This window comes from Cottoperca gobio, chromosome 21, assembly GCF_900634415.1.
Source record: "Cottoperca gobio chromosome 21, fCotGob3.1, whole genome shotgun sequence".
Taxonomy (NCBI): Eukaryota; Metazoa; Chordata; class Actinopteri; order Perciformes; family Bovichtidae; genus Cottoperca; species Cottoperca gobio.
This window is the reverse complement of record NC_041375.1, coordinates 18,627,658-18,699,746: the sequence shown is the minus strand read 5'-3', so window position 1 is coordinate 18,699,746 and position 72,089 is coordinate 18,627,658. Positions and strand designations below refer to the sequence as shown.

Here is a 72,089-nt window from a genome sequence, read left to right as displayed (position 1 = left end):
GGAGAAACTGAAGTCTAAATCCACTCATTTGATTTACGACTTGTGCCGACCACCTTATAAGGGCTCTTTTAATCATTTTGCAGAATCCACATGTCAACAATTCTGTCTGTTCTGCAGACCCTGAACTCCCAATCAAAGCACTGAGAAGTCTGCCAGCGGGCTGGCTGCTGGTTGGCCCAGACACTCAGGACAGCCATCAATATTTGGCTTCATTGTTGTCCATGTTGGATGTGGCCAAGTGTACAAATGAAAAGGGTTGAAGTTGGAGGTTTCTGTCTGAATGATTGTCCCAGTGTGGCCCTCTTGGCCAGTGCTACTTTGGTATCAAATAAAATGGTCACTGGATATTTATAGCAAGCAGTAATAGCAGATATATGGGAATTTTAATAGAAATGAGAGGAAAACAACGTCACAATATAAGTGGTAAATCAGTCCTTTCTGAGTAATTCAGTGTGTTTAATGTGAGATTGCAACAAAGCAAGAAGTTGCTTAATTTATATTGCCATATCCCTATTTTCGCCTTTCCATTTACTTCTGTCACTCTCTATCCATCCATCTTTCCGTGCTGCCCTCCTTGTTTCCCACCGTCCCTCCAGAGTACCAGTCAACCACCAGAGCTGTGCTGCCAGTCGTTTGATTCTGCCCAGTCCAATTATAGAGGGCCTTAATTACTGAGCCTGTCAGCCTCCATCAGGAGAGCCATTTGTCATGTGGACCGGGCTGGACCGGACTTAACAGGGCTGCTTCGGTTTAGTGTGGGGACGCATATATCTGTCTGTCACTCTCAGTACCTGTCTGTCTGCCTGGAAACATTTATCATCTGTACTGGACTGAGCTTGTTTTCAAATACGGACGAAAGATTAGATTAGGGACACTTACAGATGCACTGTGGAGTTTTCTTATAACGCAGCACATTCTCTGTATGAAGTCACAAACATGTTGGAAACATTTCCTACTTCAAACAATATCTGTTATCTAGTTCAGATCTCATCGCACGGCAGCGGCTTTGTTTATCAAAGCGCGCATAGAACAACAACAACAAACGTACACCTGTTAGCAAAGCGTTACGATGAATTCTACCAATTCTACATCTGCGTATGAAAAGGATCATTTAAAGGCTACAACTATGTACATAATCAATTCATTTGCCAATTGCTTTTTTAATTAATCAATTCATTGTTGAATGTCCGTAACCATATCTTGAGCTATAGTTGACCATCTATGATTTATGCTGATATGGTTGCTGATAGATATGAACCTCTACAACAATAGTTATGTTTCATTAATGCTTATGTTTTATGCATATTTCTATATTTCTTTGTATCTTAGTATCTTATACGTCATTTCTTTATGTAATGGAAGCTGCCATAGCTTGTGTAATTTTGTGATTTTAGTTCTTTTCACGCTCATACTGTACATGTTCAAGTGTTCTTTTTTCTGATTGGTTTGGTTTTAATTAGTTATTTGATGCTATAAATAGGGGTTCGGAGGTCATTGATTGACAACTGTGATTGAGTGAAGTGAGCCGGAGACTCAGGAATTGTACAGAGAGAGAGACGAGATGTAACTTTGACGTCACGAGTCTGTGTGATTAAAAACGTGTCAATTTGATCATGAATGAATCTATATATAGATATTATGGTTAGTTGGTTAGTACTTAGGTATTTAAGGTTATGGTATGGGTTGATATAGTAAAACTCTGAGTATGATTTACTGTAAACAGGATCAGTATACCTCTATGTTTCCTCTGTGTGTGGTTTCTTCCTCCTCTCCATCTCATATCCTCCTCTTCTCCTCTTGTCGTGTAGCAAACAGCATGAAGGAGGTTATAATTGGAAGGTCCAGAGCTCTGCCAGGTGGGACCACTTGTATCTGAATACAGGCTCTTGCTCTCTCTCAAGATCTCTCTTGTATATTGTATCTCTACCACTCTTTCTCTTACTTTATTACATTCTCGCTCACTGTCTCACATGCACTCTGTCTGCATTATTAACATGATACGACAAAGCTTTGCGACCATATTGAGTTTTCTTTTCCTCTAAGATTCTGCTCAGCTTTTCTTTTCACTGACTGTTTTTTCTCTGAGTCATCCACTGTCTATTCAATACAATACAACTCCAGCCCCCCCGCCGCCAAACCCCCGCCTCAGTTCTTAAAGGATCCTGCCAAGCGTTGCCATTAAAAGGCGTTTACCTCGTTTACTGTCTTCTGCCTTCCTTCCTTTAGTTTCCTCCGGTCTCCAGTCTTTCCTCCAAGCAAAAGGAAAATTCTTCACTCTTGTACCGGTAGTCATTTTGAAATGAGTTTTTTTTTATCTCAAGACTTCTCTGCAAGTATCCTACTGTTTCAGAATAAGTTCAGATGTTTTAAACATGTTCAGGTCTCACAGATTGATGTCTTTTCCTCCATTCACAGGAATCTGATCAGAAACACAAACGGGTTTATTGCCAAGTAGCTTCTCACATACAAGGAAGATGCCTTGGTGTGTTGGTTAAATTACATTTTAGAGTTAAAACATGTAATATATGTATTGTAAAGGGAAGAGATGTATAGTGTTGAAGGTGGGAAATTGGCGAAATGGAAAAAGAGATGTGCACATTTTCACAGATTAAAGAACAGAAAGAATATGTGCAAAAATAAAAACCTAGATTTCATAACAAAGTATCATCATTCCAAATGACATTAGATTAAAAACATATTAGTTGAAAATTGGTCGCATATGTGTGACATTCCTTCATTGCCAGTGTCCCTTTTAAATCATTGATTAATATTAAGTATTAAATATATTAATCTGAGTATCATCGACCACCATGTTGAGCTTTTATCAGACAGGCAGACATGTGATGGTTTACTACCTTTTATTAACGTGATGATCTGTTTCTACTGGTTACCCTAAAGACGGAGGAGAATACTTTTGCTACTATGATAGGAGTAAAAACTGCCGTTAAAGGGTCTTTGCTTTTTAAAACGCCTTCAAACGTTTCTCACATTTCATCCACACTAATGCAAACCCATGTAGAGTTTTAGCAGAGAGCTAATGTTGGTATATTTTTAAGTGTTTGTTGTCGTTGACCATGTTTTTGTCTTCTGTTCTTCCTCGCTTCCTCTTCCTCCCCTCTCCAGGTGATTGATGGAAAACTGGCTCCCTTCCTGTCCAAGGTGATCAAGTTTGCCAGCTCCCACGTGTTCAGCTGCAGTTTGTGTCGAGAGAAAGGCTTCATCTGCGAGCTCTGCCACAACGAGCAGGTCATCTACCCGTTCCAGGAGAACGCCACCCGGAGGTACAGATAACTCTTTCTATACATCAGAGAAATCTGGGTAGATCATTCTTTATATATATTTAAGATGGATTTAGATGTCGTAGTCAGACGAGATGAGACCCCAGTAAATGTTATTCAGTGGAGAAATGTTTCCATCGTTCAGAGATCTTTTTCAGGTATTTAGACACAAACGCATTCACAAACTGTTTGTGCCGCAAGACTCGATCCAATGGCATTGTTTGGGTTTGTTTGTCCCATGCTCGGTCTACCTTGAGAAATCCTGTTCTGCAGAAGCTTCTAGAGAGGTTCTTCAGAAGGACAGGAGTTGAATCAAGAACCTTGCACTTACTTTTCTGAGTGTGCCAAAAAGCAAAGCATCTGGATGAAAAACTACATTTCTCTGGAGACTGAGACAGAGAAGTCCTTTCTAATAACCCAGCAGTACAGAGCCATAGAGAAACTCACAGGGGGGAGAGGACGTACAGTCTGGTAACGTCACTGCCGGAGCTTGTAGCGAGAATTCTTCTATTCCAAGCCCTCAGGTTGAGTATGTGTTTGGACTTGCTTGGTACCTGAATGCTTGATCATGTTCTTCTGTCTTTGTGAGGACCAACGATTCCTATATACGTGTGTGTGTGTGTGTGCGTGTGCGTGTGTGTTAAGACAGTCATTAATCCTCGTCGCTGAAACTCAGAGTGACAGACAGCCGAGCGATAGGAGCCGATCAGGACACGCAGTCTGTACTATCACTCACACACCTACACACACCTTCCTTGTTGAGTTGTGTTTTATGACTTGTGAAGGAAGTGTGAAGTGTTAACTGATAGCAGCTGTATCTATTGTACTTACTGGAACTCAGCTGTTGACTTGCTGCCGGAAATTAGCAATAACTGGATGTAAACAGCGAACAGTATCATACTTATTAATAACGGATCATTTTCAGTTTGTTGGATGCATGCAGGTTATTTAACACTTCACATTTAAATAATAATTAGTCAGTTTTTCCAGGTGTCCATTTTTATAATTTAGTTAACCATTCTAAGAAATGTTTTTGTTTTCAAAGGTTACCTGTTATTTAGTTTTAGTAAGTAAAGTCGTCCGTGAATTTTAGTTTTAGTCTTCATTGATAAAATTAATACTTCTGCAAAATACATTATGTAAAACTATATTTCAACATTATTTCTTGAAGGTGGTTTCATTCAGTTTTTTTCTGTGAAGTAAAAAAAAGGTTGTAAACAAATATTTTTCTTCATAGTTTATGAAATCAACACTGGTGTAATATAGAATTGTGACACACCGACCGAATGAAAATGAACTCTTGTGTAGTTGTGGCACGCCGATAGACTTTTCATACAAACTCAATGACCGTGTTGATTTCTGTGTTTGCAGGTGTGACGGCTGCGGCGCCGTGTTCCACAGCGATTGTCGACAGAAAGCTCAGCCGTGTCCTCGCTGTGTTCGCCGAGAGCTCCACCACAAGAGGCCGTCCTCCTTGTGGTCACACGACGACGACAGCCCCGGGTGCTTTCACCTGCCGTACCAAGACACCTGAGACGCACACGGACAGAAAGCAGTAACAGTCAGGGCGCTGCCAGGCCGTGGCGCTGGACAAAGCGCCTGTTTTTCTGATTGCTGTGTTTCTCCAGGACTAATTCTGTGACAGATCTCAGAGCGTCTGATGCATCGTCAGGTTTGTGTTTCTACCTGATGACACGCGCACCTGAGCTAAGCCCTCTTTGTCCTTCTGTAGAGAGCAGGGAGGAAACCAACTGAAGAACTGCTGCACCATGCCTCACAGACTCACAGACTTGTATTTGTAGTCAAACATCACACGTCAAGGTCATCGTCCGCCGTCCTCATCCTTTACAACATTCACTTATTCTAACCAACGTCTTTCAGCACAAGTTAAGTGATGAAACGATTAGTCATGGGACAGGAAATTAACCAACAATTTCAGTAATTATTTAATCATTTATCGAAAAGGCAAAACATTTTTTGATTGGAGCCTCTCAAATGTGAAGGTTTAATAACAAATAACTTGAAAACTTGATCCTGGTTTTTGTCTTGTTTACAGACTTAATAATAAATGATCTGTTTAATCTATGATGGATATAATACGTTGCACTAATACTGATGTTAAAGAGATAATCCATCCAAAACCTTTCAGTAAGACGCTCTGACACACTGTGGCCTTGAAAGGTGGCTGTAAAAAATGTGTAGTTTCATTCTTTTAAAACGATAATCATGTGCTCATATGAAGATTGAAATGAGTTTTGCTTGTTGTAATGTTTCCTCCAGTTCATACTGACCATTAACTTTTTCCTTTTCTAAATTGATTTCAATGTTTTATGTAAAGATGCATTCAACAACACCACTGTGGACACCACTCGCATTATATATGCAACATATATTTTAATAACCAGTATAAACAGGAGGAATGATTGCAGAAAGCAAAACATGTTCAATGTACATACATGCATGTGAGTAGTGTTTGAAATGTGAACCTGTCCTTTCATCATTTTTCAGAACATCAATAGAAGCTTCTCAAACCAAATCTGCAGCACAATCCACTATGTTTAAAAGATACTATTATATGTTCCATAATAATGTTGAATACATTACATTTGAAAACAAATCCAATCTATAAATAATGCGTTTCCTGTTATGGTTTGAGCTCCAGGAACCTCGAGGGTTGATATACTGTCGGTACTCGTGAGAAGAAGAAAACTCTTTTTAATTGTGAGATTTTCTTTCATCACAATAAACTGAATATCTTTTGGGTTTTGGGCAAAATGCCGTTTTTGTTGTTATTTTCTTTCAGTTTTAGAGACCAAGAGATTTATCGAGGTAATATATTGATAATGAAAATAATCAGTAAAGTTATTATTTACTGGTTATTATTCCACAATATTTAAATGTTATATTTAATCTTATTTGGAGAACATATTAGTAATTGTTACATGTGGATTATGCTTCTGGGACAGCTTCATAAGTTTCTGTGGACGTTTTGATTTATTTCTGTCATAACTTTTATTTATTTTCGGGGGGGGGGGGGGGGGTTGACTGGGGTTAGGGTTCACTTGGGATATAACTGGAGCAATTAGATTGCGATATGTTAACCAATACAAATAATAAGATATAAATGATCGCTGAGAATGAAATATAGAAATCCGTCCCTCCTCTGTCAGATCTCATTTACCGTAAAGTGAGTTGTTTAGATGTGGATGTTTTCTAACTCACTCGTGTGTTATTTTAATGTAAAATGTAAACGGACTTACTTAAAAAAGTCTGTCTGAGCACATTTCCTCCAGTCTAACTGTAAAATAACGGGCAATAATCTGCTGTCATTCTTTCCTTCATTGTTGCCTTTTCCCTTCGCTCTTCCTCTGTGATTCTACTTCCTGTTGTGCTTTATTCATGCAGAATCTATCACATGTGATAGCAGCTTTAGCTTTTAGTATCTCTATGCAACCTAGATGGCCTTTTATAACCCACTGCTTTCATGTGTAAAGGTCTGGAAACACTTTACGTTTATGTGTCAACACTGCAGCACCCGCTGCGTTTCCATCCGGCTTTAAGGGACATTTTACTCAAATGTTGGACAAATAAAGAAAGTCAACCTTGTAGCCGATTAGCTTCCTGGATGCCCCAAAACAATAAAATCAACAAGGAAAACAATTGTCAAGATTTTCTAAAAAAAAATGTAAAATAGTTTTTGGTGGATGTAAAACTATTTATGAGGCTTACAAAGTCTTTTGTATTCTTTCTACAGAATACAGTGTTGCTCCAATCCAATAAATGCTGCCTCCGCTGATCTTTTCAAGCTGCACTCCCTGAGTTGAATTTGACGTTTCTAAATATCCACAACAAGTTTGGGTACCTTTTTTGGGGATATTTTGGGGCTTTATAACAAAGTCATGGATTGCATGTTTAAAGTCTGGAAGGGAACAACTTGTTTACTTTTCAGAGGATCTGAAGGCCGGACTCGTTTGATTTCTGTTTCAGTGTTAATTCTTTGCTCGTCTGTCTTTTTCCATCTTGTTTGAGTCATAACAACTTGTTAACTTTGAAATGAATTCATGTACAAATAAGCTTCTGCAATCAGCAGTCGGTTTATTTGTGAAAATGTATTTTTGTGATCACATTGACAGTTACTCATGTTTATGAACCATGTAGGATACTGTAAACTTAAACTAAATAACCCAGTGTAGTTTAAACATATGGCTGGAAACGTGCACTGATGTGACAGTTGATTATATTTTGTTGAACAGGTGATATCAAAAATGAAATGTTTAAGTTATTGTTGACTGATTGTGCCTGCTGCATAAGTATATTTGATATGCAGTATATGTTGACTGTGAATCTTTAGCACTATTGTTTTTATTTGTTTATTTGTGTTCTACAAAGTCCAGCAGGTTTTTAGGGATTGTCATATATTTTTTTATATTTGCACATAGATTAGAGTCACGGTGCTTTGCAATAGCAACGGTACACATAACAATGGCCGCCGCGCTGCTCATCCTGCTATGTTAAATGGGAATGTCTGATCTACTCTCGTTCTATTTTTATGTTACTGACAGTCAGAGAAAAATAACCAAACGTCAACCTGCCCCAAGCTCAAAGCTTTCACGCCATAAGTATTTCAGTCAGCAGTACTCCTATCGTAGCTCGCTAATGCAAGAGTATGAATTATCAAATATGTCTTTAAACAAAGTGTCAATTTTGCATCTATATATATATTTTCAGTTGTACCTCCAAATTGACATCTTAAGATGATATGGATACACTTTTAGCATGTTTTAAAACCTTGTGTTTCTTGCAAAGGTGAAATTAGCTCTGTAGTATTCATGCTATATAATAAGACGTAAACCCAATTAGAGTTAATTTCCTGTTGCTACAGAATATTGATGCTTATGTGAGAGCTGAACTTCACTCATTTGCGCACAAATGATTCCCAATACCTGCTGGGCTCTGTCGTCCGCCTCTGTGTAGCTTCAGCAGCTGACGTGTAGACGTGTGCATCTGATCCCTTTTTAAAACTTTGATTTATTTGCTTGTTTTATGCTTTGTTTTGATTTTTTTTAACTGCCCTTTCTATGAACATGTTGAAGCACCTGTTATGAATGATGTTTACCTATTACGTTTGTTATCTTTTTCAGTGACACGCAGAAGTACATTGAAATGTATTTGTCACACGATTGGAAGGTTATGTTGCAGGCACATTGCCATCACCGCAGTATGTTTTACCTGACGTGTTTGGAGAAGAACATATTGTACAGTATTTAAGCAGAATAACTGGACTGAAATTATTCTCTTTTGCACTTTTATTTATTTATTGTTTTTTTGTTTATTATCATTTACCTTTTCATTGCAGCCAAACTTCTTATGCAAATACAGGGATTTGATTTTGTTTTTTGGTTTCGTTCAAATGTGTCCGCTAGCCACTGATGCCAATAAAAACAAAGTTCTTAATAGGGAAAGTGTTTGAATCCTGTGTGGAGAAATGTTTATATTGTTTGGTTGAGGACATTTGGGTTTGACTTCCTTAACGGCGCTAGCCACAAATAGAAGCTATTAACGGTACTTTATATCTCGACAAAGATACAAGTGAGCATATGAATGTGCAGCATGTTTCGGCCCTTTAACATTTCTTGATCCTCACAGAGCTGCGAGCATGCCAACACAGAAGTTTAACATTACACTAGGATACACTCTGTCTGCTGAGGAAGATTGTGTGACATGATTAACGGCTCTAAATGGACCTTGTGGCGAGATTGTTTTCTTTACTGTTCCAAGGGGTCAAACATGAACTTCCACACTAGCTCACATTTTTGCTGACATGACAAACGGTAACGTGTCAGTTTGCGGCTGGTTGTCAAGTAATGAGCTCAGCCTCAAACTGAGCTGAGAGAAAAAACAGATTCATGTGAATAAAAGGTGCATGTAAACCTGCCTGAGTGAATATGCATATTGTCTGAGAGCGCAGGGAGCTCAGAGGCTGAATCATTCGCCTGTGATGTATGTCGAGCAGCAGGCAAATTGAAGCTGAGTGTCGACCACGCTTAATTGTCATCGCCAATTAGTGCATTGTGGGACGCCCACAATGGATCAACTGTAGCGAGTAGAACGAAGTCCTTTGTGCTTCTCCAATGGCCCGCGGGCCAGTCAAGACTCATTTAGGACTCGAACAACGACGGAGCAGAAATGCCAACGAAAATGAAAACAAAAGACAGTTTAAGGAGAAAAAGAGGACGGAGGAAAGAAAAAGAGAGGAGGAGGAGGGGGAGGTGGACAACGGTCACAGGGGAGTAAAGGACTGGGCCTCTGCTCTCCCAACACACACACACACACACACACACACACACACACAGTGCCCCCCCCCCCAACACTTAGCGAGCTGCTACACAAAAGCTGGCAGGGCCCCAGTGTTCCCAGTGACCCGGTTGTTCAGGGGCTCGTTTGGCCACGTTGAAGCTTTCAGCAGGTTTGAGTCGAGCAGATTGTCTGTGTGCTTTTGTCAATGTTAAAGGGTAAATACACTGTTTTTTGTTTCTTCTCAAATCCGTTTTAAAATGGGTTTTTTTCCTTACAAAAAAAAAAAAGAATCTATTACAATTAGGCATAAAACAACTTCCTCCGCAGGCTTTAACAAACGGGGAATCATTGGAGCAAAAAGCAGCATACAATGTATTTTAAGTTTGCAGGCGGGTCATACACACGACTTTTAAAAATACATGAGGTCATGAATCCACGTTCCCCCAGTTTGACTGGCTGCCAATCAAACTTAATAAACTTAACCAATAAAATGTTCATGCTTTCTTTGCTCATTGAATTGACAATTACTGATAATCAAGGGAGCCAGATTATTTTCATGGAAGAACTGTCTGAATCTAAACAGCATTGAGTTTTTTATCGTTGGTGTCAATATACTGTAACACCACATACAATTTAATCTAAATAGAGCTGATAACAGTGAATGATTAATGAGAGGTGTGTGTGTGTGTGTGTGTGTGTGTGTGTGTGTGTGTGTGTGTGTGTGTGTGTGTGTGTGTGTGTACCGCAGGACTGAGGCTTTGTGCAGACACCTGTATGAGCTGACAGGGAGGAGAAATGAAGCCACAGATGTTTCAAAAAGGCTTTGACACATAACACATTTAATATACAGTACGACTATCTGAAGCTGACAGCAGTTTAGTTTCTGTGCTGATTAACAATTCAGTGTTTCAAATGTTACTGATAAAACAATGTACATATACATTAGAGTAAAACAAAAAAAAAACGGTTAACATTTGACTAAATCAAGTTAACATTTTCATCATGAGACTAAATCAAAATCAAAAGAGTTTGTGTCCTGCTACCTCAGTTTGGGTTCACAGCATTAACAATGGAGACATAGAGTTACTTTAAAGGCCCTGTCACACATATCCGTATGGCAGAAACGTATGCTGGCGTATGTGAAGATTTGTCCAAATACGTCCAACTTTTCATCGGATCGGAAAAGTGAACATTTACAGATAAGCATGTCTGACCTGTTGATATCGTATCACTTACTTATACAAAATGTATCAGACGAATACCCAACGAATGCATAACGTAAACAAAAATATGGCGTATACAAAATATCGGCAACACGCTGGTTTACGTTGATGTAAGGTAAGGTATAAGTAGTATTCGTTAAGAGCTCACTGTGTTACGCTGGGGTGCGTTGTTGAACACTGATGTTTTGAGCATGCTCAAAATGACCGAACGTAACCGACGTGTGCTTCATAAGATATGCAGACGTTACGTGACGTTAGACATACGTGAATACGGAATACGTAGGTGAATATTTACCTACGTAAATATAGTACGTGAATACTTACCTACGTAAATATAGTACGTAAATATAGTATGTAAATACCTACGTGAATACCTACGTGAATACCTACGTGAATACCTACGTGAATACCTACGTGACTACGTTAGAGGAACGTTAGATATAGGCTACGTCGGCTGACGGTGAATCCTACAGCCAATGTATTGATAACGAGTGGATAACCTATTCCTACCCTATGTTAAGATGATGCCTGACGACGGAGTAACTTATTAAACGTGTTTCTACAGTACAGCTAGCGTTCAGCATGTTAGCCGTTCTCCAGCATCAGCATGACGTGAACCAGATGGCACTTTTCCATCTCCGTTAGCCAGACGCTCTGATACGTTTTAAACAAGTAAGTGATACGATATCAATGTTTGACAACTTAGCCTTAATTTATATCAACGTATTGCCGATATTTCGTATGCACCGGCATACGTTTCTGTCATACGGATATGTGTGACAGGGCCTTGACCAAATCAAGTTAACATTTTCATCACGAGACTAAATCAAAAGAGTTTGTGTCCTGCTACCTCAGTTTGGGTTCACAGCATTAACAATGGTTAATGCTGTGATGGTTGTCTCTTTAAGAAAGCATCAAAACATTCATATAAACTTCTCAAACCACAGCGACAAATAACCGTCTTCTTCATCATTAACCTGTAAATTGAGTTTGTTCCTCATCAGAGTTTAATCCTCTGCTTCACATCCTTACAGGACCGACGCTCTTCTACAGGTTGCACATTCATTGACATTTTTGTGATAGGATGTCATGGCGTTTTGGTAAACATATGAACCAGAACATTAGAGTCAGATACTTTGTCATTCTGCTACTGAAGACGTTTGATTGCCTTGTTTTCCTGTATGCATCAAACTCAACAATGTAATTGCAGTACAAACAAACAAAATGAACAGGAGACACAACACAAACGTACAGTTTGAAATGTTTAAGCAGCAGCATTCACCTTTAATCACAGGTATACCTATAGTCTCATGTAAACATATGTGCTTTAATGTCTTCTTCTTCCCTTCCAGGCAATTGTTGGTTTCAATTCATTTCACAATCAACATTAACAATCCACTTGGAGAGCCAGAGGTAAATACAGACTGATGTAACAAGTCTGACACAACAGTAACGTAACTCTGAACAAACATCACGTCTGCGTTTGTTGCCATTGTGACGGATCACCTCACTCGAACAAGCTCCAGGTCTCTGCATGTTGATTTTCATGCAGCAGTTGACATGAAAGTGTCTGCCACAAAATCCAAAATATACTTTGGGAAACAATGATCTGTAGTAAAGTTTTCATCATTTGTAAGTAAATAGCCCAAAAGTGCACAAAGAGGGGTTTAGAGGCGGAGAGATTACAGTCAATGGTCACATGTGGACACAGATTTGTCTGCCTTTGTGTCATTTCTGTGTATTTAGAGCGTAGGAACACAGATGTGGATTTACTCAAGAAAGTCTAAGTTCAGCCAAAGACAAAACCAGGAGAGTTGAAAATGATTCAAAAATAGCAAAAACTTCACTTAATTTATGTCAAAGAGAAAAACCATGAAAATACCAGCAAGCTAACGACTACAGCTAATGTCTGTACCGTTGGTGAATTAATAAAATATGAATATTTGTTTGAGTTCCTGCTATATTTAGAATTTTTTAACCAATTCACCTTGCCGTCAGACAGCCCTTTCCAATAACTGAAGCAGTTATATATACGTTCTTCAACAGCACCAGACTCCATTGATAAAAGCTGTAATCTTACCTCACAGAACACGGGAGTTGTTCTGCCGCTGCCTCGATCGGTTAGTTTGTTTCTGTTATTGTGCCACTTTGGTGAAACCCCTTTAAAACACCAAAGTCACGCAATAACTCAAACCAACTAACCGAGCGAGGCAGTGTCAAACCAACAACTCCCGTGTTCTGCTTAGGAAGGTTCCTAACTGAGGTGAAATGACCCGGAAGAATCTAAGTGGCAGCCATGATAAGAGCCGGTCGAATTCTCTAAATGCTGAAGAAAGGTGCTTCAATGCTTCCTTTCTTATCTGCTTCAGTTTGGGGTACACTGGACCATTCTTAAACAAAGAAAAGGAAATAATTCCAATCCTTTGCAACAGCAACATTTAATCCATCGTTGCATAATTGCACAGCCTCTTAGACTTTTCCTAAATCCTTATGAATTCTCCTTCACATTTTTCCTTTACCTTAACAGAAAACGTCATAAGGTAAAAACAATTAGGTTAAATTGTTAGAAGACATTGGATGTAAGTATTTGGACTATTCCACCGCAGCCCTGGTTTAGCATTTTTGTATCATTTCAGTAATAAGTTGTTCATTTTGATGAATCAATAAAGTTGGTTGATCTTTATTAAATGTAGTTTTTACTTGTTGTCCAGCACCTTGTACTTGTACTTTACTTCTTAGTAAGTTAAGGTAATAGACAAGGTCATTTATTATGTCAAATATGGTCCTCACAAATATAGAAGTACCAATATGTGTGTGTAAGTGTTCGTGTGTGTGTGTGTGTATCTGATCAGCAACTGCTGCAGGTCTCCTGGTGTCCTCACTTAAAGTTGGGAAAATCACCACAAGTAATCACATATGTATGTACGTGTGTGTGTGTGCGTGTGTGTGCGTGTGTGTGTGTGTACACATGAGAGATTGATGCCATCCAGGCTTTACACATGAACTCCTCGCTGTTTGCTTTTATTTGTCAAAGCAACCTGAGTGAAGATAAATCAGACTGACAAAGACTCGTCTTGGCTGATATGTTGAGCGCACACACAAACACAGCAACACACACAAACACACCCTTTGAGACCTTTGTCCCCCAGAGAGCGTTGTGACCTTTGTCCGACGTGGGATATGCCTGTGTGTGTGTGTGTGTGTGTGTGTGTGTGTGTGTAGAAAGGAGAGAGCAGAGTCATACGATCAGTTATTGAGCACCACAGATTTTTCCAATTATTTTTGATGTAGTTGTATTTAGACATTAATGTATTGAATGCTGGCAGTGTTTACTCACTTAGTCTCCACACACACTCATACATGTGGAGAATTGAACCTCTATACCTTTTTTCAGTACCGTCTGTAGCTCCAATTATTAAAAAACTGTCATGTTTCAGATTGTTTATATATTTGATCAAATAGTTCCTGATTTGGGGAGCCCCGTGTGCTACAGCTGAGTTTTTGCCACTGCGGCCGGGTTTCAAATTATTTTCCTGTCAATCAAGAAAAGCAGAGAAATCTTTACTGATTTAGATGAAAACCTTTCTCTATTTTAGACTGCAAGTTATCCACAGTGGTAATTTAGCAGCTGCTTGTGTTTAGACAAAAACATACACAAGCTGTTATTGTCTTATTGATTGTTAAATCCTTTCACACAAATGTGTAATGACAGACGAAGAACAAGATGATGATGAACTGTGAAGATGATGATTGAAAATACAGTGTGTAGGTTGTAAATAAATGGATAATCATGAGCATTCAGCCTGTATGAGTGTGTATGGTTTTATGTCTGTTGTATGTGTTGCATTAAATGTGTCAGTCCAGCATTTCCTGTTGTCGTCTTCAGTGTAAGCAGAGTTAACAGGAAGTGACTAACAAACCAGAGACGAATGTTAATAACAAACTTAGATTAGACGTCTGACAGAAGTCAGGAACAGCATGTGAACAAACTGCACATTAATATTCCTCTATACATACACCTGGGTGTGTATTGTGAAATTGCTGTTGTTGTGTTGTTAAGTAAAATTGGATGAAAAATTAAGAATTACAACATTTGTTGGAGCGAACAAAGGAAACAGGAAACAGGAAGTTAAAAATAGCCTGCAAGTATGAGAAAAGAAAAGAAATAGAATTAATTGCTGTTGATGTTGTCACTAACAATAATTGGTCTGTGTGTGTGTGTGTGTGTGTGTGTGTGTGTGTGTGTGTGTGTGTGTGTGTGTGTTCGTTTTTGTGAAATCATCAGTCATCCAATACCTCCAAGTTCTCCTGGTGAACTCCTGCATTCTAATGCAGGAAGTCATAAATACAACTCACTGATGCGTTCAGGTGTTGTTGGTGGGAGATGATCACAACATGGACTGTGTCAACAGTAGTTTTCAGACTTCAGGCTTCACTAAGCTGCATAATAAAGAGGAAACAAAAAGGTTAGGAAGTTCACATTTAAATTATTTCAACTTGTGTGGATTCTACGTGAAGTATGTTTGTAACGGACACATTCAGATTAGGAGTCTTTTGGATGATACGCAGAAGTTTGACTTTCAGTGTTTAAAGTAGTCAGATCCAACAACATAAGTAAAAGTAATAAATCACTGCAGTGGAATTACAATACAATTGTATCATGTATTAGTTTTACTATTTATAATCTAATTTATTCTTTAAATTGCTTAGATTTTGTTATTATATTAAACTTAAAAAAAAGAAAATGTCAGTGTCTTTTTTGTAGCTCTAATATATTTTTATTTTCCTTATATGAAGCACTTTGTGTTTATAAATTAAATTATGCAACAACTTTTGAGTTTATGACCCTTAACCCTTAAGACTGTTAACCTTGTTTATATTTTTTATCACTGTGCATGTTTGGATTTTGGATATCTGCTTATTGATCAATTTATACTTGCACCTTTATAGATATTTCAAATGTCTGCACTATTCTTTTGTAGCTAAACCTGTTAAACCTTCTTAGAACAGTAAAAGGGAGTTAGTGGGACTACAATCACCGATTGTTTTCATGAGGTTTATCAATTAATTTATTCATAATTTAGCCAGAATATTTTTTTTATTTCCATCACAGTTTTAAATTGTTTTTAAATTTCTTTTTTTGTGCGACCAAACCATGTGGAGTGGTGGAACAGTAACAGTATTTGCATTAGAATATAATTAAAGTCAAAAATCATTATGCAGAATATTATGTATTACATTATTGTATTATAATTATTGTTGCAGCTGGTAAAGCTGGAGCTTTATTTGGACTTTATATACTGTTAGTATAAATCTTCTTTTCCCGCAATGCTAAGGCTTTACCTAGTGCTTATCTGTAATAGGAACCAACTCCTAATAATCTCATAACAGTCGTAGATGGAAACAAGAATTAATTTGCATTTTGTTTTGCAAATTATCACAAAATTCTATTAAATTTAAAAAAGAAACAAGGGCAAAAAAAAGACTACCAATTTCTGTCTTCTTCAAGCAGACAGTGTCTGACCATGGATCAAAGAAGCAACCGTGGAAGATATCGTGGTGGCTATCAACCACGTGGCGCCGTCAAACAGAGATCTATTACCCTCCAAATCCAGTTGAATTGGTCTACCGTGAAATCCACTGTAGAGATGGAAGGATCTTCGGCCTGGAGAACTTTAATTGAGCATACCAGCACGAAAGGACAGAGTTCTGTCACAGCGTCCGTAAAGGAAAGGACAGAGCAAGAAAACTTGAAGAGCGTCTTCTAAACATGCGGAGAGAGACTACTGATCTAGAGCAACGGTTTGATGGCATTCGCTCAAACATGTGTAGAACCATCTCTGAGCACGATATAGTAATAGACAATCTGAAGGAAAGTCTCCAATCTCTAACTCCAACGAGGCAACCTCCGAGAGTCAGAACACTGTTCTGAAACTGGAGAAGGAACTGGAGGAAGAGTTCATTATGGAGATGGAAGAGTTAAGAACGAGCTGGAAGACAGAAGTCGACCAGATGGAGCTGGAGAAGCACGAACTGGAGGCCAAGTTCTCAAAGACCACCATGCAGCTGCAGGCAACAGACTGAACTCCTTCAGACCAACAAAGGTTGGAAAGTAAATTGCGACCGTGTGGAGGATAGGCTCAATAAAAACCTGGCTGTACAAGTCCAACTGTGGGGAAACAACAAGAACGAACTGGAGACCAAGTTGACAAACTTGGCCATCCAACACCAGAGTTGGAAGACAGCAGAACAGGTGATGCTGAGAAAGATCAAAGAGATGCAGGACGACCTGGCAGACAAACAAGAGGGCTGGGAGACCAAAGAAAGAGAGGCAGAGGACGAGAAAATACTTCTGGAGGACATCTGCCTCAAGCAGAAGAAGAAGAGGAGAGGTCTCTTTTCTCGCAGAACTGAGGAAAGAGACCATGAGCTAGAAAGAATGAAAAACAAAATGGAAAAGAAGGACATGAAAAATAAATCATCTCCTTCCTCCTACTAACTCCTTCTTCACCTCCTTCCTCCCTCTACCACACCTCCCTCCCCCCTCTACTGCAGGTGTCCTCCTTCTACCTCAACCCCTCCGTCGAACTCACCTCATGTTCCTACCTCACCCCCTCCCTCTACCACACCCTCATCATTCACGTGTGAGGTTTTCACCTGATATTAAGGTTTCCCCACATTTAAAAATCAAATAAACAATCAAAACAAAGTTGAATGTGTCTGCGTCTCTGAATAAATACTAAGTATACGTATAAATACAATGATGTACAAGTATAAAGTACTGCTATCTGTTTAAGATGTAAACTACACTGAAGCTGATCAATTCATGTTTCATTGATTTCAAATAGTATTTTTAAAACAAACGACAGAATGTGTTGTTTGCCAACGACCCAAACAACTTATTATTATTATTATTATTATTATAATTATAATTATAATTATAATTATTATTATTATTATTATTATTATTATTATTATAATAATTATTATTATTATTAATACTTAAGTGTGTTGAATATTAACACCTTACTCTGTATGTTACACATTATTGTTTTATTGTCTTACTTCCTGTCAGCTGATGTCATTCACATACACAGGAAATTATTAATAATAATGTTTATGTTTATTTAACGATGTGAAAGAGTTTAAGATTAAAATCACAGATCAGTGCAGGAAACACTGAAATCAGATTTCATCTAATTGAAGCGTCTTCACACGAGGCTCATGAGGACTTTATTTGACCTGTGATTTATATTTATGTAACGTAATACTTGTTAGTACACACATACAGGTTCAGTTTTAAGTGGTCTGACTGGTGTCTTCATTTTACTCTGTTTGCTTTTTCACTACAAAATGTCTGAACAACGTTTTGTGTTGAAAAATACGTTTTTTGGGTCTTTTTGCTGTTTGAATGGGAAAAAAGTGATTTTATTTTGAAACACAGTTTGTGATCGGACTGTCTCAATATTAGATTTTCACTGCACTATAAATGTGGAGAAAGAAATCCATAGAACATTTTAAAATAAATAAATAATGCTATCAGGCAAATTCATCTTTATCTTGTTTATTGTGTTTTGTTTCTAGCTGTGATGTAAAACGTGGACTGCTCCTTTAAAGTATTTAAAACCTGTCAAGTTTCAGATTGATGTTTGAAATTGCTGTTGTTGTGTTGTTATGTAAAATTGGATGAAAAATTAAGAATTACAACATTTGTTGGAGCGAACAAAGGAAACAGGAAACAGGAAATTAAAAATAGCCTGCAAGTTTGAGAAAAGAAAAGAAATACAATTAATTGCTGTTGATGTTGTCACTAACAAAAGTGTGTGTGTGTGTGTGTGTGTGTGTGTGTGTGTGTGTGTGTGTGTGTGTGTGTGTGTGTGTGTGTGTGTGTGTTCGTTTTTGTGAAATCATCAGTCATCCAATACCTCCAAGTTCTCCTGGTGAACTCCTGCATTCTAATGCAGGAAGTCATAAATACAATTTACTGATGCGTTCAGGTGTTGTTGGTGGGAGATGATCACAACATGGACTGTGTCAACAGTAGTTTTCAGACTTCAGGCTTCACTAAGCTGCATAATAAAGAGGAAACAAAAAGGTTAGGAAGTTCACATTTGAATTATTTCAACTTGTGTGGATTCTACGTGAAGTATGTTTGTAACGGACACATTCAGATTAGGAGTCTTTTGGATGATACGCAGAAGTTTAACTTATTTTCAGTGTTTAAAGTAGTCAGATCCAACAACATAAGTAAAAGTAATAAATCACTGCAGTGGAATTACAATACAATTGTATCATGTATTAGTTTTACTATTTATAATCTAATTTATTCTTTAAATTGCTTAGATTTTGTTATTATATTAAACTTAAAAAAAAGGCTCTAATATATTTTTATTTTCCTTATATGAAGCACTTTGTGCAGAAACCTTCTTATTGTTGGTGATTATGGTTTAATAAATCATAATTCAGGATTAAACACAGAGTGAAAAAATATGTGGTCAGACTTCTGTAATGTCTCATCTTTCATCTCAGAACTATTGATTTGCTTTAGAGCGTCTCGTTATAATTTAAATTATGCAACAACTTTTGAGTTTATGACCCTTAACCCTTAAGACTGTTAACCTTGTTTATATTTTTTATCACTGTGCATGTTTGGATTTTGGATATCTGCTTATTGATCAATTTATACTTGCACCTTTATAGATATTTCAAATATCTGCACTACTCTTTTGCACTACTATATAACACTTTTGGATGAATAAAGTTTGATTATATCTTTTCCATAAGATGGGGTTTAAAGAATTACGATTGTTAGTTACATATGTTCCTTTTCTCGCTTCGCTGGAAATCTCTTCTGTGTGCTCATGGTTGCATTATGACATTTCCGACAGACCTTGAATGCAGCAGTCCCCGTGTGTGATGAGGAGGTGCTGCAGCTTCAGACTGACTTTATTCCGTCCTGGGGCTCAGTGAAGGCTGCAGCCGCACGCTGCTGCGCTTGATGACACGGGACAAGTTTTTTACCCTGAAAGACGCGTCGGATTATTCTTGTGTGGTATTTTGTTTTCCAATAGCAGAGATGCCACTTGTGAAACTTTGAAAAGAAAAACAAACTAACATGTGCCTGAACGCTGTTTTCATGTTACTGAGGGAATAAACGTCAGATGGATTTTACACGCCGGGTTCTGGACGAAGAGACTGGAGATTTTTATGCTCACTTTAAACATTAATTTGTTTCCTCACATTTCCCTGGACAGCTTTTACTTTCTTTTTTTTTCACCGACCGCCAGTCTCATAATGCGACTTTTTCTGGCGTCTGCAACCTGTCGAGAGCAAACGAGGCTGGTAAAAATGTTACAAGGTCGTTAAATTTATTGGAACATGACCACCGGAGATGAACTTTCTCCGTAATGATTGCAGGAGCTCTGGTGAATGATTGACAGCAGCTCGGCGTGGCTCTCTGTGGAACTTTATGGACAAACTGGATTTGCCAACTTGTTTGGTTTGAATCATTAAGAGGCTGAAAGGAGCAGAATGAAACTCTGGTCCTGATTCATTCAGCAGGAAAATAAAGTTTTCATCCAGGTTTCTGAGATGAACTGAAGCTGCTTTTTCCTTGTGGTGGAAAGCTTCCAATTATATGTTTCTTGTTTTAGTGACTCTATATTAATATCTCTTCACACATTTCTATATGGCATCTACGGTGAGGCACGCGCCGTGCAACCCGTTGTTCGTGCTGCTGCTGCTGCTGCTCCGGTGTCCTAGTCTCACGTTAGCAGCCTCCAAGGATCTGGTGTGTGAGCCTATAACTGTGCCCATGTGCAGGGGCATCGGCTACAACCTGACTTACATGCCCAATCAGTTCAACCATGACACCCAGGAGGAGGTGGGGTTGGAGGTGCACCAGTTCTGGCCCCTGGTCCGGATCCGCTGCTCTCCAGATCTGCTCTTCTTCCTGTGCAGCATGTACACCCCGATCTGCCTGCCAGACTACCGCAAGCCGCTGCCACCCTGCCGGTCCGTGTGTGAACGGGCCAAACGAGGCTGCTCTCCTCTGATGAGCCAGTACGGCTTCGAGTGGCCCGAGAGGATGAGCTGTGAACAGCTGCCCCAGCTGGGCGACGAGACCCTGTGCATGGACCAGAACAGCAGCGAGACCACTACCCTGGCTCCACCGTTTCCAAAGCCAACCCCTAAAGGCCGGACCAGACCACCCAGCCCCCCGCAGTGTGACAGGGAGTGCCGCTGTCGAGACCCCCTGGTCCCCATCAAAAGGGAGTCCCACACTCTGTACGGCCAGGTCCAGACCGGCCCCCTACCAAACTGTGCCCAGCCCTGCCATCAACCCTACTTCTCAGCCGACGAACGCGCCTTCACCACCTTCTGGGTGGGACTCTGGTCGGTGCTGTGCTTCATCTCCACCTTGACCACTGTCGCCACCTTCCTCATTGACATGGAGCGCTTCAAGTACCCAGAGAGGCCCATCATCTTCCTGGCTGCTTGCTACCTCTTCGTGTCTTTGGGTTACATCATCCGCCTGGTGGCAGGTCATGAGCGGGTGGCTTGTGGCGCCAGCAGCAGTGTTGGTGGCGATCAGCTGCACATCCTCTACGACACCACTGGCCCCGCTCTCTGCACCCTGGTCTTCTTGTTGGTGTATTTCTTTGGCATGGCCAGCTCCATCTGGTGGGTGGTGCTGTCCTTCACCTGGTTTCTGGCTGCAGGGATGAAGTGGGGCAGCGAGGCCATCGCAGGATACTCTCAGTATTTCCACCTCGCCGCCTGGCTCATCCCTAGCGTCAAGACCATCGTCGTCCTGGCTCTCAGCTCTGTGGACGGGGACCCTGTGGCTGGAATCTGCTACGTGGGGAACCAGAGTCTGGAGAATTTGAGGGGATTCGTACTCGCACCTCTCGTGGTTTACCTCTTCACCGGCTCACTTTTCTTACTTGCCGGCTTTGTTTCTCTCTTCCGCATCAGGAGCATCATCAAGCAAGGTGGCACCAAGACCGACAAACTGGAGCGGCTGATGATCCGCATCGGGCTCTTCACAGTGCTGTACACCGTCCCCGCCACCATCGTGGTGGCCTGCCTGGTCTATGAGCAGCACTACCGGCCCGGCTGGGAGCGAGCTTTGGCCTGCTCCTGCCCGTCTGAGCGCCAGCGCTCGGGCGTGGGCCCAGACTACGCCATCTTCATGGTTAAGTACTTGATGTGCTTAGTGGTGGGCATCACCTCAGGAGTCTGGATTTGGTCAGGAAAAACCCTAGAGTCTTGGAGGAGGTTTGGGGCTCGATGCTGCCCCTGCTGGCTGCAGAAAGCCACTGCTCCACCCTCCATATACAGTGAGGCCAGTACTGCTTTAACTGGACATACTGGAACTGGACTGACGTCAGGGATCTACCATAAAGCTGCTCCATTGCATATATGAGCTGACTGGCACAGTTAAGAAGACTGACGTTCATGCAGTCACCTCTAAGGACACTCAGAAATATAAACTAAAGTATCCAAACACCCAGAATTTAAGTGCCGACAAACATCTGCTGGACTTGTGCATCATTGTGCTCTGAATTTCACAGAAACTAGACAATTGTGACAATATTAAAAACAATGGAGCAAACGATTCAAAGCGTTCAATGGGAACAATTTAAAATCTGGGAAAAAGCAATTTTAACAAAAGAGAGTCTGACTTTTGTGAAAAGTGACTCCAACAATGGAAACTGCTTTTCTAAGTGACATTTACTGAGAAAACAATCTTAAAACCCCACAGAGTAACATGGATCCATGACGGAATCACGGATGCTTCTTCCCATCTGCTTATCCTGAGCACTGAGACAGAAAAAACATATTTATTTATGTATATATTGTACAAACGTGCTGTAAAAAATGTTGGTGTAAAGTGTGATATGTTTAGTTTGTAACCAACCATTGCCACTGCCACGAGCTAAGTGTAAGACACCAGAGAAACTAATCTTGTCTGATTTGAATTATGTATAAACCTGTACATAAATGTGCTGTTTCATGTCAATGTTTGAGTGTGATATCTGGTGTGTTTTGTATGATTACAAACTGAAACAGTGCTGAAAAACTGTCCTTGTTTAGGTTTGCTCAGACTTGTAAGTCATTTTTAGGAATTCAGTCTTTCTCTAAAGTCTGTTTCTGAATTAGTTGCATTCATGTTGTGTGAACTATATGGAGGTGATCAAGTTAAAGCTGCAGGATGAAACTGACCTTGGCTTTTACCCCCATCTGCTGGTTGACAGCAGAGTTGCTCACTTTATGATCTCCGCATGAGGGACTCCCCTTAATAGATCAACATTAGACCACAGACCGTCAGTCGAATAAGAATCTGTACCAAAACTGTGTAAAAAAATAAATAAGGTGGTGGTTACAGTGAAATCTACTATTGGAATAGTTATTTAATCTCAACTCTTTATGATGACTGCTTATTCAATTCTGCTGTGGACTCCCAGTTACCGACTAAAAGAGACTTTTCATGCCATGGACTCCTAACAGACAGATGCTGTGTTCATAGACTGAGATTTGTTTAATAATTATTCTATTCATCGATTGGAAGATTGACTGAAAAGTAACAAGCAACAATGTTTATAATCGACTATTATTAAACTGATTAAAAGCAGAAATGCCAAAATAGCTGAAGGTGACAGACATTTCTACAAGCAAGACAAAAACCAGCAGATTAATTGATAATGAAACATAGGAGGGGGAGCCGAATCTGAATGGCTTGTTGAATCCCATACTACTAACTATTACAGACATCTATACAGTTGTATGTAACAATATTCTGCAGAAGTGAAGAAAAAAAATCAAAATCTGGCACACCTACTGATAGAAATAGATGTTGCCAAGAAAGAGGGGCACTTACAAGGGGTATCTTACCTTGACACAGCAAGGGGAGTGCAGCCCATTGTCGAGAAACTGCACGTGGTGTCAAAATGCAACCCGAAACTGAGACAGCAAAACTTCAAAAATAAAAGTTGTCTCAGAGTTCAGTGCAAAATGTCACCAGAAGACGGAATGTGAACTAAATATCCGAGATTGTTTTCTGCTGTGATGGTCTGTACTATTTTCAATTTCAATGCTGTTGGCCAATTGTGTTGTTTAGACTACTGCACGCTAGATGATATCTCTTAATTTATTAGTCTGATTTGTGTAAGTGAATGTGATTGTATGAGTGATGATGAATGGCAGTAAATGTTGGTAAAAACTGACATTTAGTATTTTTTTTTTGTTTAAGCTTAAATCTGCTTTCCTATTGATAGAGTTCCTCAAAGGATATAAAAAAATATTGTAGATTTTGATTAATATTGTGAATTAAAACAGAGTTGATCTCGAGTTTGGTGCACATCTCATGTACGTCTGTGTTTTTGTACATACAGTATGTCGTGTGGATTTTTTACTGAGGTTTCTAGACTCCAATCGGACACAATGTCTACATTTGAATTTATGCTCAAATTAAAACTAGAAGAAAATATTTGTTAAAAAAACTTTGAATATGGAGACAAATTTAGCTTTTGTTATAATCTCCACACAGTGAAAGTTTAACCGTTTAGTGGCCTAAACGAGACTATTTAAATGTGTGGACATCACTTGCATTATCTCATCAGGGCAGGAGGAGGAAGTGAAAAACAGCTTTTTAAAGTCAACAATGTTTTACTCATTTGATACATTTTTCTTCGAATGTGTTGCTGCTTGAGGTCTCATCGTTGTGGTCGCTTACCGACGTATAAACAGTACTGCACAATCTGACAGAGAACAAATAAATATTGTCTCACAGAGTATATATGGCATAATATTGCCCAAACATATTTCATGCTGCATTCATGGTTTGTTGAGTGCGGCACCTCTAGAACTTCAAATAGTTCCTGAATGACATATTTGAGTGAGGGCAACTCTTTATCTTATTATATTCTTTCATTTGTTGTTTAATAGCAGCTACACCAAGACTTACTCGGCAAATTTTGATCACAATCATTTTAACAAAACCTATAAAAAGAAGTTGTATATGCAGTTATTCAATATGGGAAAAATCTCAACTGCAGGAGGAAGCATCCTCTTCTACTGACAAATGTTACAACGGCTTAACTAAAAAAATACAATTAGAAAGAGAGGAATATACAGAAAATATCTAAATCCATATTATTGTAATGACATTAAATTGAAAACTAAGAGAGTACTAAATATATTTAACGGCACCGGCACCATACGGTTTATATGCTGCATATGTGAGCGGGTGTTCAGATCAAAACATTGTTAAAAATGACCAATAGTTTGTGGGACTCTCGAGTTACTTCACATTCTGATTGCTGACAAGTTTGTATCTTAAAAGTGGCATTTTGAAATAATAATATTACAACTCATCCGGGAACTCTTTCAGCTGAGGTGGTAAATCTCGCGGATCCTGACGCATCTCGTCTCATAATCAGTTCAGTTAGAAGATGATGGCTTTTACAACATTAACTTACCTTTGTGAAATGTTACATAAAGCCATTATTAATGTTATATTTCAAAAGACTATTTATGGTGGAGGTGGTGCTTGACTGGTTAAATGTGCTTTGTGCTACAACAGCACCACACACTGATCACAGATCTGACACACAAACACAACAACACAACATTTCTTTGTTACATGATTAGTGTTTATTTAAAATACTCCATCTGCAAATGTTTATTTTTCAATTAAAAACAAGACAAGTTTCACAGCTAAATAGCCTACATAGTAAGCAAAAAGGAGGAGAGTATTCATCAGTCTCTTCCCCCCCTCCTCAATATCTATGTGGTTTGTTTGAAAGCTCTGGTCGGGGGCCTGGGACAAGCACAGGGTTGGTTATCTGTTGAGGGCTCTGTGAGGCGGGGTCAGGATGTCGGGATTTGAGGGGCACAATATTGAGGGTGGACAATGTGAACCAAACCTTGATTTTGTCAATATGTCGACCTAACTGCGCCGTCGAGACACGCCGTAGCGATACTGATTGAGAATCTGTAAAATCGCTCCTTTATGAACGCCTGAAGTGAAACTGACCCCAGATTGGCACTGACAGCTGACTGAAGGCCGGCTTACTTCAGCCAAATCCTGTGGAATATATATAGTTCACTACTTTGACATGCTGTGCGCTCCATCCAAATTCATACGTGTAGATCATTTACAGATATAGAATCACCACTGGATTAACAGCAAACACATCTTTTTGTTACACCCTCAAAAAGGAACAGCTTTGTATTTGATCTGATGCACATTTTAAAAGATATGTCTCATGATATTATACACTTTCATATTGTCAACAAATCCCACGGAAAGACAAAAACCAACAATGAACGGCTCCTACTAACAAGTATGGAGAGCCTGATGTCTTATTCCTCGAGGTCAGAGCTCCGTTGTTGCACCGATGGCAATTTTCTTGGCCGATTCTGATTTCTGATTATTTTAAATTCTGATCTGCTGATCTGCTGATTTCGATTTTCTTTCTTTCTAAGCACTATAATTGACAGCACACAAACAGTTTCGTGGAACATTGAAATTAAATGATCTGTTCATAATAAAACATTGATTTCCCTTCTTGTTGTCAAAACCTTGTTTTTAAGGTTGTTCCTCTCAGTACAGAGAGACAGACGAACAAATAGTTGGGTTGTGTCTTCTCATGGGATTAGGTGACGACGACTAAAATATAGAAGAACACCAGGCTGTATGGAATATTTCAAATATTTTTGGAAACATTTTTTTCATGACTACCCCTCAGAGGTAACTGCGGCAGAGCAGTCCTACTTAACACTTGAAATAAAGAACAAGTAAGAAATAAATAAGGGATTTGTAAACACAACAGTTGTGTGGTGAAGTTTTAGGTTAACACCTCAAGTGTAATTTTGCAATCACGCAGCTTCAAAGCCGTAACGCAATTTACTGTTTTGGGAGGTCGTGCAGTAACATTTCAAGCCTGAATCCTGCATGTGTTGAACGTGTGAGGTGGTAACGTCTGTCCGGGTCTGGCTGTGGGTTAGCTGGGCTTTGGAAATCAGAGGGCAAGCAGTCTGGCCTATGACAGCACAGCGTTGGAGTGTCGTATACCTATCAGGTTGTCTGCACTGATTGATCGTCTCATCGCTGCTCGACTCAGGTCCTTGTACTTGTCCTCACATAGTCTTGAAATGGCCTGGACGGACAAACACACAAACACATTTAATGACAAGTTATCATAGAAAAAAGTAAATAGATTATTGTGTTTTAACCAGGTGTTTGATTTCAAGAACAAAAAAAGATAAATCAGTTGTTTCTCTGTTTCTTTACGGTTTAGTACATAATTCACAGTGTTTGTAGTAATCACTAAAGCCTTAAAGCTACGGGTGCAACGGTACTGAAACCGCGACACTAATGTCCACAGTCCCGTCTTCTGTGTGTCCCCCAACCAGCTGCCCCCGCAAACTGCTGCCTGTTGAGCTTTGAGATGCATCCGTCACAAGGCGGAGCTTTTAGGGTGCGCACCTGACGCAAAGCAAATTTTTCAAGCAGCGTGATTACTTATAAAGTCAATGCAAAGACGCGAATAGACTTCACGCCAGTTGAATTTTCTTTATCTTAGTTCACCTGGTTGGCTGCTAATAAACCCAAGATTGACAATCTTGTTTACTAATGGAGAAAGTGCATTTTCAGCAATGTGTAGACTGAACGTCTTTATTTAGTTAATATATGTGAAGTTAATTAAAAAAAGTTTCTCTACCTAGTTTAATAAAACCCCTCCTGCTCGCGGCAGAGAAGTAAATATGACAGGTACATTCATAGTGAGCCTAACTTGAAGACCAGAAGTTACTGGTCGACGTCTGATGAGGGCCGCTCACCTCTAGTTTCTTGGCGCGTTGGTTGTCGAGAGGCTCCAGAGGGAAGTTGAGGTTGTTGTCATCAGCCAGCTGCCGCAGATCAAAGTAGTACTTGGCATAGACACTGGCCGGCACGTTGATATTAAACTGGAGAAGTTCCAGGAAGTGGCGCTCCATCTCATTCCTGGAAGGGGGGAAAGAAACCTGAGGGTTATTACAGACTTCTGAGCAGTCTCAACTCTACTCTCAAACTGTATCTCTCTTCCACAGGAAACTACACGGAGTGCAACAGTGCGATAGAGGAACCGAGGATTAAAGTCCTGGATGCCCAGTAAAGAAATATAAGAGACACAAAGTCACCTTCTCAGGTGCTGTATTGTAAAAGCAACCTCCAAAATCTAAATCTCAGCAAACAATTTCTAACCTCATCAACATACAGCCAAGTGCTGACGTTTATCATAAAAATAATACAATAAAAACATATACAAATTATGCAAATTCATAAATGTCTCTTTCAGAAAAAGTGACACAATAAATAAATAATAAAACCACAGTCACAAATGATCATCACAAAAGTAGTAACAAGTCAAATCCCCTGAGATTGGATTTAATAAATGATCCTGTTCAGACCTCACAACTTTCATAAAAAAGGGAACTGAGGATCTTTGTATCAATTTTGATTAGCCACTCGGGATACTTAAGGTTAATTGTCGACAGCCATTTCATAGAAGAAAATATATTTCTCAAAATCTGTGGTTTTACTCTCGTTCATCTGATTTTACTAAAGACATTTTTTACCCTGTAAAAGTCAGCGGCAGGAACTTGAATATCAATTCAGTCAACTTTGCACTGACATTAAAAATTCAAGATAGTAAGTGCTTACGGATATGGAATCAAAGCTCTTCCACAGAAATCACACACACACACACACACACACACAGGCAATCAGGCATTTCCAAGCACCCACTTTGGAGTATCACAGCTCATCTTCTTCCAGACTACAACCTCCATCCTCCTCATCATCATCATCATCATCACCATCATCACAGCCATGAGAAAAGCTAAGGGAGGTGGTCGCCAAGGAGACAGCATCTAGGATGCTTTGTTGGTCAGCAAAGGTGGTGAGAGCGAGCATGAGTGTGTGTGTGATGTCTGGTCTCCCAGGGCAACTAATGGAGTGGGCGAGAGCCAGGGCCATTATGTAGAAGCAGTGAGAGCACTTGAGACCCTCCCCTGCATTTCTCTCAGTCTCTCTGTTTCTCTCTCTACCCTTCTTCCCATCCCTCCATCAAGACCCGACCAGGCTCACAAAGACACTTCAATGGCAGCAATGAAAATAGAGCAGACAGAGTGTGGGTCAGACATATACGAGAGGAAAGAGAGTCAGAGAGGGATGGGGGCTCACAAACATGCAGGCAGTGCACGCACCTTTCCAAATCACAAAAAACAAGAAGGCACTTTCAACCTCTTTTATACACACACAAAAAACACACAGAGAGGAAAAGCAATTGTAGGTAATAAAGCCTGGATGCTCCAAGTGCAGCCCCCGGCCTCTTCACCGGCTTCTAGCCTGAGCTACAGCAGAGATGTTACAACCTCCATCCATCCCAGCACATCTCCTCTTCTGTCTGCTTTAAGTGCATCTCTTTATTAGGCAGGCAAGCATGTAGTGCCAGCACCATGTTATATTAGTTAGGAAACTCCTTCTTTTTAAAAATCTGGAGCTCAGAAACCCAAACATCAACCAAATCTATAGATGAAATGTCACAGCCACAGCAATTTAAGATATATTTATATCTCTATGCATTAGTTAAATTACCTTACCACTATTAACAAACGATCTTGACTATTAGAGCTACACCATTAATCAACTGTGCAGGGCCCGGGTCGTGGTGGCACACCCTCCAGCCCTTCCTGTGGCATGCCAAGGCATTCCTATGCCAGGTAGGAACATGCAATCACTCCAGTGTGCTCTGGATCTTTCCCTGGAGTTTCCTCCCACCTGGACATATCTACAATATGTCCATGGGGAGTGGCCAGGAGACCTTATGAGCAGACACAAAACCATCTCAACTGGTACCCTTTCAACATGAAGGAGCAGTGGTTCTACTCAAGAGTTCTTTTCAAATTGGAGGGTGAGCAAAGACACCCTGCCTTTAAAAACTAATTAAAAAGGGTTCTTGTAAATGTGATTTCTTGCTCTCATCAGACCCAGAGATACTTGAACTGCTTCAGTTGGAGAAGAGAGGAATTTCCAGCTCTTTCAAGATTAGAACCATGGCCTCAGAGGAGTTGCTATTAGGGCCAATCAAATAAAAAAAACTGCACAAAAATGTTAATAGCTATTTTCTAACCATCCCTACCCTCACAGAAATTGATTGAGATTTGAGTGATTCAAAAGGATCTGTTTCCATTTCATTGTTTGTATAAAGAAACGCTCACATGTCCTCCACTGTGATGTCTTTAAGGATCTGGCAGTAGTCGACGTTCCACACAGCCTGGTCATCCCAGACTTTAGAAGCCAACAGGATGGCTCCCAGGACGATGTGCTTCCAGTTGGCAGGGCAGATATCGAGCTCAGCGTAGGTCAGCAGGCGTTCCGCGTACACCTTGACGAAGAAGGTCAACATTTTAAGTTAGAGGTTTTAGCTGAAAATAACAGTCCACATATTATATACCAGCAAATTACTTAAAATTGGGTTTAATGCAGAGCTGCCCAAAGTTTCTGGCACACAGACAAAAGGCATTTCAAAATCAAGGGAAATTAGGATCCTAGTACCATTTTGCATCTTAACAATACAATACAATACAATACAATACAATACGAGTTTGCTTTAGGCCCTCTAAGGGAAAACGTCTGGGCCCCCCTGGTTTAGTGGATCCTATTTTACATTGTGAACAACATATCCGTTTTGAAATTGGTAGGAGGAGCGCTAGTAACATTAGCCGTTATAAATAGACTAACAGTCTCTTAGTTCACACTACAAAAGATAGAGAACAAAGAAATAGAATTTTTTATTTAAATAAATAAATAATTATTTATTTTCATTCTGTTTATGTATTTTCATTTATTCAAGTGTCAATATGCGTTAAATTGCCTTTTCTGTATTATTTTTACATCAGTTTGCATTTGGGCGACCAATAATGCACTTTATTCAATTTAAGGCTTTGGTTGCCCCGTGATGCCAGTGCTTGAATATATAAATTACTCTTTGATCACCACATCCTAAAACAAATCTGCTCAGTCTTTAACATAATATGATGATTTTAATCATCTCTGATGCAGAGACTGTTGTGTTAGCATAATAGACACTCGCCTGTCAAGTATAATTTGGGACAAATCAGTTTGTAGGCGTTTACTGCCCTCTGGTGACCAGTTAGTTGTATTACCACATTATTTACCTACAGTACATGAACAAAAAACTTTGCTTCTGTGTTCTACAAGTCTAAACCTACAATTTACCAATTGTAGTTTCAATAATGTCCGGTTAGATTTCAGAGCAACTATAAAAATATTTAACAGATTACAGATAAAGGGCATCTTTACAAAGGATGCACCACAATATCATAAAGACACAGACTTACTAGAGTGACAATGGCACATTCTGCAGTGAGCTGTGCAGCGCTGAAGAGCGTTCTGACAAAGCGGTAGATCACTTTGTGTTCAGGGTTGACATGGGAGTAGTCATCTGGCAATGGCTCTTTCTGTATGGGACAAACACCACAAAAAACAGGTCAATGGCAGGTCTGATGCAATAGCTTCATTTTTGCATGTATAAAAAGGTGATAGGCGAGAAAGAGAGTGTTTGTTTATAGTGTTAAAATCCATTACGAATGTTTTAAAAAGGGGGAATCTGGAATCCAAGGGGTAAGCTATTGTATTAGAGCCCATCTCTTATCTTGGCAGATGTGATATGGTCATGGTTCCAGTTTTTGACATGCAAGTAAAATTAAATATTAGACAAATGACAGGATTAAACAAATCTACTGGCTTGAAGTAAGGGGTTTTGTTCATACGTCTTGCTAATGGGAGCCAGGCGATGAGAATATCTGACTCAGAAAAGTCACTGTTACCGAGTTTGAGGAAATCTTTTCAAAAGTACTCACTGATAAGGGGTGCAACTTCTCATCAAAGATGTCCAGCGACCTGCTCGAGTCCCTAAGGAACACATAATACATCCGTCAATACTCGTCACACACATACCAGTTTAAGCAACATACTGTGCCACAAATGAGATGATTAAGACCAAAATAGAAATGTACACCTACCTGTTTTTGATATGGTAGTATATTGCTAATGTGACACTGAAAAAACAGAAAAGAATTAGTGAAAAGACAATTAGTGTTGATAATGTTTTGCCTTTAAAAGCTTAAATAAAATAAAATCTCAATGGAAGAATAGTATGCTGTGTGTGTGTGTGTGTGTGTGTGTGTGTGTGTGTGTGTGTGTGTGTCAGACCTTATAATGTGACAAAATATTTGCACACATTCAGAGGGAGGCTTCATTTAAACCCACTGAGATAATCCTGATGAAATGTGTTTTCCCAAATTCACTGAAATAATGGCATTACAGAGGACTGTCCTAAATGAGGCGTAAGAGCATCTGTTTTAGTCACGCATACGTTAAGTATTACTCTAGGATTACCATGCTGTGATGCAACAGGATTTTCTCCTGTGAAATGAGCGACTTTTGGACCGCCTGGTGTGTTTGTGTTTCCCTCTGTGTGAAATTCTCTCACCATTTGATTGTGCTTTTGAGGTTTGGCTGGCTGACGGTGTTGTCATCTATGAAGATTGTTGAACAGGAGCTGTATTTCTTTGACAGTGGACCAGGAGATACCTTGAGACATTGAAATCACATAGTCACATCGTTGCCCAATATTGTCTCTAAGACAATATTGCTTTGCACGTATAAGAAATTCAGCAATCACATTTATGATTAAGTTTTGACACTCACATGACTGATATGATTTATGTGGTTGCTTTTCCTCTTGTCTCGTACTGTAAAGGAAGCTAAATGTTCAACAAAGTCAAACTACAAGGAGGGATCCGTGTTCAGCGTTGAAATACATCTTGTTAAGAATCAAATGTAGTATTACACTTTAAATGTTTTTGGTTATTGTTTTATTGCAGCTAATTAAAGACATCTACAGCAGTTTGAGTTCAGTTATTGACTTCATTGTTAGAGATGCCTGTGGCTCCAGTGGGTGTGTGATGCACTTCTAACTTAATCAAGCTCTACAATGAAGTAAGTAATGGGAACCTTCCACCATTTCCAGGATTGCAACAACTATAAACACAAGGAAGATGACTTAAATTAAAGAATTGCATGAATATTAAAATATGCATTACAGAATTAACTACTCAACACCTGAAAACATATTTGTCTTAATATTCACCAATAAATCATGTTTCAGATGTGTGTGCTTCAAGGGAGCTTCTGCAAGACAGTTTATGTGAATCATTGCTGCGTGTGCCATGTTAGGATTGCTCACCGTCTGTCTGGGACTTGCAAAGGAAGATGGTGCTTGCTCGAGCGTGGTCAGAAGGGTTAGACTCCAAGGCCAGTTCTGAGAAAACAAAAAGTGTTCAAAAGTGCTTTTTAATAAACTTCTGTCCACAAAGGCATCTTGTGTGCTGCTTAGCTCTAACTTAAGGATTGTGATAAAGCCAAAAAAGAGAACAGGAAGCCATTAGCTGACACACGACCAAAAACAGTGTAATACTTTAAATTGTCATTATCCACCATGAAGAAATAATGCAACCCAAGTCTTTGGATTAATCGCACAAGAATACATTTCAGAGATAACCAGGACGTGATGGTGGCTGCAGTACAGATCTGGCAGAGCTTCACCGGGAAGATATCTTTAGGTTGGAGAGCGCAAAAGACTTGACACCAAACCAGATGTAAGATAAATAATTGTGAACATGTGGACTGTATAAATGGTAGAATTCATACAGTTCACTTTCTGCTGAAAGTCAGAACTTTACCCTTATGATGAGTTTCATTTAAAAAACTATTTGCTTGAGTAACAGTGTTTGCTTGTTTTACTGAACATTTTCAAGTTACTCAGTTCTACCATAAAAAAGACAATAAACTTCTACCAGAGGCATGTATGAGTTTCATTATGATTATTCCATCACCCAGTTGGCAACTGTCTGTTAAAAGTGGGAATAGACTGACCAGTCTTTTTTTTCAAAATATAAATTTAACTGATCACGTATCGTATGGGTTTTAATGTAGAACTACTTTTAAAAATACTTCACAGATAGAACTAGAAATTCCACGATTGCAAACACAAAGACGCCACTGGTATATACGTGAGCATGACTTTGAGAATTGTGTTCTTTATCTAAATCCGTGCAGACAGCACATTACATAAAAGATTTAGGATTAGGAGATTGCAACATTTGTGAAGTGATGACAGCAAGAAGAGACATGAGGAATGTAGGAAGGGCTGTTGATCAGATTCTGACCCTGACAACAGCTGCTCTCACATACTAAAGTCCACAACAGCATGAATGGAATGAAACGGCGCATGTCTGTGAGTGAGGGAAGAGTGGCGACACTCGGGACTTGTAGTACAAAACTGAGTTTGGACCTACATTACAGGGAAATACCTGGGATGCTTTCCTGACCAGAGCTTCTGATTAGTTTGAGGAAAAAAAAACTGTGACTGTCTGAAGATATGACCCATTTGCTAACCTTTCTCTGCATCAGTAGAAATAGAGATGCTAAGTTAATGTCACTCAGTAGCACATTACACGATGCAGTTTGTGCACAGATACAAAACAAAAATAAACATGTTTGTTCTGGTTAAGGCGTGATCTTTTTCTATTTCAACTTTATATCCCCCCCCCTCCCCACTCAATAATAGGCAGTGGAAATAAAGCTGGCGCTTGTTTTTCTGGTAAATGTTTGAGTAGTTAATGCACTGCCCATAACATTATGGGTTTAATTCCATTATTATTATCGGACTTGATAACATGATGCCAGTGTGATCAACATGATGCCGTTTCCAACTACAGATTGCAAAGAATATCATCATCATCTGCTAGCAGTGGGATGGCAATAAACACATCTAGCAACTTGCCAAGAGCTAAAGAGGGTGTCTGTGTGTATCTCCCTGCAGTTGGGAAAGATAATATATCATCAAGTTGTTACACTTAAGATTGACGTTGTTTGTTGCCCCTTATGCTGACACAAGTAACTGTGTCTGTGTGTGCGTTTACATAAAGTGTATATTTGCCTATTCTGTCATCAAAGTCAGTTTGCTTGGAGTTATGTGAAGAAGCGTTATTACTATAGCAGTTAATAGATTCAGATAAGCCTCCCTATAAATACAGTAAAGGAAAGTCAAGTTCAAAGCTATTTAATCATCACAGGTATGCCAGGCATCAAGTGGGACACCTACCATCAGGCACCTCTCTGTCGCTTATATGCTGCAGGTAGGGCACGGTGTTATCTTCGCTCACTTCGGTGCTGGTCTGGACCTCCTCCAGCCGCTCTGCCGGTTGTCTCGAGGGTAGTTTGGGGCTTGATTCCGGAGAGACGCAGCATGACACCGTATTCCCCATTCCAAGCCGGGCGTAAGCTTCACACTATTGCAGCCAAGTCCAAGTAGTGCAAATATTTGTAGCTAGCTAAAATTAGCTCCCCCCAGCTTCATAAACATTACCAGGCTTTTGTCAGTATTAGGACAACACTATCTTTGCGTGCTAAATCGCCGCTGTCCGCCAACTCCCTGGAATTGCATTCCTGTCCAATTGAGGGTATGTAGTGTAACAGTCAAAGAGGTAGCCTTACAGGATCACCCTAATGTGGAAATTTATGTCGTCTCATGTAATAGTCAACGTGTTCTTGTAATAAAAACAAGCAGTTGTTAGTTAAATGCAGGGAGTCGCCAATTCATTCATTCAACATGCTAGAGTGTCGCTGCTAGGTAACGTTAGCTAGCTAAGTAGCATTATAGCAAGCTAGCTTACTAGTTAGCTTGTCTCCTTAACTTTTTTTTAGTACACCACATTAATTACAAGTTGTGCTATCGTGTAAATACTATTGACTGTACAAGATAAACATGTTACAACTTCAAAACGCCTATTTCTGGCAAATACATTTTACGAGACTTTCCAAACAATCCCGCAGATGTCTTCTTACACTCTGATTGGTGTGTAGCCAAATCCAGCCCGAGGCTTCTGCGGCCTCCGGTGAAAAATGAAAGTAAAAAGAGAAAAATCCAACCAAGACTGTAAAATTGAAAGAAATTCTCAATGAGTTCAGACTGACATAGCCTTGTTCCAGTTCCTCATTGGACTCCCCCATCAGAGCTTACGCCGTGTCAGATTTGAGCTGGCTGTACTACCCGCCGCCACCGCCATCTGTTGCCGGAGCTCACATAAGGCACTAGTTGGCACGGAGGTTGTAGACCCGCCTACTTATAAATTTCATTCACTCCCATTGGCTGAGAAATCAAACCAAGGACCTTTTAAAGCTGCTCATTGGTTGAAGGAGCTGTCTGTTGGAGACGATTTAAACCGATGAACTTTATTTACAACGCTACTATTTTTGTATTGTCACCGATCCACACCCTGTTGGAAACTGAAGTCCGTCCTTTAATTACCTGCCAATAAATATATCCCTTCTCATTCAAAGCAATATGACATATTAGTTTTCCCCATTTTCTGTTACTAAGAGAAAGAGTGTACTTTTATACAAGAAAACATTAATCTGACAGTTAAAGTAACTAGTTAATTTGCAAATAAAGATATTATACTAAACATATGATCACTTTATAAAATATGATACATTTCTATACAATTAACAACTATAATGTAAATTATTAAAATTAGCTTAGCCATGACCCACTGCAACATTAAAATGCTGCTTACACATGAATGCATCTGCTATACTTATGACAAATATCATGTCTGCATAATGAATATTTAACTTTGGATACTGGTAATACTTCTACTTATTCAAGATTTTGAATGCAGAACTTTCACTTGTAATGGAGTATTTTAACTAAACGTCTATTTATTAATGTGAACAAATGGTAAAACAGCTCTTCAAAATGGCACTTAATTAAAACAGTTGTACTTGTATTTAAGTAAATGTACTTCAGGGTTAGTACTGTACTTAAAGTCTAAGATATTATTCTTTCTCTTTTCCTCATCACTGAACTTCCTTTGGACCGTCTGCCTGTTCCCGCCAAACTTTTCTATACAAGCTATGCTAAAATTTGACCTGCAAGTAGAATATTAAATACAATGCAATCATCCATTATAAAACAGAGCAACTGGAATATTGTTGTGTTTTTTATTGGTACCCCTTCATGGTTCATCAATGTCTGTCATGAGTGGATTGTTCATATATGATTGATTAACTTGATTAACAATAAAATGCATAACAATCGTCAAGAGCAGTTTATTGCGACATAGCAAGTGTTTAGAAAAGAGTGATGTAATGTCAGAGTTACAGCACTTTCCAATAATGGGCTGGTATAGTTTTATAATGTAACAATGTTGAAACAAACAGTATGGAACACATCATTTGGTGACCTTGTCTCTACAAGATACTATACAATACATGGCATTTTAAATTGATAACTTGTAAAAGTGGCAATATATAAACTGATCACATTAAAAGTTAGAAAAAATGTTATTATTACTGTTCTAGAAATTCTCTATATATACTTTTACACACGTGTATATCAATGTGTTTCATGCACAAGTGAGGCCCGTGGATATAAACCATTCTGGCACAGGAGTAAAAACATATCCGGTTTTGTTGGAAAGATTTTCTGTAATTACACAACAAAGTTGAGCTCACTATATCAAATCAACAATAATAGAAAAAAGGCTTTTACACTGGATGTGTGAGTTAAGAGTTTGAACTTTTTTTTTTTTCCAGAATAGTTTTCATATCAGTAACTCAGGTTTCATAATGGCACCGTTATGTAAAAGTTTTGAGTGCTACCCAGTCCAACACACATATTTAAACCCCTGGCACTGATACTTCCTTAAAAGTGATTTTATTATTATATTATTTCCTTTCCTCTGTGGGTCTATATGAGATGATTCATTCAAAGCCTTCCAAATTTCTCCAATTGTGAGGTACTGCTGGGATTTCTTTAGCTGATTCAACCCTTTAATCCTCTTTATATTACAAATACATACTGTACAATATCAAAACTAACTAAAACTAGAAAAATAAAACTGATAGAGCTACCATGAACTGATGATCTTTTAAAAAGTAATATAAAAGAAATATAACACATAATTTTTGGCTCATGATTGAGTTTTTGAAACTGTGTTGTAAAAATAATATTAACTCAAGGTCCAGTAAATCGCTTTCAACCAAAAAACCCAAAGACCTTTGAACAGAGACTGGGTTTTATTATCTCACACCCACATACAACCAGCTGTCATCACGTTACTGAAGTTCCCTACTTGGTCACGTAATGATGTAACTGAGCAAACTCTATCTGCTGATGAAGGCAGTGAGAACGTTTTGGAAAAAGCTATTATGTGGACCTTGAGTTAAGTTGATTTTGCCAAGCTATTGTTTCCAAGGTCAAACATGTACCTTAATACTCAGAAATAGAAGCAACCAGGATGTAACTCCAACTTTATGAGTATGTTTCAAACATTAACAGGAAGGATTTGGAGTTCTTTGGAGTAACTTTTAAAACAAAAATGTCAAATATTTTAGTTTAGAGCAGATTTTCACGAGTAAATACTTGGGTTGAGTATTAACTGACATCTTGTATCTGAAATTAAAATCTAATGTAACTTTGTAGTAAAATAAATGCAGTCAAAGTACAATAAAATGAACATAAAAAGGGCTCCACTGGAAGGACAATTGTGCTTTCATTTGATGAATTGGAAGATATAAAAATCAGTTACTGCTGAGATAAAAATACATGTACAGTTAAGAACATAACCATGTGTGGATGAGTCTGAAGCCTCCGCTGTGCAGTTTAGAATAAACAAAACCATTATTATGAAACTGATATATGTTGTGGACCCTGACTCACTCTGCGGCTAAACACTGTTGATCCTAAACAGCGTACAGCTCTCCATAATATAACATCTCCAACAAAGGCCTGTTCTCATACACTTAGCTGCCATTGCTGTGGTAGGCCTGGTGGATTACATGAATACACACATACATTGTCTTCTATTATACATTGATGCATTTTACAAATATGCAAACTTGGTTTCATACAAGCCATAAGAACATTTTTCATATCAAATGAACAGAAATACAGGTCTACACATGCTGTAGAGTCTATGTACAGGTATATAAAAAAATAAACAGACAAATACGTACATGTATCTTCTCAAAAACCACGCACAATCCCACAAGTGATTTCTTTTCAACAGAATGCACATTTTCATGGATTATTAGTGTTGAACTCATGTAATTGGAGCCATTATCTCATGTAGATCTCACAAAGAATCTGGTACAGATGCTCCGCGATCAAACATTTGTCGCAATCCATATTTTACCATCATTTAACACAGATGTTGCAAAAACAGACACAATTTTGTAAAACACTGAAAAATGAAATGACACAGAAAAATATTTTTGATCATGGTGGTCAGACAGCAAACTGACAGTTTACTGTGGCACAATGAGATGATCCTTATTTGGGTTTGAAAAACATTTAGGTCTGTCAATAAATGTGCGTTTTTGTACAACCTGGATATTGTTTTTTATCTTTTTAGACATCGCTCTCATCTGTTACGAGACAACATTTTACTCACCCAGTTATATCTGGGCACACAAGGAGCCACAGGAGCTCAGAGGTATACACCGACCTTCAGTTATTTAAACCATGAACACCTCAATGTCCATTAAAGTTGTGCTTTGCCTTGAAAAACTACTTGTGTGCAGAACCGCGGTTGCGTAATAACTTTAACATTCAGACATGTTTTCACTTTGATTTAGATAAAATGTTGCTGCTGGGCTTAAACTTGTGAGTAAAATGTTACCTTAACTAATAGAAATGTTGGCCAAAACTATAAACATGTGACCCCCCAGGTTGTAAAAACAATAATCTGTCTTTAAAACGTAACCTCAGATTGCTAATGATCTCATTTTAATAGCATCTTCGACAACGGTCTGTTGCGGAGCAGCAGAGAAACAACATGAGCGAATTGATAACTGGGACGTCACTCTACCATTCGACCCTTTTTAACCACAGTCTGCTGACTCGCACAGCTCCACCTCCAAAAAGATCGGCAGTTGTTAGCATCTTAAAAAACACTTACAAAAAATGACTTATTTGTGCCAATTAGTTGTAGTGTCCGCTATACAAGTGGCCTTGTGGATGTGGAAGTAGAGATTCAGAATTCATTCTAAGCCTTTGACTGCAATGACTGAAGCTCGCCTGATACACAAATGTCCGCCTCTTACTTTTACACAAATTAAAAGTAAAGTATGTTCTAAAAATCCGTTCAATCCAATCGTATTGTAGTATAGTAATAGTGTTTTTTTTACAAGCTGGATCTCGTTGTCATAGTTTTGGCCAGTAGACTGTTTGACACTGAACTCACCACCGTGACGGTAAAGTTACACAATGAAAATATAAATGTATGAATATTTGGCAGGGATCGCTTTCAACATATTTCACCGACCGCACACTTTAACTGCTGCTGTTCTAAAATGGAGCCCAAGGTAAACTCAACAGCAGGTAACCATAGCAACAATGGTGATGTTTTAAAGGACAGCTTGCTTTATTGCTTACAAAGTAAACACAAATGCTTAAAGTCCAACAAGGCCAATGAAATATGAACCTTAAACACTTGAGCTTGAAGCAGAGGTGACACAAATTTGTAGCCCAATAAAAAAACCATTATGAACCATTATAATCAGCAGGCGGGCCGACCGTGTTGTTTGACGTGATCTGGCTAGCACAACAAAAAAGAGGCCGTGTAGATGTTGGAAAAGGAGATGCTTTATCTCCTCAGCCTCATTGGACTCAAAACATTTTCCAGTCAAGTATCTCTACAACGACCATGATGAGCACAGTGTTATACCTATACGATAAGATATGTGATGTAAAATGTTAACTAGGCCTGCACGATGTGAGGAAAATATGTGATAACGATATTCCTTGCGATGAATAAACAGAGGACAATCCTCACCGTTGGACCCTGCCTAACGGCGAGGGCTCGGTCTGGCCAGAGAGTTAACAGCATGGCGCAGATCAGACAAAATAGCGGAAAGAAAGTGTAATTTAAAATGTTGTTACTATAATCAAAGTGCAATATCGCAGTCTTTCGCGCAAGTTGACATTGCGTTCACGGTATATTGTGCAGCCGTAATGTTAACCGTGGTCATCAGCTGATTAGTGATGTAGCACATGATTGTAGCTGCTGTTTAAGTTTACTAGATACTGGAAAGATTGCGTGTATTTTAAATCCATTAGTATTGACAGCCTACTGAAGTGAAGGTAGTATAAGTAGAACTGGATTAGCCAGCTGTGTACAAACTGGAAGGCCAGGCAGGCAGTATCCAACAGTCAAAGTATAAGAAGAGAAGTGAAATGCTACTTGACTGGAACTACTCAGTTTTATGGCAGTAAAGGTCTTTAAGGGCTTTCAGTTCTTCAATTAGTGTCTTGTTTTGGTTCTCCAGGACGGCCACTCGGTTCTCCAGACACTTAACATACTCCTTCTTCTTCCTGCGACATTCACGGGCTGCCTCTCTGTAGGAAGGATAAGACATAATTTGTCTCTCTTATTCATTTACTGGGGAATTGGGAGCACTTTTGTGTACGCTCCATAAGTTATACCATCAATATCTTACTGTCTGGTTTATATTAAAGGCCCCAGACCAATTTTCAGACAGGCCGGTTATGATATGATATGTGATAATGGGGAATTTCTGATGCAAGGGTAAAGCCAGTATTGAGACACAGATTCCGCCTCTTTTCATACCTGTTCTTCATGAGACGGACTTCCCGTTTGCGGGTGACCTCCACGGTAACGCCCTGGATGGGGAGGGCCGGGGATGAAGCCATGACCACACCTGGGGCGATGGTGCTGGCGGGGGCTGTTCGGATCTGATAGGCCTGGACGTCACCGGAGGCAGCTGAAAGGTGTGGTTGTCAGAAAGTGGATGTTAAATTGTATTTCTACATCAAGACTAAGACTAAGAATAGCAAAATGCTTTTGCCTTTTCTACCAACAGAACAGAAAATGACCAATATTAGGAAGACAAATTGTTTTTCTGCGAGGATGCACAATAAAATAAACTAGGTACTTTCAAAAGTAATGGATCTAGGTTCTAGCTTCAGCCCGTTTACACACCACTTCATTAATACAGCCCACTCTCACCTTGGACCACCACCTGGTTGCTGGGAACTAGTATCTGCTGGCCGTCGCTGGTCTGTGCATACTGGAGGATGGTGGCTCCAGACTGGGCGGCTGCTGCATTGGTCATGGTCAGAGTCTGGATGCCCTGGACTCCATCCGTACCGTTATTAGCCAGCTGAATGGCTCCACCCTGTGTGATTGCAACTGTGTGTTTGGTGAAAGGGAATAAATGAGAGAATGTATTATATCAAATTCAAATCACAGAGTAGCAAAGAAATAATCGCTTTTTATATTGAGGTGTTTTAAGATATATTTATCTGTTTTTAGAGGCAAAAACACGCCAAACCAAGCTGACGGACACACAACCATGACATGACATAATTCCACCTTCTAAAAGTTGTTGTGGCAACAAGTCAGCAAACAATTGACACGGGCTTAAATTAAATCAACCTGCAACCTCAGCTACAGCTCCAGAGAGCCAACCATCACCTACTGTATTGGCCGCTGCTGGTCTGGTAGATGGGTGTGGGCACAGTGACAGTGGTGATGGAAGGTGTAACAGCAGCAGAACAATCATCCTCAGCCTTTTCCTCCTCGATACGAGGGACAGCCGGTGCATCGGACGAAAGGTCGTTCAGGATTTTTCTGACAAACAACAATGGGAGTTATTCACAAAAGCTACTGGGTTAGGGTTAGTGTGAGCTCATGATTTTACACTTATTCATGTGAAATATTGCATCAGTTTCTGTATTGATCATTTCTATGCCCCAAACATGTAACCCTTATTGTTTAGATACTTTGCTATGTGTGTTTCATCAATAATCATTAGTTTACAGTAAACACGGTTCTCTTGCAATGAACACAGCTTGAAACATCTTCTAGTTATAGAAAGTCAAGAGGAGAATGTGAAGAACATTTATTAAAAAAGAGCTAGAGTATGTACCCTATAAGCAAGTATTATTAATTATATTCAAATATTAATAGATACAGAGGAATGCCCTTAAATAAATGGAAATAACGAAACCTAAAAAGTACCATGTTGTGTGGTTATATGAGCTTTAAAAAATCACACACACACAAACAAATTACCTGTATGAGGGGCGTCGTGAAAGAATCTCTCTGCGTTTCTGAGAGTCGGTGACACTATCTACTGACTCCTGTGAATCCTCACTTTCTGCTATGGTGGAGATCTGGAACAAGCAAACAAACCTTAGAACTTAATCTTCTTTATATTGTGGCTCAATATAAAAACAACATGTGTTTGTGTGTTTTACCTGCACAGTCTGGACCTGTGGGGACTGGATGACAGACGGCTGCGCAGCCTGGATCACACCGTGGACCTGAACCGTTTGTCCGTTGGGAAGCTGAACCAGCGTTACCGTGGGACCTGTTGCTGAGGTGAGGCCCGCCGTCATGGTTACCTGGTATTCAGAAGTGATGTAACCGTGCTGTCATGACATTAATATGTGTTGCAGTTAAAATTGATATTGTTCAAAATGCTTGGAAACCAGCAGCAGATCCTGATCCTCACAACCAAATGCTACTTTTTCAATACCTAATATGTGAACATCTAACACATTGATGATCATTGATTAATATTTATCTTTGTCAATCTGTCAAGCGTCTTTGAGTTTCTAGAAAAGCGCTATACAAATCTAATGTATTATTATTATTATTATTAGAAACATCTTCTGTTACCTGGGCCAAAGTAGCGAGCTGTGCCTGGGTGATGTGCTGGGTCTCTGTCTCACTCACAGCAGTCTCCACTCCCTGCTGAATCTCCACTGACTCCATCTTCATCGGCTGAGCTGAGGATGAAGATGAACAAGAGAAGCTGTTGAAACTGAAAGTTTGTGTGCAGCAAAACCAAACAAGCTGAAAAACACATACAAACACAAAGGGCCATAAGAATAATAAATGGCACTGCACAAAAGCAAACTGACTCCAAGTTTAGAAGTGGTTTACAATGGATTGAAATACAAAATTGGTTGCCATGGAGTCACTAATAACTATAGAATATTAACCAACAGAAATGTTCCCTAAAAATCTAAATGTTCTTAATTAGGTCCAAGAACATTCCTGGAAGATTTCTAAAACAACTGGAAAATGTCCCTGGAATCTTTTTCTACTGTAAAAAGATGCAAATATTATTCGGCTAATTGATTCACGGATCAACAAACAAATAAATTGTGATATTTTCATGTACAAATGGCAGAAAATGTTGTTTCTAGCCTCTTAAATATAGTTTTTCTTTTCTGTTTTACATCACATTAAACTGAATATCTTTGGGTTTTGGACTAACAGAAGAAGACAGAAACTGGGATGGACATTTTTCACTATTTTCTGACATTTTATCAGCAGATGAATCGATAATGAATATAATCATCTGTTGCAGCCATACTGTAACTATGCATTGTTCTGCTAATGAAACCAGCAGTTAAATCACTCTAGGTTAGAGGTCTTCACAGCTCCTAACTTAACTGTCAAGCAGTTTTGCTCTATGTTTCATTTCTGAGTGTCGAACACTCGGCAGGATCCAGACTCTCTTGTCTCCTCTGATCAGATGCTGCTTCATAATCATCACAGGAAAACAAAAGTGTTTTTATGAGTGAAGAATGACATGTAGCGTTGTTTTTGTTTAACATGTCGGAAATAGGTCCGACTGTCTTCAGGTGCTTTCAAATAGAAACTGCAGATATCTTAAGAAAATGTACTTACATATATTTTTTTAATCATATAGGAATGAAGAAATGTCCGTCCGCCTAACCTCGGTGCATGTTCCCAGAATGTTTCTAAAATCGAGACATTTTTTAAATCCCCCTGATGCCCGTACAGAAAATGTATGTGAAAGTTGGTCCTTTGCTTCAGCACAGCAGTAATCGCACAATTCAGTTTGAAGTTATGGATACTGAACTAAAATATGTGTGCACGTAATAATGTATTTGTTCTTGATTTATTATGTGGAGGAGAGTTTGTCAGAAAACACAACAGAACAATGATGTTCCCTGTTGACTTGACTGATCATATTTATTGTGGTTAGGCTACATCCCTACATTCAGAACGAATAGTTACATTACTGCCACTTCAAGTTTATTACAACATAAATTACACGACAGTCAAGTCCTCTCTTGGCTCAAAACGAGGCAAAGTGAAAACTTTAACTGAGAATTAGATAACTGTATAAGTCTATAGAAGAATAAGAAATGTTTTGTGTGTTGAAATGTATTCAACAGTAAATATTACAATGTTTAATATTTACAAAGCTCCATATCTGTTACACAGATGCCACCAAGGCAAAGTGTTTTTTTACAGTATAGTGCTTAAAATGTATGAACAATATATGAGATGTCCAATATGATGCTACTCAAGACAAAATGCCATAAATCCTACATCAATGAAGCTTATTGTGTTCAGTTTTTGTTGAGACTATCAGAGCGGTTTTGATTCGACTCTACAGTCATTCTGGAGGCTGTAGTTTGTGGTTGGTGTCACAATGAATCACATTTTTACGTCTGTGTTTCTATTCGTATTGAATACACTGTGGGAAAATATTAGGAAAAGAAAGTGGAGAATGAACTTGGAAGCCCAAAATGAGGTGTGGTGAACGAGTGGTTATAAGTTTGTCTGGATGAATTGTTTATGCAAGACAGTCACTCCAGCATGTACAGCTTATAATACCAGTAATTACTTTAATGTGTGCTAATATTTTTATACATTTATTGTTGGTGACAGGGTTTCAACTCAAACCAAGAGAGATGATTTTATAAATCGAAACAGCTCTTTAGCTGACGAAGAGCCAACTGGGCTTGAAACGTTTTCAAAATGTAATAAAGTAAAAGAAAGAAGACACATTTTCTAGTGTTGCAAGTCATTAGGAAGTTGATATATAAAACTGTAAAGCAGCTAAAGTTTCTCTTCTTGTTTACAAACTTCTGCCACAACCACAAACAATTGACACATTCAGGAAGATGGAAACTGGCTGATCTGTTACATCTGTACGCAGTTTATGCCCCGTCCTCCTGCAGTGCTTCTCCTCTAATGTACACTTATTTATATATATATATATATATATATATATATATATATATATATTTTATAGCAGTGTGACTGTGAATGATCATTTTAATGGCCAGTCATCATTCACCAATAGAGGCAGATAAATACATAAGAAGGATCTATTTTATAAAAACATTACAAAAATAAAGATTGTGACACGCTATCGGCTAATTATCTTATAAAGAGTGGGATACTTTTACAAATCAACACAACACCCCATCAAAACGTTTCTTCTAAGAGACCAACATTTATGCCAGAACACAAATGATACATTTGCAAACATGTATTTCCCTCCGTTAGCAAATGAGCTCTCGACGCTGCTATGACTTTTACACCATTATGACTGTTCTGGATACAAGGATTACTATGAAAGAGACAAAAACAAAACAAATTGAAGGAACAAATATCCAATTAGTTTTTTTTTATGAATTATTTTTTAACTGTAATAATATTAATAATAATAACCAGTGATGGGAGTAATACTTACAAGTGAAAGTCATGTGTTCAAAGTCTAAGTTAAGTCTCATTCTGCAGAAAAGCCCAATAATATATATTATAGTATTGCATAATAATTATTGATGTATTGTACATCATAAGGTGCTTATTTTAACTAATTTATATACTTTATCTGCCGGGTAGCTTGTGAATTCCCTACGGGGATCAATAAAGTTGTATTTTAACCTATAATATAACATCATAATTTATTTGCATATTACATTTTGTATTATTTACCAGAATCGACAAAGTAAATGAAGTTATCAAATAAATGCAGTGGAGTAAAAAGTTAAATATTTGCGTCTGAAAGGTACCAGAAGTATAACTTTCTGATATGCTGGTTTTGCACACTACCCTCATTCCCACTATAAACCAGTCACTCCAGGTTTATAGCGATGTATATCAGGTTTTGAATACAACTAACTGTATATATTGTTTTATTGTATTATATTCTTATTTAAATATTTGTATATGTTATGTGTGTATAGTGTGAAGGGGTTACAACTTTCATTGTACAACCCTGCGTTGTTAAATGACAATTAGATGAACCTTGTATAAGTAGCAGAAAATGGAAAGTACAAGTACCTCAGTATTTAAATTAATGTACTTTAGTTACTTTCCACCACTGAAAAAAAACTTCTAGGATTCAACACTGTTTACGAACATTAGACAGGAGTAATTAAAGATAATGGAAGAGACTTTGCACCCATCTACCTGCACATGTGATCATTATAATAAGGAGCATTTGCCTCAGAGATGTGACTTGAGGCGGTAAAGTGTTGATCTGGGGGATGTTGTTCAGTGATCTCACACTGTGCGTAGCTCCTCTCTGCTGCATGATTGGCTTTACACATTTCTCCCTCTGCTTTTCAAAAATCACTTGTGACAGTAGAGCCACATGGCCGGGCAACGCCCCCTCAACGCACACACACACACACACCGGTCACATCCCGGGAGATATCAAACTATTACAACTTAAAATGCATGATGCAAGTTAAATCTCCAGGCCCGAGATTTCATGTTTTCAACGTGCAACCAAACGCGACGGCCTAAATATATGGGCGATTTCTATCAAGAAAAAGAGAATGGAAAATGTGTACAAGATAATTATCGACAAAATGAGCAGGTGTATAATCATAAATAATATATATGAGATCGCTAACGTCAAATTGATTCGAGCAAGTAGCATAAATGAATGGACATATCGTGCCTGGTGGGTTCAATGCCCCGTTAACGGGAAACGGCGCAAAGCTGTGCGCATAAATGTCTGTATGTTAAAGCACCGTCTCACAGTTGGGTGAAGGCTAATAACAAAGCTAAAGTACTATCATGTCTAATGTGTTAACACACACACACACACACACTGTCCCCCCTGGTTCACTATCAAAGCCGCACATTTGCTGTGTTTCTCCCAAACAGCCGCAGCCTCCCCTCCCTCCGTCCTGCTGCAAACACACCGCGGCGCCATGATCTCTTTGTTTCCTTCGGGCCGAGCCCGACAAGACCAACACTTTCTACGGCTGCGTCAAGTCTCTCTGAGCCCCGGACACCGCTCCGTCCTTACCGATACAGACTCCCTTCGTCACTCCCGGGCCTCCGGAGCTCCACTTTTATTCTGGCCGACACGTAAGAGCCCGCGTCAGGCTACACCTCCGCCGCGTCACCGGGAACAACAACACGGAGATTGGAGAAGGACGAGAAAGCAGATGGCGACACTGGCCGGAAATGACCGACGTGGTAACGGAGAAGGACGGAAAATACCGAGGAGAGTCGAATCTTAACGACACCCGCCTGCCTCGTGAAGCGTTTGGCAAAATGACAATGTTTTATAATAAGAAGGTTAATAATTATGTAACGAGATCAACAAAAATATGTTAGGTAAACACGATGGTATTATGAGCATGGTTATGTAATTAGTTTTGTTTGAGTAGCCTATACATATAGACCATTAATGTATAATAAGACCTTATACTATACTAATACTTCTTATAATACATCCATGATATAGACCAGTGGTCTTCACTATGTTTTAGATGAGAGCCACATTGAGAGGACAAAGTCAATAGGAGAGCCACAAATGTATAATTTGTGATATTGGGCTATACAAATAAATTTGATTTGATTTGATTTTACAGCAAAGTATGAAAAGCTACACCCAGTCATAAAAAGCACGTCTGTTTATTAATCTGTCAACCCACCCAAAACATACAATATGCAATGCAGCCAACCAATACAAGCAGGAATACCTTTATAGATCGTGTGCATGTGACGTCACGCTTATTTCCCAACCCGTAAATCAGCCATGTTGGTTGGATTACACAACCAAGACGGCGGCCGTTCACGTGTGAGTTGCTGCAACGCTTCGTAATTTTCTTTGTATGTAAACGACTAAGATTGAAAGAAAACGCAAACCTTGTGCGCAGTGTATAATTGTGGTCATAACGCTACTCGTGACCCAGAGAAACGGTTCTTTAGATTTCCTAAAATCATCAAAAACAACGATCCACAAAACAGGGAGGAATTACTGTCTACCGAACGCCGTACGCTGGTTTTGCAACATAACTCGTGAGAATTTAACAGAAGAAAAAGCAAAATTCAATCGTGTGTGTGGCGTCCACTTTATATCTGGTAAGGGCTCATGCTAAAGCTATGTTTTCAATGTTTACGTTAAATATTTGTGCTTATGATATACCCGAACACTGTAAGACCTTACTTCTCACCTTACTTCTCGTCACTAGGAGAAGCGGTAAAGCCTTATGATAAAACAATTGGGCGCCAACACAAAATTTAGGACACGAAAAGATCAGGACGAATGCTCATCTATCTATCTATCTATGTAGATTCAAGGTGTAATTTCATTCATTTCTAAAGCCTGGGGAGGGCGGGTTAGTGACAAATACTTAACTGAAAATTGTGGGATATTAGAAAAGTTAACTCCAGGGGATATAGTATACTTTCATTGAAATAACATTATTTACACTGTCATTGAAATAATTAAAAGAAATTACTGTATGTTTTTACTTGCATTTATTGATTAGCCTGACAAGAAGGACAGAACCACTGTCTTGTTGGAGCTAGGTCAATTCTCAGACACTTTATATGATACCAAACAATTTTACAATTGTTATTGTCACACCCAATGAGTTGGCTTCCCTGAATGTCTTCTCTGCAATAGCACCAGGGCCCACTTTCACCATCCGAGTCTTCCTCTTCTTCTTCTACATTAAGTGTAATAGACCTGGTGTACCATTTTCCTAATATTTCTGGTAGTACACCAACAGTGCAATTTAGAAGCCTTGGCTACAGCTGCTTCCCAAAATATATTATTTGCACAGATGCGTTCAATATGAACATCCTGTTCAGTCCAAACCACAAAATCACAGTATTCCACATCAATGATGAAGATCTGTGCCTGTACGTCATAATAGTATGCATGTTTGTGATCCAGTGATATGTTACGGGCAATCTCAATTAAGCAGCTGTTTCTTTGACTAGCAGCTTCACATATTGTTGATTGTTTATAACAAAATGGACATTTTATCTCGCAGCATCCAGTACCACAGCAATCACAATTCACCATTCCATCGGGTGAAGCTCCAAGATGAGGCCACTGGGGATTAATGTTGAGACCACTGTCAGACACAACAAAGTGCTCATGGGCTCCACACATCTTTCTTTCATATGCTTCTCTTGCAAATCTTTCACTCTTTATTAAACTCCTTGAGGGTTTTGCTGGGTCTGTGTGGCGGGCTGCTTTCAATTTTGATGCTGTAATTCCTCCAGCACGCTGGTTGAACCAAACTTTGGATTGAGCCTGTAGTTTGGTTTCCTTTTCAATGATTTTACATTCTTCTTCTGCTATGGAAATAGAAATCTTCTCACAGGCACTTAACAAATCCACATAATTCATAGCCATGAATTCATCGCTGTGAAGTGTGGTCAATGGTTTAGGGATGCCTTCTGTCTCTTTTGGTACAAATTCCTCGTTTTAGGGTGCAACAAGAGTTAGTACTGCAGCTTTTACACCAGAAGCAGCAATGCCAGAATAAAACGTCTCAATATCTTCCTTAGATGAAGCCACCAGCTTTGTTCTCGTTTTACCTCTGGACTGACTCGGTGTCTCACCTCACAACCAAGTGTTCTTTGTCTTTTTTTGGCCGAGGTAAAATCCATATCGCTGACTGGTAAATAAGACACTTTCTTTACATGTGATGGCAGCCATTTGCTCTTTTCTTCTGTGCATGTTTTTGTTTGGCTTATTCTTGAGACTACTTCACTTGCGAAAAGCAAAGCACCAATGTGAGAACATGCTTATCTTAATCCAGCCATACAATCACAGTGTGCGAGGATAACATCGCCGCTCTTCTCACTCACAAACCACGGCTTGAGCGGTGTATCTCGAGCTCTTTGCGAGTGATTTACACGGACATGGACGAGCACCCTGTCATCTTTCACTGGTTTGGTAAGAAGACTACCAACCCAGCCAGAAACAAAGAAATTATAAGCATCTAAGCTCTTGTATGCCTTCATTTGTGCGTTGGTTGCCCACGACGTTTGTAGCATAAGGTAGTTCACAATATCTGGATATTCAATCGGCGGTAATGAATCTAAATCCTCAATATAATCCGACGGCTTTAGCGTGTACGGGTCACAGCCGCAAATTTGGACTTTTCCTCTGAATCCTGCCTTTGCAGAGGACTCCAGAGAGTCAACATACTTTGAAAAAGTCGGAGTTGTATTGTTGTTCGCTTTAGACGCCATTTTTGATTTGTATATCATCCAACATGGTGTCGCACGCATACGTCACACAGTTTTGTCACACAGTTTTGTCACGTGTTTGCACACGAAGAATAGGCAATGTCAGAGGGAATGTAGGCCTACTTAACTTTAGTGTTTTAACCTCATGCCACTTGATACTTTTTACTCCACTACAATCATTTGCTAACTTGAATTACTAGTTACTTTGCAAATTAAGATGTTTCCACACTAAACATATGATCGATTGATCGATTGACAGAACACTTATTTGCAGTCATTTGTCCTTCAAAAACAAAATATTTACCTTTTTAATAATTTCAATGGTGTTGATTGATTAAATTGATCAATTAAAAACTTCTGCATTGAGTAATCTACTTTCAATTTAAATACTTTAAGTACATTTTCCTGATTCTACTTACATACTTTTACTAAAGTAACATTTTCAATGCAAGATTATCACTTAATTCTTTTTTACAATGTTGTATTAGTACTTCCGGCACAACTGCATTTGGGAGGCATATATTATATATATATATATATATATATATATATATATATATATATATATATATATATACTTATTGCTCCTTTACATTTATTTGAAACCTATACAATGTTATTAGTGAAAGCCTATTTTGGTGAAGGCATTCTCACTAAAACCACCAGAGGGAAGCATGAGACCATTTTAATGCACACAGAGATCTGCAGACACAATGAAATACATGCATCACATAAGAAACTCTTTAAAATATACTCTTAAAAGTTTTGAAGCCTTAGATAAAATATAGGCACATTTATAGGACCTAAAAAAAACTTAATGCCAAAGATTTGCTGAATTTTCTCCCATGCATCATTGTTATTTAGATTGATTTGACCAAAGTACTGTATAACTTCCAACCTGGGACTAAAACCATTGTTTAGCTGCCTAGTCCTGATTTAGAATTCTAAGCACCATTGTATGTCTCAGAGTGGACAAGATCTCCCCCACACAACTGAGAATGATTAAAAAAAATACAACTATTACATTTATACTAGTGGCAGCATTACCAGGCCTTTAAAAACATGGTTAGAAATATAGGCTACTCATTCGGATGTGACAAATTACTGTGATGTCGAAAGCAGTACAACAAATGCAAGACACTAACAAAAACACCAACTGACTGATATCTAATATCTACGACAAGCTAAAACTGAGAAATCATTGAAGTCAGTGAGGCCTGAAAATAATTAAGGAGCAAATATTTGCCCTTTGAACTGAAGTTCTTCTCTTTCCTTCAAGCCACACACTTGGAAGTATCGCATATAATCTGTCAGGCTAGAGGACAGAGAGGCAGCCGGTTTATTTATCTCCCCAGATGATGGCGCCTTAGAGCTGTTTAAGCGCTCCGACCATGTGCTCATCAGTCTGCCTCCCCTCCTCCTCCCCAGCGACAGACAGAAGAGCTGCTGGTGTGTCATCACGCAGATATGTGGAGTTTATCAAGGCAATTCCTTTTATAATCCTCCTGATGCTCGTTGCCGGTGTTTTATCTGTTTAATAGCATTTTACGGCTACAAGCCGTAAAAAACACCCTTTTTATTGTGACACCAAACACATTGTTTGGGGAATTGACCCTGCCTGGGTAATGAACAGCAGTGAATTTGCAGCCAGTTATAAAAAAAAAAGAATCACAGTAGGGGAGGAGGGTGAAGGGGCTGAAGGGGGGGGGGAGACCATTTTGACCCAAAGACGAGAGGAGGAATATTTTACAAGAAGGGGGAGGTAGCACGTCCCATTAGATGTCTCAACACGTCTGATTTTTTGTTGTCTTCAGGATTGACGTCCATTAGTCAACATTCAACAAACCAAGTGCCACATGTTTACTGCCACTGCTTGAGTGCCATTTTGTAATTTATACCGGCATATATTTTTGAATTATTATCATCTTGAATACTGCAGCAGCACAAAGATGAATAAACCTACATATAAAAATGTACAAAAAGGCAATAAATTAAATGAAAAACCTGAATAAAGGAGTGAGGAGGAACATATGAACACAGACAGCATTATGTGAGCCATATATACTTTGGCTTTCACCAACAAAACATGGACATTTTGGAGCGACATGTCAGACCAAATAAGGGAATAGCTTTTGGAAGGTGTTCGTCCTCCAGAGACTTGAATAATCTAAGAGAAGCAGCGCTGAAGTTGTTCTCGATGCTTGTGGTGAAGTAAAAGCCCTTTTCCACTGAAGGAACGTAACAACCTAATGCGTATCGTCACAGGTTCTGCATTCGTTGTCTCTGTTCTCTGGACGAGTTTTGACTGGGAACTGCTCAAAAGGCGGTAATAAAAGTGCTTTAGGTACTTTCAGTGATCAGAGACGTATCAAAGAACAGTGCAGGAAACTGTTTGGACAAATACAACTCTAAATTAAACAACAAAATACTTCAGAACCACACATATAAGCATTTTCTGATCTGGTGCTTCTATCGGCCATCAAAAACTGTTACCAATCGCTGATGGGAAGAAGAAACAACATTTACTCATCTGATTTGTTAGGTTTAGGCACAAAGACTACTTACTACTACTTATGGTCAAGAAACGTTTATGGTTGGTAGGAACTGGGAATCAAAAAGTGGTCTCCCATGTGAAAGTCCAACGTTTGATTTCCCAATTCAATCACCTCCATTTGCAGACTTTGTGATTCTATAACAAAGTCACAATACTTCTTTCTTTGCTCCAGAAGGGCAAGAGTCATACTTTGGTCAAATGGAAGGCGATGTCACTTAAACATGATATTGTTTTTGGGCATTTGCTGAAACCATTAATGCCTCTGTTTTTCCTCGGAGGACAGTCTCACAAATGAAAATGTCGAAGCCATTATTCACATTTGGGCAGAAAGAGTCTAAGCAGAGGGTGCTGGCGTCAGTGGAGCCAAAAGGTGGACCAGAAGATTACAGCTACAGTTCAGCTGACATGGTATAAATGGGGTAATATTTTCCAAAATTGCCGTGAGCAGTCCTTCAACATTTCCATGGCCGCTGTTTTCCAGTTGTAAATATGAAAAATCTGATCGTGCTTACAGATAGAATCAGGCGGCTGATGCAAAGGAAAACAGATATTCATGTTAGATATGTTTTATGAGTATCTCTGTGTTCGAGGCAGAAAAGGTTTTTCAATTTCCACTGCCTTCAAACCCTTGCTGCTCATTTTCACTAACACTTGGACTGTTTGTGACACTTTCAGAAGACAATGTGAAAGGTTAGCCTACCTTTCTGGCACTATCTTTCCCCCCCATGTGTATTCAGTGCGGTTCAGCAGCTATACACAATTTATTTTGTCATTTTAGGTGTTTGTACTGAAAGAAATGAAGACGGAGAAATGAACATGCCATATAGAGTTCTACGGTTCAATAATAGACAGTGAAAGAGTAAAGGGAGAACATTTTAAATAGAAGTGTGCTCTCCATGTAGGAATAAAACTAATTCTACATGCACACACAGACACAGACAGACACAAAAAGAGAACGAATCAATAGAGGCATTTGGTCTATTATCATAAACACACAGTGTGTTTGTGCGTGTGCGTGTGCGTGTGTGTGTGTGTGTGTGTGTGTGTGTGTGTGTGTGTGTGTGTGTGGGAAGAATGGTGTTTTTATCTCCAGATGGTTGACTGAGACTTGGCTGGTTGGTACAGAGTTAGAGAGAGAAAAGCAGGCAGAAGGCGTCTTTTCTACTTGAGCTCGACTAAATGTGTGTGTGTGTGTGTGTGTGTGTGTGTGTGTGTGTGTGTGTTTGTGTTTGTGTGCCACGTCTGCCAACCTGCCTGCCTGTGAACGTGTACATGTGTGTACATGTGAGTGCATGTGTGTGTATGTTTGTGTGATTGACCTTGAGGAAGGAGGCTCAGTTGGAGGAGAGAGGGATGAGGAGCCCAACTCCCCCCCTTCAAACCCCCCCACCCCCCCGCTGTGCCTCCCCCCCTGGGTAAAGAACGACTGGCTTCTCATCCTCCTCCTGTCCTCTCTTTTCTTCTTCGTTCGTCTCCTATCCATTTCTTTTCTCTCCTCTTTTCTGCTTTTCTGCTTTTCTTTCATGCTTGTAACTCTTTTTTTAATCTCCTGTTCCTCACTCTTGTTTCCTCTTCCCTCCGCTTTAATTTCCTCACCTTGTTTCCCCTCCTGTCATTATTTTTGTCCTCTCCTTTTAGGTTTTCTTGTTTCCTTTCCTCTCCTATTTTGTCTCCTTGTCTCCTCTCCTCTACTTTCATATCCTTGTTTCTTCTACTCTCTTTTATCTCCTCTCCTAATTTCTCCTCTTATTGTTTCCTTTTTCCTTTATTTTATCTCCTCTCCTCTCCTCTCCTCTCCTCTCCTCTCTCATCTCCTCTCCTCTCCTCTCCTCTCCTCTCCTCTCATCTCCTCTCTCATCTCCTCTCCTCTCCTCTCCTCTCCTCTCCTCTCCTCTCCTCTCCTCTCATCTCCTCTCCTCTCCTCTCCTCTCCTCTCCTCTCCTCTCCTCTCCTCCACTCCTCTCTCATCTCCTCTCCTCTCCTCCCATCTCCTCTCCTCTCCTCTCCTCTCCTCTCATCTCCTCTCTCCTCTCCTCTCCTCTCCTCTCCTCTCATCTCCTCTCCTCTCCTCTCCTCTCCTCTCATCTCCTCTCCTCTCCTCTCCTCTCCTCTCCTCCACTCCTCTCTCATCTCCTCTCCTCTCCTCTCCTCTCCTCTCCTCTCCTCTCCTCCACTCCTCTCTCATCTCCTCTCCTCTCCTCTCATCTCCTCTCCTCTCCTCTCATCTCCTCTCATCTCCTCTCCTCTCCTCTCCTCTCCTCTCCTCTCCTCTCCTCTCCCCTCTCCTATCCTCTCCTCTGCTTCCCCTCCCCTCCACTCCTCTCTCCTCTCCTCCACTCCTTTCATCTCCTCTCCTCTCCTCCCCCTCCTCTCCTCCTCTCCTCCTCTCCTCCCCTCCCCCTCCTCTCATCTCCTCTCCTCTCCTCTCCTCTCCTCCCCTCTCCTCTCCCCTTCTCTCATTTCCCCCTCCCCTCCACTCCTCTCTCCTCTCCTCTCCTCTCCTCTCCTCCTCTCCTCTCCTCTTCTCCCCTCCTCTCTCCTCTCCTCTCCTCTCCTCTCCTCTCCTCTCCTCTCCTCCGCTCTCCTCTCCTCTTCTCTTCTCCTCTCCTCCTCTCCTCTTCCCCTCCTCTCTCTCCTCTCCTCTCTCCTCTCCTCTCCTCTCCTCTCCTCTCCTCTCCTCCGCTCTCCTCTCCTCTCCTCTCCTCCGCTCTCCTCTCCTCCTCTCTCCCTCTCCTCCCCTTTTCTCCTCTCTCCTCTCCTCTCCTCTCCTCCGCTCTCCTCTCCTCCCCTTTTCTCCTCTCCTCTCCTCCTCTCCTCCGCTCTCCTCTCCTCTCCTCTCCTCTCCTCTCCTCTCCTCTCCTCTCCTCTCCTCTCCTCCAAAAATCCCTTTCAGCAGCCAAGGTGCTCAGAGAAGAAAAGAAAAAGGAGAGAAAGAAACACAGACACGTCTAAAGAAAAGGAGAGTAGGGAATCAAATGTCAAACTAAAAGCTCTTTGAAAAGCTTTGGAGACGGAAGGATGCCCGGGGGGGAATTTTAAAAAACCTGCCACGGGAAACGGTCAAAGAAGAAGGTATCACAGTCTGTCTGCGATATGCTTCATATTCACAAAGGGTCCGAAAACATTGCTTTGATTTCTTCACAACACTTGTATCCGCATGTTTCAGTGTGTTTCAGACTGGGTTTTCTTTCACGTGATTTGATTTTGTTTGGTTGTCGTTTCAACTAACGCCATGTGGCTTCTTCCCAGCGTGTTTGTCAGCTGCTTCACATATTCTGTTCAGACATCAACTCACCTTAGTTTGCATCTGCGTGTGTCTTTCTCTTCCACTCTGACACTCTCATACTCCCAGCAAAAATCACATGGTTCAGATTTTTACAAAAGAAAGTGGTACATTTTCTATTCTGTTTTGGCAGCAACCAAAACAAACCAACAAGACACAACAAATACAGGCATGAATATCTAATAGCACAGTAAAAGCCTGGTAGTACAGCATAAATAAATACACATTTACAGTAAAAAGAAATTACAAAAAAAAGGAAATGTCTGACTTTAACCTCCCCCTTGCAATAAAAAAAGAAACCATTTGTAGATACTGTATGTACATCCTACACCTGCAGGTGATGAAATGTATATCACACAGACCCTTACAGCTCTGTGGACATGTATTATAATTTGCCCTTATAGTGCTGTGTCTGTGATATTCCTAGAAAAAATGTGTTTGGTGACAATTTAAAGAGCTCAAGGGTCCCCTTTATGTCCGACAAACCCAAAACTGTGAGAGAATGAAAGCCAAGAATGTTCCCCGTACACAATAAAACAAATACAATCAAAACATTAAATATCATAAAAGTGAGCCTAAATAAGTAGAGGGTGATCACTTCATGAGCAGTGACACAACTACTTCTCAGCAATACCTAACACACCACTCATGTATGACATGCTGTACATCTTTTTTTAAATGTTGTCACCTTGAAGGGTACCATACCGTGAAATTTAGATCTTTGGCCTATAGCTCACCCGCCTGTCAGAGGCTTTACTGTTTACACTCCTCTATCTGCACACATCTACTCCACTCGAACCAACATACCCGAAGTCACACGTTCGTCATTCACTCTTTGTCAGCTACAGATGTTCTGCATGATGTGTGTGTTGTGGGAATCCTATTCGTCAGTGCAACTCTTAAGAACGGCGTTCAAATACTCTCGTCTTGTCGGCTCCATCTATCTTCTCCTTGTTTCCCCTGTGACCTTTTAAAAGAGTGGAGGAGGAGACACGAGAAGAAGCAAGAGGAGACCTTTATCAACGGAGTGTATCTTATAATGTTCCTCTTTGTCTCCCTTAAAACCTGCTGTGAGTGTTCACTAACTAGCCTGGTGTCCCCTGCTGTGTAAAAGCTGTTACATCCCAATATAATTAGCTCATCATTTATGATATCAAATCTTAAGTAAGTCAGTGATGTGTGGTTAATCATCCGTGGAGGAGATACATAGAAACATCAAATGTAATCTTTAAATTGTGAATTAATGAAAAAAGTAATCCCTTTGTACCCTTCACTAAACTCCATCCCTCTTAGTTACTGTTGCTATGCCTGTCAAACTTATGCACATACGCAGTTTAGAATAACAAAAGCTTTTGATGCAATGCGTCCTTAACGTCTGATACAAGAAGTAGCTCTTCCTTCCTGCAATTTATTTAAACAACGACTGGTTTCCATTAGCTGTAGCTAGCTAACTGTTCAACTCATTTTGAAAACAAGTAGCATGAAGTCCTAAATATGCATTTTATGATGGTTAACATTATAACTCACGATCAAGGAAATGAAGGAGGCATTGTTTTTGAATTACAGGGTGGCCAGTCATCCCTAGGAGGATATCTTGAGCAGAATTATAAGAGAGTCTGTTTCTTTCTAACTGAGTGAAGCTGCTGACTTTAGAGCAGGGGTGTCAAACATGCGGCCCGCGGCCCAAAACTGGCCCGCCGGAGGGTCCAATCGGGATGCGGGATGACTTTGCAAAGTGTAAAAATGTGTTGTTTTGATCATAAAGTAAAATACTGTTCCGAATGCCTGTGACAAAATGTCGTGTGCCTTTGTAGACACACTGTGACCTGTAAGTTGTAATGCAAATGTATAAATGATAAACTGAGGCATAACATTGTTGAAATTGCACCTTTTTTTTCTCAGGAAATTTCAGGTTGTTCATAATGTTTTGTAAAAAGATTAAATGTGAACATTTTCTGAATGTACTTTTACTTTTGTTGCACTAAAACGAAGCGGAAAGTTGTGAGTTGTCGTTATTTATCGGTTATTATGCTGTGATTTTACTGGTCCGGCCCACTTGAGATCAAATGGTGCTGTATGTGGCCCCTGGACTAAAATTAGTTTGACACCCCTGCTTTAGAGTCTGTCCTCTTAAGAAGAACGACAGTGTCAGTCATTTCAGCCAGCGCCCCAAAAAACGACATACAGGATGTTCACCTTGAAGTGAAGTCATACCCTCTAGCGGCCGCAGTAATGACTGGAGCAGAAGAGGAAAGAGACTACAGAAAAGGAGAAGCATGATACCTGACTAATATCTATAGTAAGTTACAATGCCAGGCACATTTAACCAAACACAAATCGAGATGAAGTGACTTTACATTGTTTCCCCACATCTTACATCCCAGATGAGTATATTCGTGTACTGACAAGGAACTATATTACTGCTTTGCATCCACAGAGAAAGAACAGGAATCTAATTTTTCTGTTTGTGCATCCTAGTTTCTACATTTAATGTCTGAGCAGAGCATCTCCTCATTTCCCCTGAGCAGAGACTGAGTGCATGCAGAGGAGGAGTGGGAGGCGTGAGGAGGCGAGCGGCAGAGAGGCCTAAGCAGGGCTATTTTTATGAGACACATAATAAAGATATGGAGATGAAGCATCTATATGCTACCTGAGGACCTTCTCTCTGCTCCCAGTCTCGCCCAACAACCTCTTCTCTTGTTTCTGCTTTCCAGCACCCGTTGAGGATAGAGAGAGCATGCTGAGATGAATGAGAGTAATAACCCTACTGTCAGGAGAGAGAGAGCAGTGGGGAGGGTCATGATGGTGTAAACACAGGAGCGAAAGCTTGCAGGTCTGCGCTTCTATTTTTACTACGGCACAGTATGGGGGGAAGGGGGGGGGGGGGGGGTGAGAGGAAGTGGTACGAAAATGTGATTTCTGCATTATTCATGGGCCCAGTAGAGGAGCATGGACGGCTGCTGGGACAACTTTCATAGGCTACACACACACACACACACACACACACACACACACACACACACACACACACACACGTTATTACTTAAATACTCATGACGACGCTCAATGATGACATAAAACACTCTCTAGCCAGAACCTTAAAGGGTAAATCCACAGATTTTCCATATTAAAGATCCACAAATCATACATTCACAATAAATCAGATGTGTAAGGGGTCACTCGCAGTGACAATCCTACAGCAAATGATCACCAGCTCTGCAGCTCTACTGAGCTTGTTGGCCTCCTTTAGCTCATTGTTTTTGTTTTAACCGTACATTTACTGTATGGTTCAATCTTTGCTCTCATTAACTAGCAGTTTCCAGCAGCAGCAAGCAGCTATATTGAGCAAAGAAAGCTCTGATGAACGCACCTCCTGTCCAACACCAGATGGTTTACAAATTTAGCATCTAGCTGGTGAGCAGAGTGGAACATTTAGCAGCTAAAGGGACGGATCTGTTTCTGCTGGTGGAGACAAAACCAGAGCTCAAATGAGAGTGGACCAGCTGAACATCAAATACACAACTGTTGGCTAACATGTTAGCCAAAACAAGTTAGTAAACCTTTGGTGGTAAGATGCCCATAAGTGGCCAAAATGGGCTTGAAGCAGCTTAAAAGTCAGTAGTGTAGGGAGGAGCATTGGTAACTTTGTGTATCAAAGCTTAAGAGTTATCATCTTTGTTAATGGTAGCTTGTTTAATGCTAAGTAATCGAGTACAGACAGCCGAACACAATTAGAATTTTATTTTTGATACTTGAGTAGGTACTTACTATTAGAATACTACTAAAATGTAACGTAAAGTAAAATACAGCATAGGTGTTCCTCGTTGTTTAAAAGCTGTTCTGCTCGTTTGTTTGCATTGATGTGTATTTGTGTTTGTGTACATTTACATTTCAATATGTGTCTTAGACCATAAACCGTTTCTCTTGGGCCATATACATGCTTCTCATATTTCACAGCAAATGTATGGATTTATTCATATCAATATCTCTCTGATATCCCTGTGTGTCTTTGTATCACTGTCCTGTGCTGTGTGTGTTGTTACATGGATGCCATATTATTTACATGGATGAGTGACCTTCACAGGGTCGTGTCACGCTCAGTAAAACCCTGTGTGCTGTAACTGTGCACAGTTTCCAGCCCTCCTCTCCCTCTTTCAGACTGGCATGAAATATCGTGTTTCCTCACGATGGAGCTTCAAGAATCACAACAGTTTTATGTTACACACTGAAATCTTACAAACTCACATGACAGTGAGGTTCAGCAGTGGGTTTGTGGTATAAATAGGCTCTGCTTGCTTATGTGATGTATTAAATATACTCTAGGGTGTCATGAAAATAAACAAAAAGAAAATACAGAACTGGGAGACATTATCCAGACTACAGAAGTAAGAGTACTGGTATATCTTTAAAGGAATGATCTTGAAATCTGTCACTTCCTGGAAAACAGTGAGTCTTTTACTGGTAATGTCATCATTATATACATATAACCCCCTGTAATAAGGCAAATTGTCGTTGCTTTTACACTTAAATTAAATTACATGAATCACATTTACATTAAATACAATTTCCTTAGTTAATTAGTAATCTTTAGAGCTAAGATGATTTTGGCATATTTACAATTTAGACATGAAAGTAATATTGATTGTCTCATCTAAACTGTCCCTCTAGAAGTAGTTAGTTAGTAAAGACTCTTTTCATGGGCCCTCTTATATATAAAGTAGTGATATCAATTAAAGAGATCAGGTAAACCTCTAATCTTTGGTTACGTTTTATTAAAAAAAAAGCAATCAGAGCATGGTTATTTATATTATATACGCATATTATTAAGAGATTGAAGTTCTGGAGATTGATTTTACTCCACAATTTTAGAAACAAACAAAGAAAATGAGGATTGAAGCTTTAATCTGGAAACGCATACAACTGTGCCTCGTTTACATCACTTTAACACACACTTGATGAGTATCGGCAACCAACGTGTATCTGTATCTCCATATTATAAATGTCTTGTGCATCATTTTGGACACATTTCTCCAACATGTATTTGGTACGTTTGAAAACTTAAGTTGTAACAGTCGATGGAAGATGGATGTCAGAGAGTAAGTGGTTAATTAATCCCAATAAAACGAGGCATTAACATGAGTGGTAATAAACCAGCAAAATACGCTTTTGAAATTTTATCGCTCTACCTCGTCAAGTTCCTCTTCTTCCGTGTCCCCAGTCCCTCCACTCTTGCACCACCTGGTACAGAGTTCTTAATTTATTTTATCCTGTAATGGGACTTTTAATGATCTATGATTCATTGGTGGCTGTGGTGAAACAGTGGCGTTGCGCCACCTGTCCCCTCACCTCTCCACTTAGCACAGCTCACCTCCATTCGACCCTGGGACCTGAGCCGACAGCAGCAGTGTCCTGCGGAGACGCAGAACATAGAGAGAAAGAGACCAAGGCAGAGACAGAAGAGAGATAAACAGAGTTTGTGAAATCTATCTGCGGCCGCTCGGCTGTTCGCCAGGATGCTGCTGCTGTAACATCCTTAATCTGACTGGCAAGACCTGATGCTGATCTGACAGCTCCTGCTGATGTACTGTGGAGAGAAAGAACACACACACACACACACACACACACACACACACACACAAAATCATTATTTTCTTGTTGCAGCGCCCCGAAATCCCAAACACATTTCAAGAACTTGGGATGTTATAGGCTATACTAAAATCCAGGAGTGCCATTAACATGTGATACATTGATGCTGTAGAACGGTGGAAGATCAATTCCAACAACTTCTCCAAATGAAACAACAAAATGTGTCGTTTGTAATTGCCCTTTGAAACGACACATCTTTATTGACATCATCTGTCAGGGCCTTCAAAAACCCTTGTAAATCACTGGTGGAAACACCACGCTTAAAGGTTTGGCACACAAGAGAAACTACTACAGTAAAATCCCTGCAATCAAAATGACTGAAGTACATACAAATATATAACATTTTCTGATTATAGTTATTGTTATGACAATTTGTTGGTTGATTTACAATAAAATAAACCAAAAAACTAATATTTAGCTTACATAACAAAAGAACGAGATCACGGGTACAAGCGGCCAAAATGTGTTTTCTCAGACGAGTGGCTGGCGTCTCCGATAGGGTGAGAAGCTCAGCCATCCGTGAGAGACTCGGAGTAGAGCCGCTGCTCCTTTGCGTTGAAAGGAGCCAGTTGAGGTGGTTCAGGCATCTAGTAAGGATGCCACCTGGGCGCCTCCCTAGGGAGGTGTTCCAGGCACGTCCAGCTGGGAGGAGACCCCGGGGAAGACCCAGGACTCGGTGGAGAGATGATATCTCCTCACTGGGCTGGGAACGCCTCGGGATCCTCCAGTCGGAGCTGGAGGAGAAGGGAAGATTGGGGCTCCTTACTGGAGCTACTGCCCCCACGACCCGACGCCGGGTAAGTCGTAGACGATGGATGGACGGAACAAAAGACTCCAATGTCCATTTGTTTACAGGACTTAGGTGACGTGTCGCGCACAACTGCTCTTCATCAGAGTAAAGTAGTTATGCTCACTTTCGGCTCAGCAACTGCCCTCTGGTGTAGATTTGCAATGCACACTTTTTATAAGCTAATTATAGGTTTTGTTTAGGCACGAAAACCCACAAAGAGCAATTGAGACGAGATCCCTCTCACTGGACAGACATGCAATAGATGTCGTGTGTACAGAGCGACCAACATAATAGAAACATAGTATATAGACGATCCAAATAACAGAAGTTTGGGAATTAAGTGCATTGCTCAAAGGAACATTCACCTCTTCAACCTTTAAACAACTCTCCAACACTGCCTCCTAATCTGTGAGAAACATGTCGTCTGACGTGTGACAAGTTTTGACGTTTGAAGGTGACACATCGGTTGGGTGTCACGCGCTTGTTCCGCACCTGCTCACTGATGACCGTGTTGCCAACTGATGCTTGGAAAAATGCATTGGAGCTGATCGTCAGAGCGGAGAGAAGACATATAGAAGTACATCTTCATCAGTTCCTCTCATCTTTCTGACAGGCTAGTTGTTTTCCCTGTAATGTCATTGTTGTATGAAGGTGACACACTGATGACGGTCAATTTTACTTCAAAAGATTCCTGAAATCCAACATTTCATTGTGTACTTCGGTTTCTATGTCGTGTGATGAAGTTGTTTTGTCCTGTCAACACTATCAATACTACTCGGACGACAAGCAAAAATGTCTGACATAAGCTGATACTGAAAGTTATGTGTATGATAAGTGCTCTATAAATACAATTTGATTGATTGATTACAGAAACCAGATTTCTCGTCCACAGGAGAAAGCTGTAACAGGGTTACTTAATATCATGTAAAGACATTTATTTACAAAGATTACCTTCATCTGTTTGATTAAGACCCGTCAACATTCACGATCTGAGTCCATGAAACCATGTTCAGTAATAATAATATGCCACGTGTAATAGGGACCTCACAGGAGAGCGCAAAACATAAATGGCTAATTAGACTATAGTATAAATAAGGATTAGGGAACAATGTTTACTGATGTTTTTCTGTGACTATAATCTTGTAATAGTATACTGATAATGTTACATAAAGCAGAGACACACACAAAAAATGATGCATAATCAGTACTGACAGCTCCATAGCCCTTTGATACTTTCTCTGTTGTGTGTGTGTGTGTGTGTGTGTGTGTGTGTGTGTGTGTGTGTGTGTGTATGTGTGTGTGTGTGTGTGTGTGTATATGTGTGTGTGTGTGTGTGTGTATGTGTGTGACAGGAATAGCAGGTGACTTGTTTTAGTGCTGAGCCCCATATGTGCAACGTAGAAGGGAATACATGTGTGTGTGTGTGTGTGTGTGTGTGTGTGTGTGTGTGTGTGTGTGTGTGTGTGTGTGTGTGTGTGTGTGTGTGTGTGTGTGTTTGTCTAGCTAATCATGTGTGGCTGAGTGCACTCAACAACAACAACACCCCATCACTAGACAGGCAGGCTGGCCGGCAGGGACCCCTGTCCACCATCTGTGTGTGTGTGTGTGTGTGTGTGTGTCTGTGTGTGTGTGTGTGTGTGTGTGTGTGTGTGTGTGTGTGTGTGTCTGTGTGTGTGTGTGTGTGTGTGTGTGTGTGTGTGCATGTGCGTGTGTCATTTACACACACACACACACACACACAGACACACAGACACACACACACACACACACACACACACACACACAAACACACACACACTGGTGGTAGTGATGGTCTGGTCTCCACCTGTCCCCCCTGTCATTACCCAGGAGGTGATGGAGGGGAACAGAGAGAGAGAGAGACGAGGGACTATGAAGAGGGTAGAGGGGGGAAGGAGGAGGTGGACAGGGGAGAAAACAGTAGAGATAAACAGAAAAAGAAAAGAGACAGAAAGAGCAGAGACCTCAGTGTGACATAGTCGCAGGTGAAGAAACCAGAAAGAGACATTGAGAGACTGCAGAAAAGACCAGATGTGACAGAGACAAAGAGACAGGATGAGAACGGACAGACTGTGATGTGGATGGTGAGGGAAAGGATAGATCAAAGAGAAACAAGGAGGGTTGGTGAAAGCAGTGAGAAGGAAAGAAAGGCAAGCTGTTCTACAATAGTTGAAGTCAAAGTGAAAAAGAAAAAGTGGAGGAACGAGCAAGACAGCGTAATGATACTGTTTCTCTGGTTAACACTGCTGCCGGGCTCTGTATCTTTGGTGAAGGGCACACATTGCATAAGTGAATATGGTTGTTACATATTGGTGTGATGAAGCAGTTCATTGTCCATCTGCTTTGTGTTCAACTCCCTCCATCTGGTGCAGAAATGCGCTTACAAAACAACTAATTCATTGTTTCCTCTTATTCGATGTTGCTTCACTTGAACACATCCAGTGAAAACACACCAACGCTGTTTATCAATTTGTATTCTGACCACTGAGGTTTGACTCAGGGTACAAATACAATCCTGATTATTTTAGGTTGTAATTGCCAAAGAATTAATTTTGTACCGTGGAAAACATTAAGTTTATATACATGATTTGTTTTCCAGAATAATATAATATAACAAGGTTTCTTTTAAATAATTAAGGTCATTTGTAACATAATGTCAATTTGTAATGGGAGAACACGGCAGGTAAGGAAAGATAAATGGTTGCCATGGCTGGTTAGTATCATTTTCTTGCAAAAATACAATCAATCATAAAGAACATCAAAGCGTACATGTGTACCAAATGTAATATTGGTTCACATGATGAGAGCAGTTTTAGGTTTACATAACATCTTATAAGAGTGAGAATGATCTTGTTCTTTTCTGTGTTTTGCAGGTTGAGGGTTAACACAGGGTTAAATACACACACTCGCACACACACACACACACACACACACACACACACACACACACACACACACACACACACACACACACACACACAAATGCACGCACACACAGTTCCAGGAACCCTCCCATCCCTCAGGCTCACCCGAATTCAGCTGTCATGTGTGTATTCTCCCCGGATCAAAGGGAGGTCACGTTAATTAGCAGATTTCACACTCGTCTGCCAGCATACACACATACACACACACATGCTCCACTGTCACTCAGACATGTTAATTAAAGACTTAAGACCACAGAAGTCAGAACCAATCAGAGCTCGTCGTTGAGGGTTACAGGTCTGTTTACGATGAACTGTTGATGAACTGTTGACGTCTGACTATAAACACGACTCCATTACAAAGGTGTTAACGTATCATGTCACATGTACAGTATTCTGAGTCACACATGTACACATGTGAGCTATAATGTTTGACAGGGTATCCAAACAGACAATGAGACTGTTTTATGCTGTGGTGTGTGTGTCTTCTTCCCTCTAATTGTCTCCCTCAAGGTGCTGCCCCTCTCATGTTCGCTCAATCCCTCATCAATAACAGACAGGTGGTGCTCACACAAAGTTTTAATTATAGAATGCATTTTCCTAAATCTATACAATCCATGTTTATATTAATCACTGTCGAGAGTCCAGTACAAGCGGATATAGAAAATAACGCAGTCCACACAGGAAAACCCTACTTTGCTTTAAATAAACAAGCAGCACTTAAAGATATACATTACCAGCAAACAAAGAAAATAATGTCCTATTTTAACACACACCTGCAAACCAATCTGAATTCAATAATACAAATATTAGAAATCATTTCCTATGCTTCTGTATCACTGCTCGAAATTAGTTTTCACATCTGTTACTAGGCAACAGCTTCCACTTGGTGCAGTAATTATTCCAAGCCTGACAAAGATAATGTTGACGCAAAGGTCTAATTAAAGAGCGTTTTGTTGACAAACTAAATCTATAAAGAATACATAACTGAAGGCCAGCCTTCACCTTTACCCACTTCATACCTCTCACACCCATCTTATCTGGTAGGTGTCTCCAGCACACACACACACACACACACACACACACACACACACACACACACACACACACACACACACACACACACACACACACACACACACACACACACAATTGTTTTACTTTTTATTTTCCTTCACAATTTTAATGACCCCAAAATGACGACTAATCAAAAGAAAAGGTCAAATCTTTCCTGTGGTGTGAGTGGGATCAAGTCCACATGAAAAAGGTCAAATTGCTTTTAGACTACATCAATAAACTTTATATTGCTAACACACACACACACACACACACACACACACACACACACACACACACACACACACACACACACACACACACACACACACACACACACACGCACACACACACACCCTCCCAAATTCCGAAATACCTATGAAGGCTTGACAAAACCCTCACCTTCAGCTGGCCTTGTTTCTATATTGAATCCGGCAGATATTATTTTTGTTAAATCTCTGCAGGTTTGTTGAAACCATTAATAGGGGGTTGATTCACGTTTGAATACATTTCTTAAGTGGCTGCCTTAGAATGAGAACACATGGCAATGCACAGATTCATTTAGAAATAAATCAGTATATGATGGCAGTCTGGGCCCTGATACTGTGTGTAATGTAACAACATATAAACTACAGCCTGTGGCATATGCACTAAAAGCACTGGATCCCAATGTGGGGGTCGGGACCCCCTGAGGGCTCCGGAGATAAATCTGATGGATCGTGAAAATGTGTCGGGAGAAAATGAGAAAAGTTATTACTACACAGAATTCTAATTCTCAAAGTAGTTTTATTCTCCTTGTTGAGTACTGGAGTTTTACCTCTTCAGGACTCTAAAAACTAAGAACATGAGGGAATATTAGAAGGGAACAATAATCTTTGGTTGACACAGATACAACCTATCAGAATCAGAATTTGGTTTATTGCCAAGCAGGTTTCCACAATCAAAAATAAGAGCAAATACAGAAATATTATTAAAAAGAAAACTTCTATAAAATACAAACCGACTGTGATATTTGTTATGGGACTGTCATACACGTTCATGTTATACAATGTTTTTACAGAGAATTCATTGTTGCTATTAGAGCTGCAACAAACCATTTTAAGCCAGAATAGCGGCGGGCGCTCGGTCAAAGGGTCGGTCGGTCCGTCCCTTTGGTCCATGTTTCAACAACGATCGTATGGATTGACCGCGAATGACTTTGATGATCTCATTTATTTTTATTGGACAGCCATCCGATGAAATATCTCAACATCTCCAAAATGGAGCGGCTTACAATTCTGTGAGTGAAATGTCATAAGATCTATTGGATTGAATTTCCACATTCATTCATCTTCCCCCCCAGGATGATCCCTTAACTTATCATCTAGCACCATCTCGTCAAAACTTCAATTTGTCCAATACTTTAGTTTATGACCAAATATCTGCAGAACTAATTACATTCCCACCAGCCTCAGCTGTACCTTGTGTTGTACTAGGATGCTAAGATGCTAAACTAAGAAACATGCAGGTTACATGGTGAACATTTGATAGGTTTGATAAATGACAAATAATGAATCAGTTATCAAACCAGTTATGTAAGCTGTCAGCACTTGATACTACATCGCTTGTGTATGTCGAGTTAAATTACATAATAGTTAACATTTTCGAATAATTCCACAGTACGCATGCCTAGTTTTAGTTTCAGTTTTAAGGTCTTGTGTTTTGATCCCTGATGATCTCTCTGTGAGACACACGTCTTTATAAAAGCCACTGAATAAAACACTGAATAATATCTATTGATAGAGAGCTTCCACCCCCAAACATGACATTGTTATGGGACAATAACAGTTCACATTGACCCAACCCCTCCTCCTCCTTTGTACAAGGATAAAGCCATGATGCTGAATTCCAGGCATGCTCCCTCATTGATCCTGCCTGCTCTGCTCTATCTTCACTCATTTCGCTGTGTTAAATTGACTATAAATGGATGGCACAGTGCTGTAACTTAAAAGGTCAGAGGTCAAACCCTCGGGATCCTAAACAGCTGCTGCTCCCTTTGACCCGAGGACCTTGATGAAAGAGGCTCGGAGGATGGAGAGAAAAGAAGGCGAACAAAAGGCAGGAAAGGGAAGAAAGAAAAGACTGATGGACAATAGATCAGTAATGCACCTTAAAAACACACACACATACAGAAAGCACCTCTTTCGTACATAATAAAGAAGGTACATTTACATTTTAAAATGAATATTTTTCCTCTTAGAGTTGGCCTTCAATCAACAATCAGCGAGCAGATATCAGCCCCAAGCTTTTCAAAAATGCTTTTCACAGTGAATACACTGATGGCCTCGCTTTTCAATGTGTAGAACTGAGCTTTTTAAAAACACAGTTGAAAGGCTGTAAACCTTCAGATCAATGCACTCATGGTTAAAACATTGACTGTGAAAATATGAGACAACAGAGGAACCAGAGGCACCAATATACTTCTTTGCCACACAAACATCGCACCGTTTTTACTGAATATTGACGCTGGATGTTAATCAACACAGAATCGTCAAATATAAAACATACAGAAAATAGATTTAAGAGTAAGTATCAAGAGAAAGAGTACATTTTTATAATATACAGTATATAATCATTTGTACCTCCTCCTGGTTTTATCAGTTGATCACCTGACTACTTGTAGTAGTTGTTGTGGTTGTTGTAGTTGTTGAGGAATTATTACAGTTCCTCTCTAAGCTATACAGAGCTATTTAGGGCTCAGGAGGTAGAGTGGTCGTCCACCGGTCGGAAGGTCAGTGGTTCGATCCCCAGCCCTGCAGTCAGCATGTCAAAGTGTCCTTGGGCAAGATATTGAACCCCAAATTGCTCCCGATGGCCAACGGTGTGTGTGAATGATTATCACTACTGACGAGCTGATGTGCACCTTGTATGGTAGCCTCTGTCTCTGTGTGAATGCTGACATGTGTTGTAAAGCACTTTGAGTGATTGGAAAAGCACTATATAAAAGCAGACATTTAAAAAAAAAAAACACCTTTCAGCTGATTGCTCTTCCGGTTCACTCTCACAGCGTCATTGTTGTCAATCATTTACTGAGCAGACAGCTGTAAAAATGTTACTGTACACACACCTGCTTGGCACAAACCGGCAAAGTAAGCTACAGGCCAGTAAACATAGTGGAGCATTTAGCTGCTAAAGAGCAAGATATTTCCCTCAGGAGGGAAAACAGAGCTACAGTAAAAGGAAATTGAAAATTAGATTTACTTTTATCAGGTTGCCAGAAAACTCCCAATGCATGCTAATGTTGCTACATATCCGCCTGATGTATAAAAAGGCAACCATTTGCTTACATGTTTGCAATATTAATTTCAAATATCATAATGGCAAAAAAACAAAACCAAACAGCTATCGCACGTTTGAAGGGACTTTACAAGAGGTAACGATTGATGAACCTGCTTGTAGTTTGTCAACCTGAAGGCGAAACAGGCAAATAAATGTAACATGCAGGTTTACAGGGAACAGGATACTGAGAAGCAGGAATGGCTGGAACGCTATGGCAACAAAGCAACACAAACAACCTGGCAACAAGGTAGAGGGGGCAAAAGAGCAGGTATTTATACTGAGTTAATGAGGTAATGAGAAGCAGGTGTGCAGGTGGGTGTGCAGATGAGGTTACTGGGAAAGGAGGGGACACACTGAGGACATCTGGAGGACATGTGGGGCAATGAGAATGTGTGGAAAGATGCTCGGGGAACATGGCAGCGAGTCCGACCCAGAAGACCCCGCCATGTCTGGCTCAGAAAACCTCGCCACGTCTGGCTCTACTGCAAGAAATCACATTTGTATGCAAGGAGGAAAATGTAATTGTTGTGTGGAATATGTTGTTCCTGATTCCTGGTACTTTCCATCATCTTAACAAAATTACTTTGAGTGTTCAAATCTAATTGTGAAAACATTAATCATGCTTTTGTTGCCGCAAGCGAATATTGACGGAAATGCAAATGAAATATATTGTCAAACATTTCCTGATATGTTGAGTATGAATATTTGAACATTTTGTATTTCCTCATTATGTTGATTAAAAAAACATAAACAGGCTGCTAAAACTAATAGTGTATAAATGTAATTTCTAGGTAGAGAATGAACAGTAGAGGCAGGGATACACAATCTAGTAAAGAAATAAATAATAAAAGCGATGTTAGAGATGAGAGTTGTTGGTGGCCAGTGAAGGCAGGGTGGTGAGCCATGTTGTTGGCCTTTATGTAAGGCTTGTCTGGCCATTGCATAGTCCAGATATCTTGTACTAATGCTCTGAAATGCAAATGTTTAGAGCTCTTTTAGACTGATTACATCATCTAGATTATGTGTATTTCATTTAAAGCAATAATAATGTATTATATGGACTTTCTTGCGATTTGGAGCATTTTTGAAGCTGTTATTTTAAGTAAAATAGCTACATGATGTTGCTTTAAGTTTTAAGAACCCGTTCTCAAAATGCATGAACACTGTTTCTCCCACGTAAACATTAAAAAGTAACCACATTAGTGTTGACACGGTATATAACTATGACTGCAGTGTGAGTCCAT

General features: G+C 39.8%; 4 protein-coding genes across 8 annotated transcripts in view; 2 read left to right on the top strand and 2 right to left on the bottom strand.

Annotated features, from left to right (window-relative positions):
* plekhm3 (pleckstrin homology domain containing, family M, member 3) overlaps positions 1-8,758 on the top strand; it is a 37,905-nt gene extending 29,147 nt beyond the window's left edge. For both annotated transcript variants that reach the window (XM_029459279.1, XM_029459280.1), the window contains exons 7-8: positions 3,124-3,281; positions 4,650-8,758. In XM_029459279.1, coding sequence (XP_029315139.1) covers positions 3,124-3,281; positions 4,650-4,812 — 321 coding nt within the window. In that variant the 3' untranslated portion in view covers positions 4,813-8,758. The remainder of the gene's footprint in view (positions 1-3,123; positions 3,282-4,649) is intronic.
* An 11,055-nt stretch (positions 8,759-19,813) lies between these two features.
* frzb (frizzled related protein) lies at positions 19,814-24,161 on the top strand. Its single transcript, XM_029459791.1, has one exon. The coding sequence runs from the start codon at positions 20,487-20,489 to the stop codon at positions 22,224-22,226; it is 1,740 nt and encodes a 579-aa protein (XP_029315651.1). The 5' UTR covers positions 19,814-20,486; the 3' UTR covers positions 22,227-24,161.
* Positions 24,162-25,433: 1,272 nt separating this feature from the next.
* ccnyl1 (cyclin Y-like 1) lies at positions 25,434-36,025 on the bottom strand. 3 transcript variants are annotated; one of them, XM_029459568.1, is made up of 11 exons: positions 35,784-36,025; positions 35,041-35,227; positions 33,121-33,195; positions 32,583-32,638; positions 32,365-32,465; positions 31,895-31,930; positions 31,733-31,784; positions 31,211-31,330; positions 30,068-30,234; positions 27,647-27,809; positions 25,434-26,964 (listed from the first exon to the last, which is right to left on the bottom strand). In XM_029459568.1, the coding sequence occupies exons 1-11, from the start codon at positions 35,946-35,948 to the stop codon at positions 26,848-26,850; spliced, it is 1,239 nt and encodes a 412-aa protein (XP_029315428.1). In that variant the 5' UTR covers positions 35,949-36,025; the 3' UTR covers positions 25,434-26,847. The 3 variants fall into 3 exon arrangements, with proteins under 3 accessions (XP_029315428.1, XP_029315429.1, XP_029315430.1); XM_029459569.1 differs by having other exon boundaries at positions 32,583-32,626; XM_029459570.1 differs by having other exon boundaries at positions 35,041-36,025.
* A 1,008-nt stretch (positions 36,026-37,033) lies between these two features.
* creb1b (cAMP responsive element binding protein 1b) lies at positions 37,034-48,230 on the bottom strand. 2 transcript variants are annotated; one of them, XM_029459161.1, is made up of 8 exons: positions 48,066-48,230; positions 43,649-43,758; positions 43,225-43,398; positions 43,040-43,140; positions 42,444-42,595; positions 41,972-42,154; positions 41,573-41,726; positions 37,034-41,340 (listed from the first exon to the last, which is right to left on the bottom strand). In XM_029459161.1, exons 2-8 carry the CDS (start codon positions 43,748-43,750, stop codon positions 41,196-41,198), a joined length of 1,011 nt encoding a protein of 336 aa, XP_029315021.1. In that variant the 5' UTR covers positions 43,751-43,758; positions 48,066-48,230; the 3' UTR covers positions 37,034-41,195. The 2 variants fall into 2 exon arrangements, with proteins under 2 accessions (XP_029315021.1, XP_029315022.1); XM_029459162.1 differs by having other exon boundaries at positions 43,225-43,371.
* Between the last annotated feature and the right edge of the window lie 23,859 nt (positions 48,231-72,089).

Bases quoted from the DNA above. Each gene is read 5' to 3' on its own strand.
- frzb (XM_029459791.1), top strand. From the start codon at position 20,487: ATGGCATCTACGGTGAGGCACGCGCCGTGCAACCCGTTGTTCGTGCTG.
- creb1b (XM_029459161.1), bottom strand. From the start codon at position 43,750: ATGAAGATGGAGTCAGTGGAGATTCAGCAGGGAGTGGAGACTGCTGTG. The intron at 43,141-43,224 runs GTAAAACACACA...TGCTTGTTCCAG, and splicing joins CACAGGTCCAGACTGTGCAG to ATCTCCACCATAGCAGAAAG. The intron at 42,155-42,443 runs GTAGGTGATGGT...CCAAACACACAG, and splicing joins GACCAGCAGCGGCCAATACA to TTGCAATCACACAGGGTGGA.
- ccnyl1 (XM_029459568.1), bottom strand. From the start codon at position 35,948: ATGGGGGAGTCCAATGAGGAACTGGAACAAGGCTATGTCAGTCTGAAC. The intron at 32,466-32,582 runs GTGAGTGTCAAA...CAATGTCTCAAG, and splicing joins ACATAAATCATATCAGTCAT to GTATCTCCTGGTCCACTGTC. The intron at 30,235-31,210 runs GTAAGTCTGTGT...TTCTTCGTCAAG, and splicing joins AATGTGCCATTGTCACTCTA to GTGTACGCGGAACGCCTGCT.